This window comes from Lepeophtheirus salmonis, chromosome 4, assembly GCF_016086655.4.
Source record: "Lepeophtheirus salmonis chromosome 4, UVic_Lsal_1.4, whole genome shotgun sequence".
Classification (NCBI taxonomy): domain Eukaryota; kingdom Metazoa; phylum Arthropoda; class Copepoda; order Siphonostomatoida; family Caligidae; genus Lepeophtheirus; species Lepeophtheirus salmonis.
Genome location: NC_052134.2, coordinates 41190934 through 41263022, shown reverse-complemented (window position 1 = coordinate 41263022; position 72089 = coordinate 41190934). Strand labels below are relative to the sequence as shown.

Genomic DNA, 72089 nt, shown 5'->3' with positions numbered 1-72089 from the left:
ATATAATGTGGTAAGGAGTGCCATGTAACGTTCTTTTATAGTTTATAATCTATGAAAAGACAACATTTATTGACGTTGCTATATTAAATGATTTCATCTTTATTTCCTTTTTTTTCCTTCTCTCACATACTTCACTTAAATCTTTTCTATTTTAATTTACATTTAATCAATATTTAAACCCTAAAATATATCCCTCCAAAAAATGAATTACCATATCATGCAGAACCAAATAACTAATGTTACACAATCAAATATAACTATTAAATAATATAATAGCAAATACCATTGCCTGTTAACTGTTAGTCGTTGATAAAATTGAATGGAGACATCGACAATGACATCAAAATAATATGAAAATAAAATACTACTTTAATCTAGGCCTGTAAAGATCAATTGGAATTTGCAAGAATCAAACTTTCTTGAAGTACCGAAATCGGCTCAATAATGTATATTCCACTGAAAACTACGTATTAACATTTATGTGGATAATATAACTTATTTGAGCTCATTTTTCAAAAAAAATTACGGTTATAAATCAATAAACATCAAGGCTAGACAATGCCGTTAAAGAAAAATTCAGAAAAAAAAGAAGGGAGGAAATTACATTGATGGATTGTACAAATTTGCAGGTTTGTACAGAAAATTTACTTGAAAGTAACAATTGTGAGGTAGATGAAATTAGATCAGAGGTTGAGGTGGGAAGAGGTTGACTTTAAATATCTAACAAAAGAGGGGCGTCAAACACCCCAATATGAGACCAAAAGAAATTAATTTACTCCTGAGAACGCAGAGTAATTAACTTTTTAAAATTTACAATTAACAACTAATTATGATTGATAATTTTTTTTTTAATATCCGTAATTAATATTTGTTAAACAGTAAAAAAGTTAACAATTTTGTTATTTGTTTATGAAATTTCATGAATTGGTATCGGAATTATGTATAGAGATTGTATCAGAATCGGCTGAAAATTTGGTATCGGTACATCCCTACACATGACTAAGAAATAAAAAGCCAAAAATGAATAAATACTATTTTAATTAAATACTAAATACTTAATGATTGAAAAATCATTAATTTGAAATTGTGTGGTTATCTCGAAGTTGTCGAACTTGCAAAAAAATTGTTCAACTCTTTTATTGGAAGGTCGTGCTCTTGTACTTCAGGGAATTGATTCTACATCCTGTTAATTCGGCCGGTCCACAGATACACTGTTCTCCTTGCCATCTTTTCTTGTTATAAAATGTCGTTATACATACAGCATTGTAAGGCCCTCTGTATTGCGGTTCAATGGAACTTTGTGGATTATCAACTTTTACCCACACGAACTCTGCCGTATTTAATGCGTCTGAAGTTAAAAATGTTCAGTGATTCTGTTTAGGGAACATAAGTTTGAAACTATTTATAATCGATTGCATCTCAGATGGCAATCGATATTCTAACCGTAGTTTTTTTTTTAGAAATAAATATCACTGGCTCTCCCAATCCCTTTGTATGAGTCAATTGCCTCATATGTGGGAGTAATTTGCTAAGTTGTCAGCGCACTGTCGTAGTATTTGTAGCCTCTGATGCTCCTAGGCTATGATTCGCTTTAAAATATAATATATTATAAATCTGTTGCTACAATACAGGGCTTTACATTACTTTTTTTTCATAAAATTTCCTGTAAGACAATTTAGGATTTTTTAAAATTCTGTACTTTCATATTAATTTATATTTAAACAAAAAAAGATCATATAAATATAATAATAATAAAGCCCAGGGAAATTACGTACAGATACATAACAAAACATCACAGTTTAAATTTAGTGCCCTGGAGTTGAAACATATCTACTATAAATATACATGCGGAACAAATTTACTAAAACGAACTAAAATGTCAAAATTATGTACAATACATAAAATTAAAACGATAAAATATGATACTATGGCAAGCTTTTCCTAAATTTTTTGATTATTCTGTTATTCCTTTGTTGGATCTCATTGATGGAATTAACTTTATCACTTCTGATGGTGTCGACCATGTATCCATTCTTATGTTTAGAATTTTCAACAATTATACCCGCCCCTTCTTCCACAGCAATCGGTTCATTTGACCTCATCCTGCTTGCAATAAGAGCTTTTGAGTTTAGCAGAGCAAAGTAAATTGCTTTTGTTTCGGGTGAAGCTCCTTTTTTCCTAGGTGAAAGTCCAAACAGCACAATCGCTTTCTGAAACTTTTCATTTCCACCCATCGAACCTTTTACTTTTAATTTTACAAATTGCTTTAGAATGGTTAAAGACGGGCAATTTACAAAAGCATGACTGTGTCATTGAATATCTTACCACAGTCCATACAAGGCCTAGAGAGAAAAATACAATTAGCAAAAATCTGGACTGTGAATTTTTTCCGTCGTTTATTCCTCTCAACTATGACTTGATTCTCCTCTTCCAGTTTCAGGGAGACTCAATCGTCTTCAATGTAGATCATATAGCATATCCATCTCACATTCAAAATTAGGTATTGCCATTTTCAAATGCCAAGGGCATGGCATAATATAGAGACCTGAAGTCCTCTCAATAGAAAACTTGGCTCAACCGTCATTGAATAGATCTGAGGAGTGAATATCGTGTATATCTAAAATTCCGATGCTAATAGCATGTTCTTCCTTTTTTTTATCTATCCTACAAAAAAAAAAAAAAAAATTATGACAATTATCAATGTGTAATTAACAAATTTTATTTTTCGTTGAATTATAATCTTGAACTATAAGTAAGAAATAATAGCTGTCTTTAAACAAAGCCGAAATCAATTATTATACGATAAAACAACGATGTCAAATCTTAAAAGAAACTTAGTTGTTATAAATTGGCCCCACGTGTTGGTTCAAAAGCAAATAAACTCAATTGAAATCTTTAACGCAACAAATTTGCATGTCCTGAACGGTCGAACAAGTGATAATGTAAAGCCCTTCAATATTTTGTAAACATGTATACGTTAATAATTCAACTTTCTTCTTAAATCAATGAAAAAGAAAAGAAATTTTCTTTGAAATTTCTTACAATTTGTTTACCAATAAGTGCTACACACAATTATAAATAGTGGAAATGAAGTATCAAAATTAATTAAACTCTTTTTTTGGTTACCTATGTATGAATGTGTGTATCTTTAAAATAAATAATTTTCTAATTTTTGTATAATGTGTTTTACAATTTAGAAAGAAACTAAATACAAGAATATTTTTCTTGTTCAACGTAATTTTCATTGGAGTGATGATGAAATGCTTTGATCAAGATATGAAGTAGATAAATTCATTCATCAATATAAATAAATCGTTTGCGGGTACATACCTACATTATACCTATTCAAAAAAACAAACAAAAAAACACTTTTTTCCCATACTTCGACATGTGAGAAGGAACAAAATCATTTTTTGGGGGTTCTGAATACACCCTGACCATCACACTTTTTGCTTAAATTTTGAAAAAGTACTTAGTACGTTAGTACTTCTTCATCAATTATTTGAGCAGCACAGGCTTAAATATTAAAACTTTTTAAAGACGAGACAATTTATGTTTAAATTTATTGATGTGTTTTTGCTAAAATATTATGTAAATCCTATTTTATTTTGGCAAGATATTAGGTAACTTGTTGAAAGCTCAAAATATCATCCATTTTGATTGCAGGCTATTAAATCTACAAAAAAAAAGAAATTACGGGGTTAAGGTTTCAAACACTGTATTATTAAATTAAATATTAACTAACAAATTGATTTTTCCGGAGAACTCTTCCAGACTGCCCCGGATATTTATGTTAAGATATCCTTATGAAGTAAATGTTTTTCCCTTATGGAGTAAAATTTAAAAATGTAAAAATAAAAATTATTGTTTGAGCTAAGACAGTATTACATAATTTTATAAAAAAAAAATTGTCACTAGTTAAGCAGGATTTTATGGAACTACATTTACAATAAAAACGTATAAAATGCTAAAAATGTGTTATTTAAATACACTTATACGGGCTTCAGATCCTCGAAGTACCTTAAACACAAGCTTTTTAGCTTGTTTAGACAAATAACAATGATACTCTTATATTCTTTGTGTCCCAAGATAATATAAAATTTGTTAGAAGCTATCAAAATGATCCCTTTTGACTGTATATATTTTCTTTATTTTCAAACAGTTATCACAAAATCTAAACTAGAATTGCATCGGAATCTAAAAACAAGATTATTTTTGGAATCGTTCCATCTCTAGTAACTAGCAATCAGAAAAAGATTTTATATTTTCCTAACCTCTTATAATTATTTTTTAATGTTTGAGAAGCAAACATCTAAAATACGAATGAAAAATAGTATAACTGATAATTTGTTGGGTAATTATTTGGGCATTTCTGTTTAATTCTTGCCTATGTCTTTCCTAGATATAGAGTAGACTTTCTATTTATTTCATTCCTCACGTACCTAATGAAATGAAACAGCTTGAGAACTAACTCTTCTCACCTCTTAAACATTTGTTAAATTGTCAGTCGCACTATATTACTTTTAATGAACAAAAACCCCATCCCTAAGCATGGCACAAAACAACAGACAATACTGAATCGAATCGGTATATTTTCTCAAAAGTCCTATTTTTAATATTTTGAAAGAGTCCAATTCATTTCCACAGATAATTAAAATATAGTTTAAATGAGTACTTTATATCCAGTGAAACAATTGAAATAACTTGATAGTCAACTGGAGAGTCTTGGCTTTAGAGTCCGAGTCAAGTCTCAAGTATTTGATTGTATGATCTAGTCAAGTCATAAAAGAATCTTCAATTGTGGACTCAAGTAAAATATCCTACTATATTTTGTATTTTTTTTAGATTGATTTCAAACACCTCGCACACCTGACATCATTGTTAAACAAACAATGACATATTTGGTAAAATATATACTACCAAATTGTGCATGGATACACTTTTTATACATCCCAGAATTAGGAATGTATAATAAACAAAGCCATAGATCGAAATTTCTTTATTTTGTTTTACGTGTTGGCAAAATTTCACTTGTGATCCTAAAAAACTTATGGGTATACCTACTAAAAATGTATGTTAAATAAAAAGTTTACTCATACAAGTTATATATTATGAATGCCAGTTGAATACGTAAATGTATATGTATTTACGCAAAGAATGTTTGCTTACTAAGATAAAGCAATTGTATACAGAAAGAAAAACTTATAAATATAATTTTTTCCTTATTTTTGGATAGGCAACACAGACTAAAAAAATATGTCTTCAGTTTTGTTCTATTTTTATCTTTATTTGCACTTTTTCCACCATTGAATGAATGAAAATAACTGAAACGGCAAAATAAAATTAGTAATAATGTATATCAATGTCAACTTTATTCATTAATATTTTAAGATTAACAATTGATACTAATTGAAAAGGCTTTAACAGCCACCTAACTCACTGTTGCTTAGCATTGAAATTACCTAGTTTTGAAGAGCATCATAATATATACATTTAAAAAAAAGAGCTAATTTAAAACAATATTTTAAACTTTGTCTTCTTTCTCATTCGAAATTTTTTTTTTGGTGGGTCCATATAAATAAAATAGTGACTAACATTTTAGTTAAATGTCTTAGTAATGTTTTAGGGAATTGGAAAACAAATCAAGTAGTTGAGTTCTATAACAGGCGTGTAGATTTCTTAAAGGAGACATATCCACTTTAAGATATTAAGGGGAGGAAGAGGGCATGGTTTATAGATTTAATCATCTTACCTTTTTTTAAACTTTTTATATTTCGACCAAAGTATATTTAAAATAATTAATAAAAATAGTTGTCCCTGAATAGCAATGAAAACGAATAAAAATATGATCACAAAACTAAGTAAAATGCCATTAAAATCTAGACTAAAGATACCAATATGTTGCAAAGAAACTATTCCACAATTACAACGTATAATCACAACTTTTATTAAATTATTTTAAGAGACAAAAACTAAAAATTATATAAGAATTCAACATTGCCGTTTTCAGTCAAGTTCCCCAAAATATTGAGCTCCTTTTCTACAATTTTTCCATAAGTATTGGAATGGGAACATTTTGGAATCTGGCAAAGTAAATTATTTCTTCAATTTTAATGATAATCGCTTTTTCTTTGAAGGCATTCGGAGAATTAAGACAAGTTAAATTCTGTTATCTTAGTTTTCAAGTTTTTTCTATTTTTAAACTGTAGATACAGTAAGTGTCTTAAAGTTCCAATGCTATTTAGGGAGAAGGATCAAGTTTGGTTTCTTCTTTCAGTGCACGACTTATTATTAAATAAAGACGATTTTGTAATTCAATGATGCACTTCTGCTTTTTTGTAGTAAAATGATGTTAAAATAAATGTAGGCATTAACTGTTTTTTTGAGAGACCTAGTTAACCCATAATTTACGATTTGAGGTCGTGACCTTTTCCACCTATTGAGATACTGCACCATTTTTTTTTATTGTTATTGGTGTCTTCCAATGCAATGTTAAAAGGTGTTGGTTTGCTATTGTTAATCCCTTTGTTGATTTTATTAGAGTGTCAACAGTAAAATTCATTGATGAACTTGTTTAGAAGATTTCATGTCTCCACTGCCAGTATTATCACGTGGGTAAGCTTTATAGAATTAATCTGGGCCTGTAATTACAATTAAAGGGTTTGTGTTTACCCATCAATTTAAACATTTTATGGATAGATTTTTTTCAATAATATGTAATAAAATAAGAAAAATAAACAAAACTGACAACAACTGTTTGAATAGAAGAATTGCTAGTCACTAATCCGTTATTAATTATCATGAGATATTATGGATTATTCATATTCAGATCAGACAAAATTAGTGATTTCCACTTCGTTATGATATGAGGTAAATATTACTCGTTTTTGAACAAATCAATTAGTTTCCACAAATTGGGCTTCATTTTGATTATCAAATTTTTGAATAGAATGATGGAACGCTTCTAATCTGTTGTTCGTTCTAATATTATTATTTGATGTTATTTCATAAACATTCCACAATAGAATGGGGTAAGTTGGTTGCATCCTTTGACAAGTATCCCCACGACGTCGTTAAGCTCAAATGGAGTTATTATAACTGAAGTAGATAAATCTTGGGGTTAAATGTCGTCATTCTATCCATGATCCTGCGGATAACAACCGCTGTTGGAAGAAAGGCCAATCCTGTAAAACATTTAATCTTGGAGTTGAAGTCAGCATTAGTATTATACTGATTTTTAAAACCAAGATCGACAATATAGTGGTAGAAATTATTTGCCATATAAAATAGGCATCCCATTGTGCATGAGGACAGGAAAATTTCCTGTATGCATTGATGGTTGCCTTTTCGAGATAATTCATCAAGTTGGAATTAGGCTGTGGTGAAGGGTGGCCAAAGTATTAAAAAGACTACTGTAGACGTCTTGCGATTTTCCAGGAATAGGTGCAAACATTCTTGAAATGGAAACGTCTTTAATAACAATATGTGCTGTAAATAGCTGGACAAATATATCTGGGCAATACTTGAACGTTCCATTACAAGTCCAAATATTATTCACTGATAGATCATTTAATCAATTTCCAATAAGTTATCTGTTTATATTTCTTCTTAATTATATATATATATATATATTGAGTCTTCCTAAAATTTAAATCCTTCTCTAATATTTTCTAAAATATAAACCATAATGAATGCTGAACTGAACAAACCAAACTGTGTATTTAATATACTCTTCCACGATTTTGTACTTAAAGTACTTAATATTAAATATTTTTATAATATGTACTAGTTTTTTTATACTTGTATAACAAATTCCTGAAAAGATTACATTATTTTCAAATTTTACATTATCAAAAGAGTAGGAGGCTCTAAACTAACATTTGGGGGATAATTAAAGCAGTCCATTAATTTGAAAATATTTATTTTATTCGTAAAACAACTTTTTAAGAGTTTTTGAAAAATTATGAGGGTCTGTAAGCTTCCCCAAAATAGACTAATACCACCCATAATCAAGAAAAATAAAAAAGTTTTTATTTTTCAATAATTAATGGGTAAGTTCAGAATTATATATATCAATTATACCAAGTTGGATAATTACATTAAGTGAGAAATACATTTTTGGAGTCATTTCTGTAATCAATCTAAATGTATTCACATATATTAAATAAATTAATGAATTGACGAAATTAAATACTGGCAAAAGAATATACGTTAATATTAGTTTTACAAATTAATGAAGTTATAGCCGGATTATTATTCTAAATTGGATTGAATGATTTTATAGAGTTGTAATATTCTCTGAAAAATATTAGAAAACACAATTATTACAAATGAAATTTAATTATGATAATTACTAACGGAGCAGTTAATAGCACTTATTCCATTCGAATAGTTGTCGTCTTTGTTTATTTTTCTTATGTTATATTAATTCTCTGATATAATATAATCATCTTTATTAGATCCCAGATTAATTATATCACATATTTTGTTTCTGGTTCGAACTCATTACATAGTAAGATTTTGATAGTAAGTATTGTAATTTTGGGGCATAATCCCATCATTATTTAAACAGAAAAAAACCATTTAATGTTTTTTTATATTAATAAACATTACATATTTTGATTTAAAAAATTCAAAGAGAACGTCAATTTAAATAAAAAAACAAAACAAAAACGACGTATAAACCTCATTTATTTATATATCAAGGCGAAATATTCTTAAGGAAAAATGGCATTAAGACAATATGTCCCTGGCAAAATAGTTAAAGGTAAAAGTACCGGTCACGTAAATGCCCATATATTTTTGTTTTTCTTGATTCTCGATAATTGTCTTAGATTTAAAGTTATCCAAAATGACTGAAAGCCTAGTCTTTAAGAAAATATGGGAGTAGTCAACCTTGTGTCAGATATATATTTTATTTTCCTTACCACAAAAAATGGTATCTGTTTGCCGTCTGGAGAAAATATATGTTTTCATTGAATGGAATAAATCTCATCACATAAACAAGTTTTGGAATAATTTTGTGATTTTGCGTTTAGAACCTATCAACATTGTTAAGTCGAAAAGTGATCCTGATTCAATATCGCTCCTGAAACAAAGCTAAGTATATTTTATTCATTTCTTTCTATGATTTTTTTTTTTCGTCAATAGTCGAAATTTTTATTCCTAGAAGAGACACTGTACTCGTGTAGAAACAAAAACTGGGTAATAACAACATTTGTAATGTTCTATCTTGATATTTTTAAACCCCTTATAACAGTATTTGAGAAAGCCTTCTCATATAAAGATTTAATTGCTAGGAAAAACAATGATGAAGAAAGCAGATCACCATCTTTGTAACCACCTTTATTTTTTATTGGATCTCTTCCCCCGGGAACGTCGAATTTAGAAAGCCAGATAACAAATGATATTTATGAATAAAGATTGGGTGAAGATCCTTTTTTACAGTTATTTTTATTAATTATTTTTAAGTAAAATCTTTTTTTAAAGCTGTTAGTCTAAATTATAAAGGTATGCCCCAAAGAGTCTAAGTTTTTTTTCCAAATTCTATCAGGACAAAATACGAGGTCTCTGCATTCAATTTTTGCAACTTCTGTTGCATCTTGCAGAGTTTTCAATATGTATTTTGCACATTTTCTTCATAAAACCCTACTAAGACTGTAATATTATGTAAAGTGGAACCTTCACAAATGAGGTGTAAAGATTCTTGTTAAAATTTTGTATGATGTCTCCAAAAGTGTAATTAGAGGACAGTTTAATATGTTTTTTTTTAATCCTTGCTCTTTTTAGGCATTAAGGTAATAACACTTGTATCATAAAATTTGGAGTTACTCCCAATTTCACATATTTTAATAACTGTAGAGGGAATTTTTGTGAGTCTGATAAATTTATATTGAAACATATGACAAACCAGGTATTCTATATTTCTTTTTGATATAGTTCTTAGATTTATTTTTCAATTATATGGTCACCCAACAAATGTATAATTTGATCAGGTATTTATTTTCTTTTTTTACTAGCTTCTAGGTCTTTATGGGGTTATGATTGACTGATGCTAGCATGTTATTTTTTATTTCTCTCATTTCTTACCCATATTTATTAAATATAACTATATACCAACGATTTGATTGATGGTTCAGTTTTTAATTCAATCTTTACTTACGAATTCAAACTTTATTACGGGAAGTCAGTCATTTTCTTTTTCTATTATAATTCTATAAGGAAACTTGTTTTTGAGGGAGCTTACAGTTTAGTGGTCTCTTTCTTAAACTCTACAGGAGTTTAATTATGATGAAGTATTGATATAAAAAGAGTAACTGAATATCTAAGTAAAGTTGGATATTATTTGTTTATCTATTGGAAAATTTGTACTAAGATATTTTTTTGCTTTGGGTAGGGGAAATTTTTTTCATGCTCATTTTGTCCATCTATATCTTTTTTCCCTTAAATCATGATTTCCAATTGTTTTACTACGGCTTATATCATTGATGAATACAATGTTATCCTGCTATATCGTTGATTCTAAGCCTTTCCATCATTTAACCAATTTTATTCTTTGCATTCGAATTATTATCAGTCCTTTGTTGTGCCTGACAGTAAAAATTTTCTTTTGACTTTCAATATTTGATTGCCACTTGACTACAAATAAACATTTTAAACTAAAATATTATTTGATATTTTTCTCTGGATTTACAGAGTTAATAGCCATATCAATTGTATGTATTACTTATTAACTATGAATAATTCTCAAAAAATATTATTTTTGTACATTCGAGTTGATTACAAGTTAAGATTTTGTATAAATTTCGACTTGTATAAACAGACTGTACAAGTTGCCCCTTTTACGTTTCCTAACACTTTATTTGATTACATCATTAATGTATCGACCGTCTTGGGAATAATCAATTTTTGTAATATCCTTATCATAAAAACTTTATTTCCAATCATTCATCTCATTTTTGCTTGCAACTTGCAAGTTATTTGAATCTATATATTATCAGAAAAATAAAAAAAATATTTATTTGTTGGAAAAACGTAGATATATGAGATATATTTGATTGACATCAGAAAACATGAGGAATGATTAAAATGAAGATCCAGACAAGTGTGTGATGTTCAAGTATTGCACAACGAAGATGAAAATAGGGTTAAAAATAAGGGAAACACAATTGTAGAAGAATATTGTCAAGACTAATATTTCAAAAAATAAAACTTATTTTACTTAATTGTCAAGTGACAATTGAAAATTAAGAATATATAGGGATGAGTTTTTTATCTTTTATTTTATAAGAAAACTTTATAACTTTTTAAAAGATTGATAGAATCCTTTGTATAAATTAAGAAAAAGTTTCTTAATGTATTTTATAATATACATATGGAAAGCTCTAAAATGCATATTTCTATTTTAAATATATTTTTTATACAGATAAATATTAAAAACACCGTCATTTACTGTAGACATATTTTGATACATTAAGGATAATAAATGAAACGTTATAAATCAGTATTACTACCTCGTGGGTTGAATAATGACGATTTTTAAATTAATATTATTGGTACATTTTACCTTTATGTAAAAATGATAGTGTTATCATAGAAATACTCGAATAAATAATAGTACCATAATAAATTTGATTGAAAACTAGTACTTTGGCATCATTAAAAGTAAAAGTATTGACAAAAAAAAACCCTAAAAACCAGTTTTTAGTTTAAAATTAATCGAAAAGTATGGAAATACCAATATCAACTTTCATACCGAAACTAGTTTAAAAGTATTGTTATCGTAATCAAACTAATAGGAGATAAGTGAGCCTAGTTGAAATGCTATAACTTTTTAAAAAGTTTCTGCTAGTTGTACCTAAGTATTATCGAAGAATCACCAACATTTAATGTTTTTTTACCTACGTTTTTTTTAAATGTCGAGAGTACATGTAATCCTGATATGTGGAACTTTCCTGAATTTACAATCTTGAAGTCAGCTTTTTAATGCTAATTAATGTTCTTTTTAAATTCATATAAGAGCAAAAAGTCTTTATCCATTTTTTTGAATGAAAATATAATTATTTTGGTTAACCTCAAATATAATATTTTTCAATTTTTAAAGTATTAAGTATTCCATAGCCGATATAATAGTATTTGTTGGGACAACTTGAAACATTTAAAAAAGGATAAATTATTTAAAAAAGTAATCACTTGGATACACTGTCATACCACACGTCATACTTTCTCTTTTTATGTGGAAATTGAGACAGTGGAAAGTTGAAATTCAATCTTTGGAGTCTTTTAACAATGAGAAAATAATTAAAGGGATTGTAAGTTTGTCCCTTATTTTGGAAGCGAGTTGAGAGGAACTCAGAGTCGATCCGTGGACTTAAAAATCCTATTGAATACGTATATTTCAAGATGATTATTGCTAAGACAATATAAACATGAATTATTACAAAACAATTAGTTAAAAATATATATTAAACTCACAATTAAACGTAAGTATAATTAAAACTATTAATTAATTAGAGCCACAATAATATAATACAATATACTTTGATCACTGATCATGGATCTCATTTAATATATAACACGCGTTCTCCTTCTTCTCTGTAGGTGACAACAGGGATACCTCATTTAAGACTACCATGTTTTTTGATCTTTATTGATATTGATATATTAAAAGAGCAACTTTTGTTAAATTTTTTTCTGAGAAAAAGTTTAGTTAAAAAATTCAAAAGTTCGTAAGTATCCATTTTCTGAACATTTTGCATCAAGTACCAAATCCTAGAAGAGTCAGAATTAGAAATAAATTCTTGTTCTGTTTACGTATGGTATATCTAAGTGTATTATGGAGATGTAAAAACTGAATGACATAGTTGATAGCAGAAAGTTAAAGAGTTTAGTGAAGGAGGAGATAATTTAAGACTACAGTTAAATAATGAAGTACGGTTTCTCATCTTTTACCCGTAACACCCCTTAGAAGTGGAATACAAGAAGTATAATAAATAATATACGAGGTTATTCTAATACACAATAGATCAACTAAATTCTGATAAGAGTAGAAGACGCCAGAAATCTTCTTAGTCCACGGAGTTTACCATGAAGCCTTATCCGCATCTCTCATCCCTTTAACACCTCACTAGGCGATTTACCACATTCAATCAAGGAAGCTCGATCTAGAAAAATAAAAATATAATATTATTTAATTGATGAGTTAGAATTCTTGGTTATGTGGCAATATTCGCTAGGGCATTTGACTGAGGGTAATACAGAACAAAATACAGCACTCCCCCCTCACTATTTTCATGTTAAGTAGGATCTGATCTTCGAAATCCTCAGCTTGCGCACATCGCCCTGCCAAATAGTGATCGAATACTCTTCCTCGACAGTTTATAACCTGTAGAACAGGATCCCCCTTGATCCAATAACTTTTCATAATCTTATGTTGCACTCCATTTGTCCTCTTAAGCCGTTAGGGGAGATTAAATTTCAGTCTTAGCAAATTGGAAGAAAAATAACTTCTTCCCCTTTTCCAACACGTTGGTTAGGACCAGTAATCAGTAGTTCCTAACATCTTACTTCGAACCACTAAGAGATATTCCCGCATTGGTCGTTGCGTTGCTTGAGGAATCAGACTCCTCTGGCATAATATGAGTCTATTTCAAGGTTCAAGGAAGACATAGTGCTTACACGAAATAAACAGGACACTTCTCATATCCCATCAAGAATAGAAATTAAAAAGTGCTCAGTGCTTAGCATCAACATGTTTATATTTATTGTTGTTATTAGACTATTTAGTGATGATACGATCCTTTACTTTTGATGAAAGGAAATTCTAATATAATACATATACGATACGCTAAACTGATACTGTGCCAATAGAAGCAAACTCAAATGATCCGCACTGAAAAGAGGCTTGCTCAAAAGATGTAGTCCAAATAAAAGCGCGCCCTAATGAGTGGACATGCATAAATTCAATCATTCTATCCCCCAAACGCAGCGTCATAACATTTTCGTTTTTCTTTTGTTCTTATCGATCGTTTTATGATCTATAAGTCGTTTGCTCCTCTTCATTAATCATATGAGGAATGAAAAGTTGGTTACTCTTCATGGTAAAAAAAACCTGAAATTCTATTTTATTCATTATTTGTAACCCGTCAGAGTAAACAGCACAAATAAAAACTGAAATATATATATATATTGGTAAAATAATATCTACATTATCAATTTCACGGATACACGAGATTACTTTTTACCAACTAGCCTCTGCAATGTGTAAGAATTCAAAAAAAATTATTTAAGAGCTAAAATACAGCTAACTCTCTATCACTTCTCTAGAATGTTTATCCACTCCATAGACAAAAATATTCATATAATATTTTCTGTAAATCTTATATTTGCTTTATCTGCTGTGTAAATTATTTGTTGATCATATACTTTCTGTACCTGATTTTTTGTGGATGAATTTCTGCATTATTAAAATATTTATTAGTGAACAGAGATATTATACACACACAGATTTATAAAAATGAATCTATATTTTATCGCCAAGCCTCTTAAAAGTGTACTCCTGAGACTTTCAATCAGATAATATGTTATACTTTTTATCTTGATAATGCATGTTTTTAAAATTTATTCTTATATATAACTATTTTTAATTGATGTTTAGTGTCTTTCCTTTTGATTTTTTGATAGCTACAATATTATAGTATTTTAGCTATTAATTTATATAACGCACGTAATCTCATCAAAAACTTAATGGGAATTAATATATTTCCAGAAATTTGCATTAATTCATAATATTTCGTGAAATTTATATCAAAGATACAATTTAAGCTTTTTGTATTTATAAAAAAAAACATGCTTTATCTTGTATGAATATTGAAATGATAAAAAAAATTATTATTCAAAAATAATCTTAACAGTATGAGTTAGAGGTTTTAAAAATTATTTTAATTTATTTTTACTTTTGTTTTTTCATCAGTTCTGAAGAACTATGATACTATAATTTTGTGGTATCCCTGTTTTCAGCTGATGGGAAGAGAAAAAGTCGAAGGGATCTTCTTTAAAAATAAAAAAATGGCGTTATTTCTGATCATACGATAATATATCTGAAATTAATGGGGTTTTAGTTAATTAATTAGTTATGTATTTATTACACTTATGTTTCATTGTAGTATGATATATTTATTAAATTAATTACAGAATAATATGTGAAGTCTTTAATATTTATTTAAACTTAAAGAGGATTTTTTTAAATTCATAATATCATATGTATATATGTATTCACTCTGACAATAAATATGAAAAAGTGCGATATCTTATTCAGTATACAGTCTATTCAACTTTCTTCCACTTCTATTTTTCTATAATGTATATATTAAGTATAACATATAATCAAAAATAATTACTCATTTTTTTCAGTGATGCTTATGGTAGCTGCTATCATATGAAACAACAACTAATGTGAAAATAAATTTTTATTACAAAAATAACGAATTTTAATTATTTTTTTTATTCATTAATGGGGAAAATCATAACCAATTTTAATTTTTTTCAGATATTTCAAGCAGGGAGAAACTTGTGCCTATTTTTCGGAATTTATAATTAAATTTGAAGTCGTGAGCGTTACCACAAATAATTTTCTCAAGTTTCCCTATTTATAAAAAATAAAAGCTTAATAAAGTTGATATATATTATTCACTCAATCTAGCACACCTGAAAACGAGTTTTCTCAATTTTTGTGACCTTTGAGCCAGTTACTATATGAGATAGCGGTAATTCATTGTTATGATGTTCACACACTGCTTGAACAAGTCTATGGACCAAAAGTTTCTTTATTAGTTGCACTCTGGGCATGTTCTATTATCTTTATTATCAAGCTCTATGCAAACAATGTGGTAAATCAAAAATATGAAAAATAAGCGATGGAAGTGATTTGGGAGATATCACCTAACATCAACTGGGATGCAACTCTAATTATTAATTTCTAGGATTGGAGCAACGCCACTGAGATATTTATCACGTTGGTTATTCTTCAAAATCAATTGATTAGTTTTGTCTCTTCGCCGCTTCGACTTTTCAAAATACATCTTCATCAAAGCAAAATTAAAATTGGGTTTATCTCTATTAATCGAGCAAAAAATAATTTGAAGGAATTATTCAATCATAGTTTTCTTTTGAAAGGTTATCGAAAAAAAAAAATATTTATAATAAATGAAATGATTAAAATTAGAATACAAGCAAATAAAAATAGGTTTAAATAAAAAAATAACTCTAGTAATTAAGGCATAATAAGTAGAAAGTTGTATTTTTTAGAGTTTAATAGATAATTTTTGTGGTCTAAAATTATAAATTGGTAAAATAGAGTGTCATATTTGGCATCAATGAACAACAAGGTATATTTGACAATTATATATGTTATACACTTGGTATAACAAAACGAGATTTGAGTAATAAAAATAAAGAGAAACGCCAAAATAAATATACGTTATACGCAGTACCTAAAGAGAATATTTATTTTTTGGCAGAATGAAATTAGAAATATAATTCTCATTCCCAACTTTGTCATTACGGTACACCATATACCCATTAACTTTGGTATCTATTTGCAAATGTATTTATACAGATGTAATCCCTCACTAGTAATTATTCTTGACTCAAACGGTAAATATATAATTTTTACTGACGTCATAAATTGCATCGTAATTGAATGAAACACCATCTTGGAGGCTCAAAGTTGATGTTTGTACTTCATAAAATAGAAAAATTTCTAATAAACCTCAATTAAACTTCATCAAATAGCTTTATTAATAAAAAGACTTAACAATTGCATTTAATACTACTTATTTTTATAGAAACAGTAATATTTGAATTACATCAAAGTTATAAGTACTAAAAATCCTATAAAATGCTAGATTTTTATTAGTTTTTTTCTTCGACTAGGCCTATATCAATTCCCACATACTCTCTCAGAAAAAAAATATGTAGACAATAATAAAATGAATAAAAGATAAATTTGTGTTTAGTATAAAGCATAAATTAATATTATAGTTATAAATTAATTTTCCTTTTAGGACCTCTAAATTCTTACAGATAACAAATCAAAAAATACCTTCACTAAATTAAGATAACATAGTACATAAAATAAACAACTATATTACTATAGATTGTCTCATAGTAAGACAAAATATAAAATCTCAACCTTAATTATCCTTAAAGTGTATTTTTACATGTTAAAAATGGTTCCTAAAGCTTTAGAAAGTCTTATCAAAGAAAATAGGTTGTACTTAGTAAGTTCAGAAGCGAAATTCTAGTATGTAGCATGAAGATGGGAATTTTCAAAGAAAACGCTGCATATCTAGAAGTAGCGGATATAAAAATAACCCTCAGATCTATCACATCAATCACTCCACCCTCCGTATTAAGTTGAGTTATGAATACTTACATTTTAACAAAGCAGCTCTGTTGGTTTTTTCTTCTTTCGTAAGACGTCACTGATGAGTAGGAATATTCAACAGAAAAATAAACTTTGCAAGATTGGGTTCAAAATATCTTCCGACGTTATGGTTAAGAAATATAAAACTCTGAACAACAGACAACAATTAATTTTTTGTTTGGATCGATTAGAAACGATAAACGTAGAATAATTAGAAAAAAATACAATATCATTGTAAACTTGTATCTACGGCGATATCGATGTAATAATATACTTTTAGTATATTTTAGGAATAAAAAGACCATTAAGGGATGACATTTTTATAGAGAGATGGTGTAACTTGTAGATTGTTATAAAACTTGGTTGTTTAATCCTCCAAAATGAACGACATCTAAATTGTAACGTCACTTAGAAACACTTCAAAATGTTTTCATAAATCTAATAAAAAATGGAGTATAAAAAACAAGGAAATTATCACTGTAGCTCTCCGGAGATCAAAAATTGTATTCACTTTACATTCATTATTGTAATCATTTCCTAAATTTTTTAACATATTTAAGGAACAAAGTATATGTAAGGGTCAATATTGGTATAAATTTTTATGTATGTACAACGTACATACATAGATTAGTACGTTAAAAATAAAGATAGTCCCAAAAGACTTTCCAAACTTGTTATAATGCCAGATATAACCAATTTTAAAATAACCTTTTTTTTTTTAAATAATAAGCGAGGTACAATTTTTCGATCACATTTTTTTAATATATAATATGGTTGTGAACATAATTGCCCTCTTGTATATTTTCAAGAATATTTGCTCTTTCATGAGCAAAGATAATTAAACTTCTTTAATTAAAGTTGATACAACTAATCGTAAACACAATGACAAAAATAAATTAGGGTCATTCTTTTGGAAATGTAACATTGTAATATATGTATTGAAAAGATTTTTGATCATCATGAATTTTGCAAGGAGCTTTAAATGTAAATATGTTGAATTTTGTAACTTTTTCGACTGATATACCATTTTTACAAAAAAATATTTATTTTTATTTTTAAAGCAGCTTTTTTTTAAATTAGAAGAAATTTTTTTTTTTTAATTTTTTTTTAGAGGACCGTCCTATTTTTTCAAAATCAAATATAAAATTTTCTTTTTTTAAACATTAAACATTTCATTTTTGTTATTACATTCACAACATAATCATCAAATTATCCGACTGACATCCAAACTTTCGGGACTCAAAGAATCCGTGGAGAGGGAATCCTTACACCCTAAAACCTCCCTCTCGCCAAAGTCTTGTCATTAAAAATGTGAAAAAAATGAACCTACTTGTACTAGGATAGTCAGTGTGGCTCATTTTTATGATCTATTTGAATGTGTAGACATTTCGGGGAGTGGAAAAGTTTTGAGAGTAAAATGTTCGAATTAACTGTTTTATTATAAATTTGTATACTTTTAATATGAAAAACAATTTTAATTAAATATTTTTTAATAATAACAGTAAGGATTATTAATCTTGAATATGACCACCGTAGGTATTAATAAATGTAAGCATGCACTGGTGAAATTTGTAGCAGCTGCTTTTGATGTAAGCCTCTCGTATAGCAGCCTTGATAGAGTCCTTAAAATTATAAAACATTAGATGTAAAATTCTGTAGGCCTGGGAATATACTTCCCAACAGAAACTATAATCTAAGGGATTCAAATGTGATGATTGAGGAGGCCAAAAGTTCACTAAAAAAACTTGAACTAAACTAATGAACAAATTACACTTTTTAACCATCCCTGCTGTCAGGAGTGATACTTTTTAGGACTGTAGAGATACACCTCCCTCTTTGATGCGCCTTAACACGGGGGCATTGACATATCGATGCCCAACACCATCCCCGTCACATAAACGTCCGGCTGCTCTTCAAAGGCTTATAACAGCTTCAGAAGTAGTGTGCAATTCATTTTATACTAAGGAATTTAAGACCTTAAAAATGCTTCTCTATCACCAAGACCATCGCTGGGGGCTTCTCTGAGATCCTTACTCTTTTCCAGGCCCTCTTTGACACGGTAGACTATTACTTTGATCCATAACTGACCGCACTAACTTTTTTTTGGTTTATTAGGTAGGCAAACAAGGTAGAAAATATTTCACTTTGTTGTTCTTGCGACATGAATATCATCTCAAATGTTATGAATTTAAAGAAAACAAAAAGATAAGACTCCGGCCTCTTTGTAAGGTGGATAAATCAAAATGTAGCTTGTTTCATTTGCAGTACCCCCCTTATATATTTTACTATTAGGAGAATTAGGATTAATAATAGATTTTTAAAAGAATTGGAGATAGAATTTCGTATAGTAAATTAATAACATTATAAAACATCGAGAATTGAAAATAATGGAGCTTGGGCTATATCTCATATGATAAAATACAAAACAGGATAATTCAAAATTTATATTAAGCCAACTGGTATCAAAGAATGGATGTAAACTTTTTCAGAATTCCTTAACGAACTATTTTTCCAGATAGTCCAAATAGTGAATTCAGCTATCACAATGAGTATCAATGCCAATTCTATCGCATGGCTTACATATTAAATCTTTTTTTTTTTAATTTAGTAGTTGCAATTCAACATAATTTTAGACTGGTTCAAGGACAACCTATACCATCCTCTAATAATACAAGATAAGTGTATTGAAAGATATATTTAAATATTAACTAGAATTTAAAAAAATATTTATATTTAATTGTTCAACATTATGTGTTGTATAAAATAAACGTGCGATACTTATATATCACACGAGATGCACAATATCTTCCTATTAATGTGGATAGCAACAAAAATTGAATTTTAAGGGGAAAAAATATGTAGAAAGTATATTTGTTAAAAAAAGTAACAGAATCTACCAATTTAAACTAATTGTATATCATTTTAATTTTAGAATGAAAATGTTTATTAATAAAAAAAAAATTATTTGAAGTATTATAAATTGATATTGTAAATATAATTTAAAATATATTAAATTGTCATACAATTATCCTCAAGTAGATTATTTTTACATTTTTTCTGTAAGTTTTTTATTAATTACACTGATAACTTTAAATAAAAATAAAGAAATATAAATAAATATTGAATTATAACTTAACAAAATAATTCAGTGTTACTTTTAAGCAAAGCAATTATCCATCGCATTCTCAACATATAATACTACATAGAAAAAAAACTGGAATATAAAGTTATAATCAAATAATGTTTAAAAGCTTTCAAATTTGTACACACTTCCAAAAAAAACTGTTTTCTTTACCAATTATAAATTGTGAGGTGATACAGCATGTGACTCTTAATTAAATATTTCTTTAAGTGTTAAATAAAGAATAGATATTTTGCATAAGTATAGTGATTTTTATTAGTTAGTGGCATGTTCTACATAAATGTAGTCTAAACAAAGAATATAACTGTTAAAAGACCTGATTTCTTTTTTTTTTAAATTGTTTTGACGTCGATATGTAAATCAATGAAAGATTTCAGATTTGTAGTTTAGATGAATTTTTTACAAATTCATGTCCAAGAGCAGCCATAGAAGATGACATTTTGGGGATATAAAGACGTGTTTCAATACAAAGCAAATCCGTTCTTCAACTTATTTGTATCTAGTTTAAAATTAAAATCTGCTTTAGCTCGTTTTCTTGTCGGTATGCTCAATAGGAAAACTAAGTTTCTTTAATCACTATTTTCTTTATCCTTGTACATTTCAGTGGCATCATAATGCTAAAATTTATTGAATTGAATGAAAATATAATTAACTAACTTAATCTAACTTTTTCCAAGTAAAATGAAAGACGAACAATTTAACTGTATTTAATTTGAGATAATAAGATACTCTTGCATAAGCTATTCTCACATAAATCGGGTTAATGAATAATTTTCTCTTAATAAATAAAAAGAGAACTAATTTATTTAAAAAACCGCAAAATCCATGTACATACATATTAAAATTGGAACAAAAAAAATATTGAGATTTTTCCTTACAATAAATAATTAGAAAATACTAATTTAATCATTATTATTGAGGGTCATTTGGGTACTCTAAGGACAATTTGTCAATATTTGGCTACAAATTAAAATAAAAGTCAATTTCATTGAATGGGTTGATCATCCTTGCTGGTAAGTATATAGTCCGAAACATCACCAAACTTGGTTTGAAAATCCACATGAAGATATTTAATTGTCGACATATACTAAAAATTCATCATCCTGGACGTTTAACGACGATAAGTTGGAAAATAGGGAAAATTCATTTATTTCCCATTTTCTACTTCATCAAGCCAATTTTACTAATAAAGCCTGTCACGTAGCACAGGGCAAATAAATAATCATTAACCTTTCGTCAGTGGAAATCCTTGTTTAACACATTTAGTGAAAGGTAAAATATTATCTCAAAAAAAAAAAAATAATAATAACCGTACATAGTCGGCAAAGACTCAAAGTTACACCATTTCAGTTTGTAACTTATTTTAAATTATTTCATTATTTTTTGACTCGTAAAATAAAATTAAAAAAAAATCCTTACGGTATTAGGTCATGGTATTACAAAAAAATATATATATTTAAAAAGTTAATCTTAACAGTACTAGTTAGGGATATCAACGATATATATAAGTATTTAATATTTCCCCACACTTTTTTTAAACTAATTGTATCGTGTTCATTTTTGATCACATCCGATCATACGCTAAGAATTGTAAACGTGTAAGTGGACAGTATTGTGCTCGTCTGGTTCAGTCTTTAGTTATCTTGCGTCGAGTATGGAGGTCTCAAAGGAAGAATTTTGCCATACTTTATTACATTTTTACTACCTAAAATGGAAAAACGCGTCAAAAGATCAAAAAAAGAAAAAATTGGTAAGTATATGGGGGCGATACTGATTTTGGTTCGTGCTGCAGAACAGTGGTTCAAACAATTTTTTCCCCAACTTAATTCTGCCCTCTTCTATGAATAATTCGAACATTTGAAGCTGGTGATCAAACAGAAGTCGTCGATATCGCTGAATAGGAGACAACAAGACATCATCAAGATAACGCTAGACCGCACACATGTTTGATGATGCGCCAGAAGCTCAGGGAGCTCGGATGACTCTGATGTATCCAGCCTAAAGTCTGGACCCGACACCGACTGACTACCACCCTGTTCCTGTATATGGTCAACGCACTTGGAGCTACAAATTTGGCCTTTAATAGAGGCCCGTGAAAATTTGTTTTCCGAGTTTTTTTATCCAATATAGACAACGGCTTTTACAAGAAGGACATCGTGATGTTGGATTCTCGTTGGCAACAAGTTATCGAACAGAACAATGCATAATTTGGTGACCTTGGAGGATATTATGTAAGACACTTCATGAATTATTACCAAACTGTGAACAACTTATTTTAACACTGGATTGGACTTACCACCCGATTCTAAGTATTGTGAAAGTAGTTTATGACGACTCAATCTATGAGTATTGAATAGAGCAATCGCCTCTGCCTCAGAGTCGCTCTCGATAACTTCATGTTTTTGCTTTCAAAGGCTCGTAATCAAAAGCGCCGGTGGTTTCACTCCCGGTTCCTGACGTTGTTGGAACTACCAAAAAAAAGTTAACAATGTAACACTTCTTATGAGGCATTTAAATAAGCAAAAGATACAAAATTACATTTTTTTTCAACCTAATAATTTGTTATTATCATAGTTGAGAGATAATAATTTAATTTTACATCAAACAGTCCATGAAATTTTAATTATCTTTAACTAATTATGAGTTCCAAATAAGTGACTGTCAATTTTGATAAGGGTTAGACAAATACATTAAAAACTATTAATGTTAAATTCGAAATAGTTATAGAATGACATTATCACAACAAAAACAAAGTTGAACAATTCTTGTTGCTAACTGGACTTTTCAGGAATATAATATAAAGTGTTGCACGTTGATAAAATGTAATTTATAAGAAAATATAGTTTTATAAAATTTGGTTCACTAAATTAAACTTGCCAAAATAAATAGATCCCAAATATTTATTTTGATAGCATATTTATACATATCTAAATCGACCTATAGGTGCAACATACATTTACCACTATGGAAACTGGTGCTTTATAAGTTCATACTTTATGAAGTTCATAAAAAATATTGATAAGTATAATATTTATATTTTTGAATGTAGAAAAAAGCTATCACTTATTAAATTATTTATCAAATTTCTTACGGAATTGTAGTTAAGGTATGAATAATTTTAGTTTTTTAGAAAGCTCGTAGCTAAATTATTTCTATTTTTTGAGAAAGCTCTTTTATATTAGTCAACTATAGGCATGTCCAATTAAGTCATAATTGGGCTACATTGCCATTTTTGGAACTGTTAAAGAAACATAATTGAAACTTCTTTATATTTCGAACAACAACATATTTTGTTCCAAAAATGGAATAGTTTTTAATTAAGAAAAGTATGAACAGATGGAAATTTTGGTTAAACTATTCTATATTTTTTTTTATTAATTCTATAAATAACTAGATTTTTTTACTTGGAATGTATACCTACTAATTCCTTCTCTTCATTTATAAATAAACTATTTTTTGTTTTTACTTGTAAAGAATTCATTTTTATTTCTAATAACTTATTATGGCTTAAAAATTTACTTTCTCCAATCCTCGAAGAAGAGTTTCAGGAAATATTAAAGAAGGGGTATGCTCCTGACTTTATGAGCACTGGGTACTTAACTTTAGTTCTAAAGTAACACTTCTTATGAGGCATTTAAATAAGCAAAAGATACAAAATTACATTTTTTTCAACCTAATAATTTGTTATTATCATAGTTGAGAGATAATAATTTAATTTTACATCAAACAGTCCATGAAATTTTAATATATGAAATATCTTGTTTTGCATAAAGTATCTCTTGTTTGATGACCATTTTGAAACTATAAAATAATCTACGCATTCACAAAAAATTTAATTTTTCTTTCTCTAACTACTATTTTATAGTATTAATTCGCAGTAAAAATATTATTAAAGTATTCAATTTGTTTAATGATGCTCAAAGCATCTTATGTAACAACTGCTAAAAGAAAAAAAAGTTTTATATTGCTTTAAGTATCAAATTTAGTGTTTGAGTAGCTAAACACTTCGAGAAAGTATTTGAGTTAGGATTAGAAATTAAGAAATGGAGGTTTAACAAACAGGTTCTGTGTATTCCTTGTCCAGTGTAGTTATGTATAATAGTATCAACATCATCAATTTTGATTATTTTTATTAGGGTGTTTACTCTAATGAAAATATCATATGAAAATTTCAGAATTGAAAGTTTAAGAGGATTTTTTGGTAGCCCCTCCTCCTCCCCTGCGATTTCAAATATTTTTATTTTTATTCTTTAAACGAGTAGGATCATTAATTTAAATTTAGTTCTGTGATAACATTTTCCCTAAAAAAGTAATTAAAAATATCATGGCACTTAAGTCTAATAGCTTTTCTTTTTGGGACTTTAACCAATACAAAAAACGTCATTAAGTCAAATTCACTTTTGAGTATTTTTCACTGTATTCCACTTATTTTATTTACTTTAATTATAAACAATGATACATTGTGAGTCACTTGCATACATTTAATTGCTGTAGATGCTTCAGACGCAGATCCAAAAATAAAAGAAATACAAATTCTTATGCCTCTGAGGAATCTCTTTATCATGGATTGTGAATTGTTTGCATCCGAAATGTTGGAATTAACATTGACTATAATCAGATGGTTGCAATTTTTCGTTGATTAAAATCTGATTATTTTGTATTGATATAGGACATGTTATAAGACATACCAAATATTTTTAATAAGACAAAATACATGAGAGTTGGAATAGCAAAGACTTATCTTTAATCTAAAACCTACCCCTGTTATATAATTCGAAACGCCACTTGGAGGCTATGAATCAGTGAAACCCTTTGTATTGAGGCCTCTATGATATTTTATTCGAGGAATGTTTGCCAATTTCACAAACTAATCTATAAAGATGTATTTATGTATGTTTACTTTATAACTAGAATTATTTTGTTACAATATTTCTAGAGAACAGATTTACAAAATAAAAATATATTGACATTAAACAATGCCGGAAAACACTCATTTTACGTGAAATAACTTCTTGCATGATCCTTCTCCTCTTAGTGATATGCTAAAAGGGTTTAAATAATGACTGCTTGGGATAAAGCAGTTAAATAATGTACACTTCTTCGTTCCCTCTCTTATTTATGAACCGACAGTATTTCAGCTGGGCTTATATCTTTCAGAGTTGCTATATGATGTCATATCATGCTTGGAATTGATACCCCTCCGAAATGGCTCTTTTTACATCTCTAATCATTAGGAAAGCTGTCAAAAAAGAGACATTCTCGACATATAAAGAAATTACCTTATTAATGATTTCAAAAATATATGGTAACCATGGGGATCATCATGTCCATTGATGAGCCTACAAACGAGAAGTAATAATGTATTATGTATTGTACATCAAAAAACCTAACATATTATATGTTATCAAATAATTTCTGAGTAATGAATACTGCTTGAGTATTCTTCTTTTTCAACCACTCTAATATTGATTGGAGATACAAATATTGTTGAAGTTATGGCCAGCGTAAATAAATTTCTCAAAAATTTAACAAAATATATATTCCCAAAATGTAGTTATTCATTGGTTATTTTATGACATGTACTATTTATATCATAATTATTGCTATTTTTGGATGTCCACATTTCGTTTATATTATGTCTTTTTTTTTTATTCTTGTGAAATGCTTTCACCTGTTGATTCTTCAGTAAAGCTCTCTCTCTCTCTCTTACCAGCTCTCTTTACTTTTTCTTCTCTTTTTCTTTTTTTAATCTGCTACATATATATACAAACGAACATCAAGACCAAACCTTTGCTCCCCTAATAAAAGGAGAGCAAGGTTATCAAATAAATTTTAAAACATCCCTTAAAAAAAGTAAGCTAAATTTTAATTTATTGAAATGGTATCTTCATTTGTAAGGTTATTTCAAAATGAATAAATGTTTACTTTTTTTTCAACTTGCCTTCTATGAAAGACGACCAAAAATTCTCTTGCGTTTCTCCAAATTCAATGACGCCCACGCATATTTACTTTCTCCATTTTATTTTTTTATTATAAACATGATTTTTTATATTTTTCAATTCAGTGTTTCTTTTTTCTTTCAAAAGATAAAAAGAGGCTTGGTACAAAAAAAAGTGTGTCTATATCACTTTTTTTTATTTTTTATTAATATATCCATTAGTGAGAGAAATTTAATTAAATAGAACCCATCCACAAAAAAATATTGTTGAGGTAAGTTTTTAAAAAAAGAAGATTCAAATCACTCAAAGACTATGATATTATTTATGAATTTGTATTTTTGCGTTTCTATATTTCTTTTTTTTCTACAAAACCTATCAACTAATTAAAAAACAGACACAATTAATACCCTTCAAGTATATTCAGTCATTATCTGTATTAAAATAGTACAATTTAAATAGATAAATTGCACTTAAATTAATTACAATAACAACATATCTAACTCAACAACAAAATTTGACTTTCTGATTGAAATGATATTATTTTATTTTTTTATTCCAAAACACATAAAAATGACCTTTCAAAACAAAAAAAATTATGATTTATTGCCCTAAACAGGGTTTTTTTTTGGTTTTTTTTGATAAAAACATCTACGGATTCTAAAATTCTTTTTTGCCTAGTAAGATTTCAATAAAAGAAAATTTAGTATCAGTTTTTTTATTTATTACTATGAAGTTTAATTTTTTAGTATATTACAAAAAAATATTTACTTCTAAATGTCTTTTAATATTAATAAGATTTTAATTTCAAATTTAAAGAAGTAAAAATCAATCAAGATAAATATATTATTATTTAAAATTGCAGTGTTTATAAATACACAATCAATTCGAAGAATAGAAAAACTTTGTATGCAAAAAAGAAATAAAAATGATTGATTTTATATAATAAATGTACTTAAGCTTATTATGAACAAAGTGCTTGAATTATTTAAGTATAAGTGTAATTTTTTAATGTCAAATTTGAAAGCACCTTTCTATACAAGCAAATTCTTGTTAAGAGGACGATTTTTAGCTTTTATACATCTAAATTTGAATGTTATTTTTTTTATTCTAGAATTTTAAAAATTGAAACAGAAACAAAATAAAATAAAATTAATATTGGATTTGAACTAGACGCTTTCACAATCTTTAAATTATATTTTATATGGATTTGATTATTCCACAAGAGATTAAAACCCCAATTTAGAACAAAAATAAAATTTTATAGATATTGGCTGCTGAATTTATAATTTGTTTTTCTTACTTCAAAGTTGGCTCAAGCTTTAAAAATACTCAAATCATCCAAACTAAAACCTTTGAAAAAAATTGTTTGATACGAAAAAAATTATTATATCTTCGGAATCAACGTGTGAGGCTGCTATATATATATTTGATTGCGCCATTAAATCTTAAATCATTATTTTTTAGACAGTCAAACTTGCCATCAAATATTAATCAAAGTATTTATATTATAAATGCAGATTAAAGACTAAAAAACCTAAATGTTCCAGAACTCCTTTTTACATGTGGGGCACTTTTCTGTCTAGGTGTTCCCAAAATATGTCTATTGGGTTCTAATCAGGAGATTGGGATGGCCATTGCATGGTAGATAAGATGTGAGAGGCACTTTCTTTTCCAAGAACTTTTTGCTGAGCTTTGCTGTATGTTTTGGGTGGTTGTCATCTTGAAAAACAAGTTATAGAACATTTTGAAGAATGCTGGGAATGATATCACACCTGTTTATCTTGAAAAACTAACAGCAAGAATACCAAAAGTCTGTAAAGCATTTATTGTGGCAAACAGAGAATTTTTGAAGAAGATAGAATTTAAACAAAAATACTTTGATTTTTTATACCCATATTGAACATTAATTTTTCTTCATTTAATACCCTAATTACTGTTTTACCTGATGATAAACTCATAGGTGGTTAGAGAAATAAGTGAAACTCCATTTTTGTACAAAAAAATAATTCCTAGTGTATATGTACTCACAACAGCTTGACATAGCACCAGGGAGAAGGAGTTAATAACACATTTTAACCATTTGGTTACTTTTTAATAGATATTTTACAAAATAAATATCAAATTCTAGAAGTATTTGACACACAAACATCAAATCAGTAAGTATGTAAATATCGTATCAATTATAGTTTTCGATAATTTTGATTGGAATTTTGTTTGACTTTTTAACCAACTTTAAGAAAGTAAATGAGCAATAGTCCACATAAAAATTAAAACTTTGAATATTAATTCCAAATATCTACAATTTATAAATTTTCTTTGGTTTTTAACAAAGCCTCAGCTCTTCATTTCTTTTTGAAATCAAATAAATGTGTTTGAAGTTTCTGAGATGATATACACTTTATAAAGTTTGAAAATCACGGATATAAACAATATTAGTTATTTTTAAATGACCTATTTCTGCAGTTATCTTGATTTGACTGTTTTCTTGAGGCTGGAATGGATTGTGTAATTAAAGTAAATAATGCTTGCTTTCAAATTACTGGATTAAAAGCTTCTATTTTTTCAGACATTTCAAAATATAATAATACAGATAATTTCTAGCTGGAAAAACACCAAAGATATTATAGAATATCTACGCTAAAGAAGTTGATATTCACATTCACAATGATTCACAGAATAGAAACACACTTCCATATTTTTGAGTTTTTTAATTAAGTATCATAATATTTCATCCTTTAAAAACTAGACATAACTTCTTTGTAAGCTAAGTGTTGAGATAATCGATGTAATTTCAGAGCATTGTATTGTATTGTATTAAGATTAAAATTCTGTTATGTTCAGTTCATTCTATTCCAAAAGGTTGTATAAAGTAAAAATATGACTAATTGCTTAGCTTGAACGGTATTTTTTTCCATTAAGAAGCTGTGTAAAATTAAAGCACTTTCTTTTTTTTAATCCAGCAAAATACCTCACAAACTAAAGAACTTATAGTCATAAAATTTTGATAGCTGTCTTTTGGAGATTGTTACAAACTGAAAATGATGTGAATTAAAAAAAAAATAGCGCCATCTATTTGTCAAACCCGATTTTTATCAGCCCATGTATTATTTGTATAAGGATATATTTAAAAAAAATATTTTCTCGGTTGAAGGATAAGATTTCATGCTAACAAAAAAGTTAACCTTCTACATAAATATAGATGGTAAGGTAGTTAGTCAAAATAAGATTAAGTTTGAGCAGGAAGTCTTCCAGCATTCTTGTCTATTCAATAAATTACAATTAAGACTTTTGCATTCACTGATAGTTACTTACGAATTATTAAAATCATTCTGAGATACATTTTATGAAAAAAAAACAACGGAAATGACTCAATTTTGATATGTAATATTATGAAAATTAAATGTTGGATCTCCAACTAAACCTAAAATTGAGTTTTAAGATCTTTAAGATTAATATGATATTTTATTTGATGGAATACAACGATTTTTTTTTTCGTTATTTTAAACAAATTCTGATTTTAAATTACTACACATCTCTTTTTATCAGGTTGTGTAATAACAGAACAGGAATACAGTTGGGAGTAAAGACGAAAATACTTTCAGATAGTCTTCTCTTAAAAATAACAACATTTACTAGGTAGAACAACAAAACGTGGACTGTTGATTAATGTTTATTTTCTCATTACTATGAAAAGTTTTCGTGATTATTTCTTGATTTTTTTTTCGCCGTCCTTTTTACATAAACAAACTATAAAAAAATTAGTCATGTCATCATCATGAGCGAGCAACAAGCAAAAAGGCAGCGCATCTCAGATCTCCAAGATGCTGAAGTTGATTTAAGGAATATTATAGACGTATAGGTAATGGGTATACGTATCTATGATATTTGCTTTTTAAATAAATAGGATATAAATGTAAAAATGGCAAAGATATTTTCTATCTTCAGAAACATAATTATACAAAGCCTTAAAATATGTTAATTTTATTTATTTTTATGTCCCTTGCCAATTTATATCTAAGACGCATCTTTTCTTTTCTGATTTTCCTTTTGACTAAGTAGAACTGTTTTCTTAAAAAGGTTAGATACTATTTTTTTCAAACAAGATGGCATCCACTATCACATTTTTTATGAAGCCAATAAACAATGATTCTTAACTACCCTGTTTAGGAAAGTTGTTAGACAGCTGTTAGCGACAAAAAAATGATATTCTTAAATTAAAAAAGAGTGTCAATGTATTTTTTTAATGAGTTGTTGAATTGTCTATAGGTTCTTAATAATTATCTGTAATTAGGGCCTCCCCACGAAATAATTTTCATTAAAATAATACAAAATTCAAGTTTTTTTTCTGAAAAACTTTTTTCTTAAAAACATGTTTTATATTAAGCTATAAGGTTATCACCCAGTTTTCTTCGACATATATCCAGCTCAACATAAGCCATATGAAAAAACGTTCGTTAAATTGGATTATACTTCAATATAACAATTTAAAAAAATTAAATTGGTGGGAAATCAAATCGAACCTGCATAAATTGATTTTTTTTAAGACTAAGTCCATTACTTTATGAATTTCCAGTCTATTTACTAGAATAGAACAATCTGCACTAATTTATTTTTGTCTGTCAGTACGGGTTTAAAAAAACAACAACAAAAAAACAAGCACTAAATTTAACATCAAGCAATTTTTATTATTTACTATTAATCATTTTATGCGTTGTCCATGATTGTCTGATTTTTTATCTGAGTTTTGTTACACAGGTATACTATTATTGCACTTGACATCTATTAAAATAGAAATTTGAAAAAAAATTGAATCCGGAGCCTCTACAGTTAGGAAACTCTAGGCTTAAACTTAGGTTAGTCCATACTATGCTCCTCACCTCGTTTATTAGTTGACCTTTTGAAATAATACAATTTAAAAAATATTATAGTTGATATTGTATATCAATAAGTATGCATTGGTATAAGTGGAATGGACAGTAATAAAAAGGAAACAATATGAACGAGTATTTTTCTTATTCTCTTTAGGGTTATTGTTAACTTTGTATTGTACACATCTTACTTTATACTAAAACCTCTCATACTTAGGTTTCTGGCTTGAAGATTAAAATTTCTTTAGCTTATTGACCCCTACCCACATTCGGGTAGCAATACTTTGTGTGAAAAAACAAAGAAATTAAAATAAAATTAGATTATTTTTATTGACGTCACAGCAAAATTGTTTATATAGTATTAGAAAATATTAAAGAAAATTGATTAGCTCTAAAATATAATAAAAACAAACGTTTTATTAATAAAAAGGCTTTAAATTTTCATTATTTATTTACGAATTTACGAATTTGTTAACGCAGTTATTATTTGTGAACAATTACAATTACTCGCACTTGTATTTTGATTTATTGACTCAACTGTCTGACTAAATTTGATATTTTTCTATTTACTTAATATAGATAAAAAAAAATCATATTTCTTCTCAAATTCTTACATAAATCAGTGCTACAAATATTTTAATCGATTGGTATCAACCATACAAGAATTTTTACATACAGGTACTTCTTGGGAAAAGATTCTTGATACGTTCATAATATGAGTACACACAAAAAAAAAAAATATAAATTTATATAATCAAAAAACTTGGTTTACGTTTCTCTCAACATGTTGAATTAGCATTCAAAATTGAACTTTTACTTTACTCAATAGCTCATGTGATTTAATTGTGTTTGCTGGTAAAATTACTTTTAGTCAATCATTCAATATCTAATTGATCACCTACTCAAGCTCGCAATTTTTGACATCTTATAACTGTAAAATAAATTATTTAACCGCAATAGTTATAGATTGGATACAGACAACAACCAAAGGGAGAAAAAATATTATAATTACTTCTAATTATCGAAAATTTAGATTTACATTAAATTATTTCTTTATTTGTTTTTGTGATTTTTGGTTTATGATTACCACTAATTTTAAAATTTAGAAGCTTATAATTTTTTTTTCTTTATAGTAGTGTATCCGAGTATTAAACGTTACTAGAGTAAACATACTTTGGTTGAGAATGAAAAAAAAAACAACATTATTTGACCATCAACCCCTTCCCCTACCGGCAGCAAATCCATTGCTTTTTATATCTAAGAAGAAGTTTCTTGAGTTAGGGAGTCATTTGCATGAATACCGTAAATATACTTTAAATTACAGTTATGGATAAAAAGTTAAAAAGAGGAAGTAAATAAGTTAAAAGTGATCAAATTTTAAAAATGATACACTATTAAAAATATATTTATCAAGAAAAGAATACTATACTAACAAAACTTGCATTCAAGGAACTCTTTGACCGTAAAAAAATTTCTAAATGCACAATGATTCCTGTGTACTAAAGAAACTGACAGTCATATATTATAGATATTTTATGAAATACATTGAAAAGAAAATTTATGATATAGGAGAAAGCAAGGATTGAATTCATATTATACCCATTTATAAAACAGGGTAAGAAACCTCGTGGAATGTAAGTGGCAAATTATTTTTAAAGTGTACCCAAAAGTATTTAATATAATATAAACTAATTTTTATTAACTAAAAATTATTTTTCACAAAAAAAGCCCGAAATAATATGAAAGCTAATTGGAAAATATTTTGTGAAGAAGAATAACTTTTTAGTCAAAGCCCTAAAAATATAAAACTACACGCTAAGTTATACGATAGTAGGAAGTTCATGTATTCATATTAATGACATTTATAGAAACTTATGCGTGTATTTTGATTTGGTTTTACTATAAAAAAAAAAGTTATTTTTGTCATTTTTAGGTAACCATGTTATAAATAATTAATTTAAAAAAAAATACAAAAGTCATTGACATATATATGTATGTATATTATTTAGATAATCATTAATTGCATTTATTAACAAAGCAATGAATAAAAAAAAGTAACTTTCCTAATTTAAAATTCCTGAAAATATGTGTATAACAAATTCATAATTAATTATCTATTTTTAGATAAATTATATACATACAGATCTCTCGAGATCCGGTTTCAGTGTTCGATTTTGAAAACTCAACAAAAATCACAAAATTGGAACAAATAATATTTAGTACCTGTGGAAACAGGGTGCCCAAATTAACCCTCTAAGCTGCTTTTTCACTTGTTTGGACTATATATGTAATAAATAGTAGAAGTAACTTGTTTAAGCTCTAAAATCTTGCACAAAATACCAAACTCAGACAGGAAAGAATAACTACGAAACATATCTAAACCGTATAAAAAATTGAATAAAACGTTGTGTAAAGTTTTAAAACAACAATTCCCAGTGCTTTTTTTTCACGATATTCATTCATTCAAAATCAAAATAACTATAGTAATAAGACCATAATGTACCCAATTTGTAAAAATATATTGTGCAAAAAAACATTATTGATGTATCTGTTTTTTTTTACCCTACATAAAATATACGTACTTGTAAGTGCGTATACCTTAGAAGAGAAGGTTCTCTTAATATGTTACTCCTTTTGACAAAAACAACAACAAAATCTATTATCTCCACCAAATAAGTACATTTATTCACTTTTGGAAAGAATTGCCTTTAAATATTTCCTTCTCAGTTTTCTTTATAGCGTACTTAAGACAAATTGCTACAGACTCAGCACCGGTATCAACTCTATGACAACTCCAGAAAGAAAAATAGAGTAAAAGTTGCAAACTTCCTTAAAAAGTTACGCGAAGTGAGTATTTTGTTTTCTGTGACGAAGATGTGTTTATTGTTAAGGCTATTAAAAATAATCAAGGACATAGAGTTCTAGCCAAAGATATCTTTTAGCTCTGAGAAAATAATAATTAGACGTCAACCTCCATCTGTCATGGTTTTGCAGTAATTTCATCCAAAGTGAAAATACTTCCAGTGATTTTTTTCGACCAAAGAGTAAAAATCATTTCCTAAATCTACATAGACATAATCTTGGATTATTTAGTGAAGCCTTGGTTTAAAAAAAAATACAATAATGAATAGAAAATATATTTTTGGACAAAATTCTGTAACCAGTCATGCCTCTAAAAAAAAGACAACATTGGTTGGGATCAAATAAAAAAGTTTGACCTCAGTAAATTTGGCCATCTTGTTCAACAGGTTATAATCCTATGGATTATTTTACATAAGGATATTTTGCGAGGAAGGTTAATGAATCGGGCTATCATGATTTCAGCTCTTTCTGACGTCCTTTTTTACGGAAATTTAAAAAAAAAAATTCAAAAAATCTATTTTCTTTGAACGCTCTTAAGAACCGTTTGGAGGCTGTAATTCAAAAGTAAGATTATATATTGAATAAGTTATCAATATTTCTTATTCAGGTAGATACAATGAATAAAAAACCAAAAAAAATATTTAACAATATGTGTTCAAGCTTATTATTCCAATACTGCATATTATATGTAGTTAAGTACAAAATTGGGCACATATAGTATATGTTAGCAGGGCTCTCAAGTATCTCGCAATTGGCGTGATACTCACACATTTTCAACAAATAACACACTCTCAAGCCAAAAACGTGATTTTTAATGCATTTGACCAAAAATGTTAAAAAAGGTTGAAATGGAACTAAAATGTTTCTTAAAGGAAGCCCCCCACCCCCTTTTTTTTTTGGTAAAAGAAACTTTCAAGTAAGCTATAAAAACCTAGGAATTTTTTTATGTTAAGGCATTAAATATTTTTGTGTTTTATGGATTATACTTAATTTATAGAAACTAATTGAAAAACTTAAAAACACTGTTAAATGGCGTTACAAGACGGATGAGTAAGATTAAATATATCTACGCAAACTGATTTTACAGCTGTAACTCCTTGTGTAAAAATGTATATTAGATGTTTCACCAAATATATCACTTCTTTATATTAATGAGAGAACATGATTCATGATGCTTAAAATAGGAACTTTTACTATTATAACTTTTCATTTAGTTGTACCTATTTCCGCAAAGCAATTCACTAAAACATTTAGCATAGTAAAGGTGCAAGGTTGTTTGGAATGAAGTACAAAAGTATTCATAATTCATTACTTTGTTCAGCCGACGATTACAATTCGATATGAAGTTCAAACTTAAATCCAAATTTAATCAAACAAGAATATATAATATTGTTATTTAGTTTTTCTCTAATATAGGGATGCTTCATTTTGAGTTTATGATTTAACTTGACAGTAATAACTAATCAAGGGACAAGGAAAACAATAAAAAACTAATTGCATAACTATTTGAAATAACTAAAAAAAACTTTTCATAGAATTACTAATTTTTTTTATACAGTATTATAAGTCTATAATAATCATGATTTAATATATTTATTCCATTTTTCTTTATTGATATGACGGTGTGAGCTTTAACTACATACCCTCGTTGTTAAAAATGAGTCATTTACAAACCAACAAACAAGAATGTTCTATAAATACAAATGTCTTTGTTCAATTTTATTCGTAAAAGAATTAGTTTAGAATTTATACTTCATATTTTAACTCATATTCTTAATAATGTTTAATCTAATTAAGCAATACTTATCATAGATTTTACATACTAAATACATATTTAAATCCAAATCTAGAGATATCCTATATATCCCACCTTGTTATGCATAAGAATTCTCATTTCCCTTCCGAAAAGTGCATTTTTTGCACATTAAGTTGAATTTGATTTATTATTCAAATGAGTTACTTGCTAAGTTAACAAATTAAATACACCTAAAAAGTAATTTATAATGAATTCATTTTAAATATAGAAGTGAATTTATTTTTATGTTGAAGGAGACGATGATTTGATGTATTAGCAAATGAGGTTTGTGGGAGAGATTTGGAGTTATAATTTTATATTTACAACGAGATATGGATTCGTTATTTTTGAACTGTTCATATGTTCGAGTTAAGGTAGAGTACTAGAAACTTTCGTGTTCGATAGAACCCTTCAAAAAGTGCCCCCTCAGCCCCATTCACCTATGTCATTCCTAAAAAATAGGTCTACCATGCGTTGGCCGTTGCTTTATCACCTGTTTAAATCATATTTAAAAAAGTGAAAAAAATATAAACTTTGATATCTTTAATATTTTATAAGTACTATTGAAAAGGAATACTAAATCTCATATTTAGCGTTCAGCGTTAAAAAAATTATCTTCTGTTCATTGAACGCATGTTCCTTTCACAAGCCTGCATATCCAATATATCTTAATAAACCATCAACGCTTTTATGAAAAACTCTTATGACCAACTGTTAAGGATCGGTTCCAATTACCAATTTCCGAAAAGACCGGTACAAAGACAGGATTGAATCTAATAAATAAGAAAAAAACACAACAATAATTGTTAATCTCGAGTAAAATTCCCCACCTCTGGTTTTCCAAGTCTACTTATCACTTTTTGTACTATTTATCTAGTATTTTTTTTGACCAAATGGTGTTTACCCTGGAACCACAATGAATTTAAATAATTAAAGCAAAACCAATTAAGCATGAAAACAATATTCTTTTATATTTCTTAAACTTTTTAAAGGAAACAAATGATAAAAAATATTAAAGTCTCTGCAGGTTCATTCAATTATTATAACAAATAAATCCCGCTTTTTCTTCCATTTTTTTATCTTTTGTTGTACAAAGTTACTAGGATACATAATTATGATATTCTTTTCTATTTTTTTATTGAATGAAATTCATTGATATTTTATTCAAAAAAAAATATATTAAAATTCGTTTTGCTTGTTATAGGATAAGTGTGCAAGAATGAGGTTATCAAAAGAAAAAGAACAATGGCTAAAATATTTTTATTTTCAGACTCCTTTTATTAATAATATTACTTAAACATTAAACAGTTCATAGAATGTTCTTTCAATTATAGAACTGTTTCATTGTAAACATTGATGAACAATTCAGCTCGTTGATAATAATTTAACAAATATTATTTACAAAAAAAGGTACACACGACATTACCTCTCAAACATAAGAATTTACTCTTTATTTTCTTGTAAGCTGTGGATATTTTTGTTTATTTTCCTGTTATCAGTTTTCTGAATCTTAAACTGTTGCAATAGAATTAGCTCAAGTTAAACAATGAACGATTACCAATCGTGGATGAGTAATCATTCCATAGTTTGGGAAGAATTGGCTAAGTACCCATTGTTTTTGGGCATTTTATTCGGGGGAGGGAGTCGGAGGTAAGGTTGCAATATTCCATAAAGGCAACAGTGCGATTATGTACCCTTGATGCATATGACGCAGAAATCACTCATATTAATCACATAGATATCAACTCCATTTATAAGGTAAAGTTTGTGATGTAAAGTCTAAATTGATATTTATATTACCTAAATATTTCAGGCTCTCCTCTGATTTTTTAATAACTTTTGTGTATCTCTTGTCATTGGGAAACAAGTCAAAAATGATTCAAGACTCTTAGAGACAATGTACCTATCATTTCTTGATATTTTGTAAGCAAAGCATACTCTATTCTGATATTACAAATGAATAGTTATTGTAACTGTTAAGTGATTATGTGTTTTTAAAAAATATGATTTACTTCTTAACTTCTGTAGACTTCCTTCAGAATATCTTAATGAGATGGCAATTTTCAAACTTATAAAGTCGGGAACCATTTTCTGAACATTTTAATTTTTTGTCTACAAATATTTATTATTCTTATCTAGGATCTCCACACAAATTAATTAATTACGAAATGTTTTTCATACCAACTAATTTTAAGTTATTTTGTTGAGGACAATAGTTAATATTTAACAAAATAATAATACGTGTTTCTGTATTGATTGGACAAACGATACAAAAAATTAGCTCATCAATGATATTTTTCAAAATTTAAGTTTCCTATTTATGAGCTCTCTGTTATTTAGTTTCTTTATCCTATTGATTAATTCAGCTATTATTATAATTATTGATAGAAGAATAGAGATTTATAATTCCTTTATATAATAAGTAGTAGAATTATTATAATTGTTTTACATAACAAACAGTTCAAGCAGAGATGCTTTAGAAAACTAATTTGATTTTTGATATATATATATATATATCTAGAAAGAATAGTCCAAATCACAAGACAAAATAGACTATTATTAAGGCAACGTACTTGGTTTTGCTAGGAAAATAATTACATTGAACTCGATATTTATTATTTTCAAGATATCTGAACACTTACTAATTGAATAATAAATGAAGGTTGAGGGATTGAAATAATAATTCGATATATTAAAACATAAACAATTATTCCCAAACCATGACAAATCTGAGTTCTCTAGCTTACGAACAAGTCGAGAAAATGAAACTTGAATGTGATTGACGAATTTTCATTTGTGCACTCAATGCAGTTTGGAGTTACAAGAGTATTTTGAGTTGTTTTGAAATCTTTTTGACACTTTTGGCCACCCTACTGCACTGATACTAACCCCCTTGACTACACCTTTTGGGTGCATGTCAAGGAGAAGGCATGCAGTTTCCATCATCCAAACACTGAGGCCCTCAAAGCCACTATCAGGGAGCACTGGAACTCAAGGTTGGAGCACTACATCCACATTTTGTTGAAATTTTATTTGTAATTAATTAATTATATTTTGTTGAAGTTTAAAATCCAAAGTGTTCAAATTTTAATGGACCACATGGTAAACAGTAAATTTAGATCGTATCGTTAATTTATGTTTTTTCACATAATCATAGTAAATTCAATACATAATATCCACTTATCCTTAATATATTATTGACTTCTCTGCTATACGTATGGTTTTTATTACAAAAATATACGCAATATTAAGACAATTATATATGTATATTCAATATTTGAAGAAAATATAGTGAAAAATAAATGAGCTAAATGCAGTTGTTAAAATTACAATTTAACTAATAGTAGTCTACTGTATTAATAAACGTAGCATTTCATTTGTAGATGGTTTTTTTTTCCTTTTTATACCTAGAAGAGTACTGTCGAGAAGTTCCTCTTGTCATACATTGGGACGGAAAAACGATTCCAAGTCTTAATAGACCCAAAAAAAATGATTGATTACTTGTGTTAGTTTCTGGAAAAGGAATTTTTAAACAATTATCGATGGAAAAACTTTAATCTGAGAGAGGAGAAGAACAAGCGAATTCTGTATTTAAAGCAATTAAAAGATGTGATATTGGAAACAAAATCAAAGTAATGTATTGAGACACTAAAAGTTTAAATACCGGTAAGAATAATGGAACTTGTGTTATACTTGAAACATGACAAAGCAAAAAACATCTACCACTTGCCTGTATACACCATATAATGGAATTAGTTATTGGAATTGTTTTCCATGAGTGTTTGGGTGCAATATCGTCACCAAATGTTCCTTTCCCCAAAAATTTAATGAAAGTTGGTCATCAATCAACAAAACTAACTATAAACTTAGAACTGCAGATGAAGAGGTGGCCAGTCTTTTGGAAGGCATACTAGATAGTACTATTGAATTTGCCAAAAATAATCTTTAAAAAAATATATTCAAGAGACGAGAATTGAGAATTATTAGAACTATTAATTATATTTTTTGGCGATGCCACTGAGAGTGGAGTTAAGTTCATGTCACCTGGTGTTATGCACCAGGCCTGAAGCCTTCCAAAAATATAATGTAATATATATATATATATAGATTTGGATATTTAGATTAGAATTCAAATTGACTCGAAGGGAAGAAAGAAGAATACGTGAGGCTTAAGTTTTCATTGTAAGAGTATTTATCAAATCTTGGGGCAATGCATCTCAGGTCTACAATACTCCTTAGAACCACCTCAGTTTAATGAAAATGTTAATTATCTTCACTTTCGTTATTTATAATTTCATTAATTTGCTCATCAAAAGTATAAGCTTCATAGGTTAATGAATAAAGCTGCAAAATTAGGAACAAAAATGCATCAGGCTGATATATTTTTTGTAAGTGCTAGTTGACTAGGATAACTTAGATTTTTAGTGCTGTATTTATATGTTAAAATTGAATTAAAAAGATTACTTTCTGTGAAAAGGTCATAAAAAGTTCACAAAGGTCATGGTAATATAAATTAAATTTTTTGCGTTGAATTTAATGTAAATTAAACGTAATTGCAAATTTTTATATGTATTAGTCTAATGATTAATTTGCAATCTGCTAAATAAATTTAAAAAAAGGATCATGAGCTAAATTTCAATCAACTTCAATTGACGTTATTTTGAACATGTATACATTATTTTTTTGGAAATAATTAAAAATATATTTTATTTCAAAGTTGGTTAACTCAAATTATTGTTTCACAAAAAAATCTTTAATTAGAGGTAAATGGACAGTATTCAAGCAAATAAACAGTCTTTTCTTTAAAAATGTAAATTGAGCTACCTCTAAATATTTTTCAAAACTGTTCAAACTTTTCTTCAATGTTTGTGTACTTTTAGGAACCATTCTTTTTGCAAAGTCATTTATTTTTCCAAATAATATATTTTATTATCACCCAACAGTACAAGTTGCAATTTTGTACAAATTGTAACTAGTAACAGTATATTTTACAAGTTGCAATAAAGGAAGGAAAAAACTTTTGTAAGTATTATAGAATAATTAAATCTCCATAAGAAGTGGTGACTTTCATAATGAAGTATAAATATTCAGCAATTAAAAAGGCTGATATTATAATCAAATGTAATATTTGAAGACATAGAAATTACAACTTCTTCCCTGCATGAGATATATACCCTTTAAATAACATTTCTATTCGAGTTGAAAGTCTTGTAAATTCATTTTCAGTATTGCAAAAGAAAAATAAACGTAAAATTGATAAGAATGTGTATTTGGAATTCAATTTTATGTTTTGAAAATCCTATTTTACAATCTTCATATATATTTTTCGCCTTATTATAGTTAATGTAAGCACTCAGGGATTAATTCTTCTAACGTACAAGAGTAAAAAGAGCTTCTATTTTTTAGTTATCTTACACTTGATATAATATATATATTATCCATTAAAAATTTATTTTTTTAGAATACATTCATAACTTAGTTGCAGAAAAGATCCAAATTTACAAATAATATTTATTAATTTATATACTAAAAAAATTGGTATTAAATTGGTATTTCTAATAAACTCTCTCTAGAATTGAAGACATTTCCAATTATAAGATAAAAGACCCATAAAATATATTATGATTAAGCCACAAGTCGTAATTGGTAATTTTAAAAAGGTTCAAAATAATTTTTTGAATTATGTTGTTGTGTTATAGTCCTAAGGCCACAAAAAGGGGCTCATATTACGCCAACTGATAAATCTCTGAAAAATTTCCTTAATTGCCTACCCTGGTACTATTTCAAAAAAAAAAAAAATTATAATATGATCATATTTTGGATGAATATACAGAAATGAAAGACAGCTAGAATTGTATTTTGATGACATTTACGTGGGGGAACAAGAAGAAATAATAAAATCGTAAATCTAAAGCATATACACTAATAAGAATTTTTAATCTAAAAAGTATTTTATATTATCAAAATTGTCTTCATTATACTATAATTCTTTAAAAGAGAGCATCTAGGTATAAAGTATGCTCATGAAAGATGAAAATTAAATTTATTGATGTATTTTTTTCAATTCTACAGCAGTTTATAAAAAATTAAATTTATTAAAGTATTTTTTTTAAATCCACAGCAGTTTATAAAAATTAATTTTTTAGGAAAAATAATTAAATTTTAATTTCAAGTATTCAATTTTTTGTTAAAAAATTCTAAAATCCGTGGCTGTTTACAAAAAATTCCTAAAATTAAACTTCAAATATTATTTTTTTGAAAGAAAAAATCATAAGTTAAGTTTCAAAAATTATTTTTTTGGGAAAAAAAAAAATTGGGAAAAATTTCAAAAGTAAATTTCAAATATTACATTTTGTAGTAAAGAGCAAAAATTCCATAATTTTTGGGGGACTACAGCCCCTCCAGCCACCCCCTGCTATTATGCATAGGCGGCAGAATTTGAGAAGCAATTGTGTAGTGATAATTGTGTAAATAACATGAACATAATTTGAGAAAACTAGATCTATAAACCATTTTTTTAAAAGACTAAGTTCCATATCTCTTGGTAAGAAACTCCTATGTTGGGACATAGTTTTTTCACAAACATCTTATAAAATTCAAATGGTGAGCCCGATAATCCAAGTGATTTAAATTTTTTCTTATAACTCTTTATATATATTTGTATTTCTTCTGATGAAATGGGGGAATCAAGCCCGCTACAATCAATTATTTTCTGCTGATCCTTAGCAACGCCATCTAAATCCTCCAGTGAGAACTCTTCTTAGCACTCTCTTCATCTGAAAAAAAGGAGCAGGTACCTTGTTTTTTACAGCCGCTAAATCTATAAAGAATCGAGTAAAACTAGAAGATCTCTTGTGTAATTTTTCTGGAGTCTTGAGTTACCTATCCATTCTTCAGCCTTAAAGCAACAATTTCCCTCAAACTTTGAATATTTTTATCATGACGTATATGTATACAAAAATAGAAGACAATAGAATATAATTGAAAAAAAAACCATTTTTTTCTAGAGCAAAGCTAAAGCTTTTTCTAGTGAGCATTCGATGATCACAAAAGGGTTATCATCAAAGCCTAAAAATTTAGAAAAAAACAGTAGATCTCAAATTTCCACAATCAGTACTTAGCAATGAAGATATTTACAGTACTGCAAGTCGTTTATCACTTGCTGATAACCAAACTACAGCCATAGTATCTGCAGTATTAAAAGAAGGAGGTGCAAATCTTAACCACTCGCTGTAGCTTATGTTAAATATACATGAATAGCTTTAAGGAAAATCCACCGAAATATTGTAAATTACATTGGTAAGGCAAATTTTTAAGGGATGTTCTCGGTAGAGAATTACCCTATTAATAGTCTCGCTTTACTCGTATCAGGTGCTCCATAGTACGAGGCAGGGAAATTGCTCGGTATTCCTTTCATAACAATTTCCACCGGACTTCAACAATGCAAGGCTACATTGGACCTATTGAAACCTTAAAAAAAACGTTGTTGGTATAGGATTTGACACAATAGCTAGCAATAGCAATAGTGGCATCAACAACGGTGCAGCAAAACTAATTGGAGACAAACTTGGGGAAAAAATTTCTGCTTCACTTAGCAGACATCATATATCAGAGGCGATAATTGGAGGAGCATCGGGAACTATTTTTGGAAAGAGTCAGGTTCAGGACAATTCAATATTTGTTAAATTACAAGAAGTTTGGTCCATGTTAGATAAGGACAATCCAAGAATTTTAGCCAATATTGAAAAAGATTTGTACCCCATGAAGAAAAAAATCAATTAATGGCATAAACAATTTTTTTTTTTTTGACGTTCTCAGATTGAAAATTGACTGGCTTATTACACCGGTTGATTACTAAGAAAATAATGAAAACTAAAGAGCAGCATTGGAGTTTGTGAAGTGAGTAAAAGTGACCAATGATGTTGCTGAAAGAGGCGTAAAACTCATGCATGACTTTGCAACTAGGATTACCCCCAACTAAGAGCAGAGAAACTGTTTACTGAAAGATGTCGAATACAACAGAAATTAATATATTACTTTCCAGAACTTAATATATAACTTTCCAGATATTAATATATTATTTTCCAGAAATCTAATTAAAGACATTAAGGATCAATGTATTTCTAGTAATTTATATAGTACTGTTTTTTTAGTATAGAGTTATTAGCTTTTTTTAAGGAAAAAATTTATTTTTTGTATTTAACTATATTGTATTCTTTTTTTGTGTATATATAGGTAAAGATAATGATAACTTAGGAGAATACCTATAAAAATGAAAAAAAATATAGAAAACAAGGATTTTTTTATACATGGGGTAAAATTTACCCATGGACACAAAGAAAGGGATAATAACAGTATCATACACATTGAAGCAGAGTTGTTTTGTTTTTTTATTCCCATATCAACGCTATAGTCAAAAAATTCAAACAGTCACTTTTTTTTCCTTTTTTAGAGCCACCAAAAATCAATTTTCAAGGGCCATGTGACAAACATAGCTCCAAATGACTGGTATATTAAGTTTCTATAGACCTCAGAGAACGGGAAAAAGTCAAATATTAAATGTTTGAAAAAAAGTGAATATTTGAACAGGTCTAGTATACATTAATAATAAAGATATGAATGTTAAAAGATTAAAAAATATGTGTTTGAGATCAATGTAAAAATCTTCTTCTATTAATCTATTAAGGATAGTTCGTAGATGTATCTACGTTCCTTTTTTTTTATGCAATATTAATTTCGGCAAATATATTTTCATAATATAGCATAATACCTTAACAAAAAAGAGATTTATTTATTTTTGTTTTTGCTTTTTTTTTTAAATGTTTTTTTCAATTTTTAGGTCAGTTTGTAAAAATGTTCAGAATGAAATTTGTCTCTATCAAATGGATCGATATAATATTTACACTTTTTTCCAATTTATAAGGAATAAATCTGTCATTTTAAATTTTAATTATAATTTAAAGATACTAAGATATAACAATGAAAGATTTTTTTGTTTTGTTTGCTTCTTGCATTTATTTCCAAAGTAATTTAAGGTAATGGGACATTACCTAGTTATTGATGGCTTTTGACAATACTTAATTAATCCCACCAAATTTTAGCAGGTGTTTTATTAGCCTTAACAAAAAGTTGAGTTAAAAAAAAGTTTTTTTAAAAAACGGTATATTACCAGAATTTAACAAAATATTCATACAACTATTGATTCTCTTAAAATGAGAGAAAAATTGGAGCAATCATAGCGATTGACTTAAGCAAAGTTTTTGACTTTATAAGACATAATTTTATTCTTACGTGCTATAAAGAAATACCTTCCAAGACGGTTTTTTAATTTTTTGAATCCCATTCAATGGAACATCAACTATATGGTGATTGATGGATTACAGAGTAACTATATAGTCTTATGAAAAAAAAAAAAACAGTTACGGTTTGTGACTACAATGGAATAATTAAGTTGCTATACAGAAATATGTAGGTTTTGATGCTTCCTTAGGAAGTAAAAGTGATTAATATTTACGCAGATAACCTTAAACTGATGGTAGAAGAAAAAAATTTGGAAAGACAAGTAATGAAAAGAATCAAAATTTTTATCTCATATTTTGGTAAATTTTCTCTATTTTCGGGGATGAAAATCAATGCCGAAAAGACTTCCATTCTTCCTATTTGTATAATAATATAATGATTGGTGGATGTAAAGTAGTTAAAAGCGTAAATTTTTTGGGAATATAATATGAGTGAAATGGAACTTCTTTATCTAACTTTATGAAGCTAAACTCTCAAGCCAACAATTGGTCTCAAGCTCTAGAGGATTTAACTTGTTAAAGAGAGTAGACCTTTAAAACTCCAAATTAATTGCTTAAATGATTTATTTGGCCACAGCTCTACCATCGGTAGGCAAGGGGATCTTAAAGGATGGTAAAATAGATTATTTGATAAAAGATACGTACCTCCAATGAAGAGACCTCAATCTCAACTAGAAGGAGTACTAGCACTACTCTCAAATATTTTACCAAAAATTTACATAAAGATTTTTACAGACATCACGTCCAACCTCAATTGGAATGGAGGAGATTTATCAAAGAGTCATCCGTTCATAAGATGTTGATTTTTGGTACGAAATATTCTATCGATGCAGTGGCATTGCCTCTATGGACTGGGCAGCTGCAAAAAAAGTTATATGGAGTTAATCATGTGTTTGATTCCAATAGTACAATTGATGTCATCTTCCAAAATGCAAACAAGAAGCCATTCTTTAAGAACCTACAAGAACAAACGAGAGAGCTGGAAACAATTGCCATCAACGAGGACGTTCCTACCTTTGATGATATGGCTCACAAACCGATTCTGAAGAACATTTTTCGTTCATCAGACCACAATTTGTTCCTTCGTTGGAAAAATAACAAGGAGTTCCATATTGTAATATATTTCGCAGATTTGCTTATAAAGAAATGTCGAAGATGGGATAGAAGTTAAATAAAATATAAAGATATCCCTAAACCTGAATGTATCAAAAACTATAACCAGGATATGGGCTATGTTGATAGGATGTATCGAGTTGTGGGAAAATATCAATTAAAAATCCGTAAAAAATGGTGGTGACCAATTTTTTCCAATATGGTGTTCTCGACAGCCGATAACGCTTATAAATTAATGAAAATGACAGTATAAATAAAATATTAATTTATAAAAATTTATGGAAACATTAGTCATCTATTATTGTAAAAGTTAAGGAACACTAAATTTGCAAGATAAGCATCAACCATCAAAACAGACTGGCCTTTCAAGATTTGACAGAAAAGATTACTAGATAAGTCATACAGAAAAGGAAAAAGTTTGCAAAGAATGCAATGGGAAAACTCCCTTTATTTGTGATAAATATAAAGTTTGTCTGCAACCAAAATGCTTTAAAAATATTATATTCAATAGAAAAATAAAATAAAAAAACTTATACTAATTGGTTTTATTATTTGGTATATTTACGATTTCGATTACGGATAGGGGGAAAGTTGCCTTGGGGTATGAAAAAAAGGCTTACAACATTTCATTGCTCTACAACTTCATCTTCAGTTGAAAGTTTTTGAAAAAAGAATACTTTTCCTTTCTTTTGGCTATATTTTTTTATAAACGCATATATCAGATTTTTTTTAAATACAATTGTTAGATGTTAGTACAGTCTATATATAGTATTAACTAAGCTTTTTCGTAAATGATGGTTTATTCTGCAAAATGGAAAATTTATACCAATTTTTTTATGACTCTCGTATAACACGCACCCGTTTTAATGCATTTTTAAATTAAAAAATTCAAATAGATAGCAAGATATATAATTTTGGAAAATATCTATTAAATGACTTGCACCTAATATGTGATAATTTTCATATAAATATGAGTTTTTATCATCATATCTTCAATAACCTACAAAGATTGAGTAATTTACAATAACGGATGACAACCTTTATTACTCCTAATTATATTCTGATATAATTTAAACCAAAACAATAGAAACACATACATATAAAGTTAGCATTACATAATCTTCTAAATTTTTATTGAGCCTTAGTTTCAAACACTGTCATTTTTTATTTATTTTTCATTTAAAGCTAAGGTTAGCTTTTCTAATCAATTCCTATTATATTTTCCATATACGCTCTCCGATTATTTTATAACTAACTTTATCATACACTCTACTGTGTGGGTGGGTCATGGTATATCCAAAAAGTTTTTATATCATTATTTCTTGTATATATTTGTTAATCTAGTGCATTGTCATTGACGGTTCTGTAACATATTCTTCCCTATTTATCATTTTATAATAATATTCCGCATGAAATCGAATAGTTGGAATTATAAATTTTCTAGCCGTCTCTAAAATATTACTTTTTCTTACTTTGAATATCCAGTGCCACCCAACTTCACGGATTTGGCTTCTGTCTTCGGTTATCATAAACATCAAAATGTTATTCAGGATGATAAAAATAGCCAATACGTTGTATAATTGACTGAACATTTTTTTTGCATTTGAACGCACAAATTTCTTAGTTATTTTATTAACTCAAATAGGTGTTTGGATCCGTTTATAACAGATGGTTTACTTTTTATTTTGAAGCACAAAGAACCATATACATTCATTATAAAAATAACAACTTATTTCAGGTTTTTAGATAGATTTTTGTAGAAAAATAAAGCCTCAAATTGTTATTGGCAGTAGTAACCAATCTAGAATGTGCAATTTTACCGGGATTTCTTTGGGACAGTGAGTTTTTACAAATACTATAAATAATGCTTTGCAAATATCTAATAGATATGGTTGGTCATTACTTAAGTCATTATATTAAGGAAGTTATAAAAAAGTTGGAATTGATGGGTTTGTATTGTACAATTTTGACCTTGTGCAAGCTATTTCCCTATTTTCTCCAATTAGACCTGTGGGTCCTGAAGTTTCTAACGAGGCGCCTTAGCAGGAGCTCAAATTGATGTAAAAAACAAATCACCCATTGAAAACGCTTCTCATGACTTCTTTCCCGGCAAGAAATAATCCCATTATTGAACCCAGTATTGGTTACAGTTAAATCACACCCGACTGTCTATAAGTCTTTAATATTGTCATCTTCATTTTCTAGAAAATAAAGATGGAGGAACTAATATTTCATGCGGATCCAGATACAGGAGTCATATGTCCTAGATAGTCTGATCCAGGTTCTTTTACAATCGCTATGTTTCCTCTCTAGTTACTTTCAATATTACTACCATCAATCAAAGTTAATGTTTTATTTTTCTGCCCGTCAAAATAGATTGCTCCTAGAGCTTTATGCAAGTTTAAGTTAATGTGAGCTTGACGATTTTTTCATCTTTGACTGTAAACCTTTTGACGATCAATCACGTCTGTTTGGTTTTGATAATCAATTATTCCAAAATCTTGAAGTAATGTATTAGCAACCCTATCCGCAGCACGATTAGAAATCGCAGGTCGGACACAATTTTTGATTAAGGCTGGTAGATTTTTAGTTAAATTATTATTTATATTCATAGTTCCTTACATATCTGTTTGGCAAACTTTCTTCATAATTAGACGTGCCACTACTTGTACAACTTGAGGTTTCAGAAGACTTATACAAAAGATGAGTTGGCTCAATGTTCTTTTCAACTTAATTATGTTTTTTATCTAATATTTTTTGACATTTCTTTTTATTTTGAATCGATCTTGAATTTTTGTTATCTACTCCACCAATAAACATCAATCTAAGTCCACGTTGATCTACTATAAAACTCCCTTCTCCTTTTGGTACTTTTATTCTTTTTTTCAAATTTATATTTTTCGAAATCATTACATTTGCATAAAGCAATATAGAATAATTGGTTTAATAAATTTTATAATAGTAATAACCTAGTTAGCCGAATTTCTTCTGTCCTTGCTCACTATATGAAATATTCTTGTTTCAGAGACGATAGGTATCGACAATGATTCCCATATACCGTTAAGTTTAAAAATAAGTGTTTCAGAAATGACCTTATGGGACGGATTCTTCGGCGTTGTCTTTAGTTGCATTCGATACCACAACTAACTTCTTAATATATCCTAAATGGTTGGAAGCACATTTGATGGTAAATCTTCAGAAGTGGACAATCAGTTTTGCCCCTTGTAAGGGGATGCTTTTTTTCTGACATTGTAACAAACGACCTATTTAAATTTACCTGAAGCTCAGTTTAGAATTGAGAATAAAACTATATATCACAGTTTCTTTGTGAGATCAACGAACCCCCAAACAAAGGAAAACTGTATTGATATCCTATATACGTAATGCGTATGTAATTCAATTTTTCTTTTCAAAATCAGGTAATTGTGCTTTTAGATTCAATTTTTTAATTTATTGAAGATATGATGATAAAACTCATATTTATATGAAATTTATGACATATTAGGTGCAAGTCATTAAATAGATATATAGAAGAATTATATATTTTTGTATCTTTCTATTCGAATTTTACAAGTGAATAAAAGGAAATTAACTTTTTAATAAATTACTATTGAAATTATTCATTGATTGCATTAAAACGGACGCGCGTTCTAGAGGGGCATCAAAAAATTGGTATGAATTTTCCCTTTTTGTGGAATACACTATCATTTTAGGAAAAGTTTATTAAATACTATACGTTGACTGTCCTAACACCTATGCATTGTATTTTTTTAATCTGATATATGCGTTTATCAAAAATTAAAGCCAAAATAAGGGAAAAGTAACCTTTTTTCAAAAACTTTGACCCGAAGATGAAATCGTAGAGCGATGAAATTCTGAATGCCTTATTTTCATACCCCAAGCCAACTTTTCCCCCCTATCCGTAATCAAAGTTCGAAAAAAGTTGAAAATCAAACCATTCTAGTGTATATAATAGGTTAACGTACTCTCTCTAAAAATTATTAAATAATTCGCAATTTTCAATGTAAATTATTCAAGTTTTGAATAATTTACTATTTTTAATAAAAAAATCTGAAAAAGATAACAGAAAAACAAGCGAGACCTCTGGGAATATTTTTCAAAACACTTTAGAATTACTTCAATTCTTCTATTTAACTGAAGTTCAGTGTTGGCTTCGAAAAATAATGTGATATCATCTGCATAGGTGTTGAGTAAATGTTTAGAATTGCCTAAGGAAATTTTAAAGCCACTATATCTGTTTAGCAGATATATACAAAATTCTTCAACTGCGGCAATAAATAACAAAGGTGCTGCTGGACATCCTTGCCTCCAGCTCCTTTTGAGAAGAATAGGCTCACTAACACAACTATTGATCACGATTGTAGATGATGCATTATACAGCAAGGCTCTCATGGGATTGAAAAAACGCTTAGGCAATAGCTTTTTAACAGCCCAAAGTATATGACTGTGTTTAATAGAATCAAATGCATTGGGGAAAGCCACCGCAATGATTACCCCCAATTTGTTCCTTCAAAGAATCAACACATGCTTTAATATTTCTAGATATGACAGTTATTTTCATATTTCTTAGAAATCCTTTTTGATGGTTACCTATCTTTGGTTAAGGATAGGCTCAATTTGTTTCGAAATTACGCCTGATAGGATTCTATATGCTTCGTTCAAAACTGTTATTGGCCTCCAATGACCAAACTGAGTACCGTCTTCTTTCTTAGAGATGAGTGCAATTCTATCACGGGCTATAGAAAGAGGTGATTTTCCATACTTCTCCATCGAAGTTCCAAACTTTAAGAGAAACGGAACAAAAACATCTAGGAGGATGGTAAAATTTTTACCCCCTAAACCATCAGGTCCCGGTATCTTATTACTTTTAAAACTATTTTTCACAGAACACAAAATATTCTTTGATGTGAAAACAGGAATCATGTCTTATCATTTCTTTTTCTAGGAAAATTGCTGCGTCGGCCTCCAAGAATATTCTGAAATTTAGAGTAGAAATAGTCCAAAATATCCTTAGTTTTGTCTAAGACCTTATCTTCCAAAACGATCTTCTTAACTTTAGCTTTCAAATTTACGTTTTTGAAATGCAGGATTCTTCTTCGAATATTGAACTTGCATTTTTTGTCACGCTTTCTCTCCATCTCTTCCTCTGCAATATCAGATATTCTATACACAATAAGAGTATCAGCAGGAAAAAAAATATGAAATACAAAGCCCTTCTGTATTATTTCCTCAACACTTTTGTCGAACAGTATCGATTCCCTCCTTTTTGCCCTACTAAACATATCAGCAGTAATTTTGATATTTTTTATAAGACGACAAGCCAATCGGTTGGTTGGTTGAAAGGGGACAAAAAGTACACCCAGTCTAAAACGATTTTTGAATGTTTTTGAAAATACTTAGAAAACTAGAGCAAGGTCTATTCTTGATGTTCGATTTCCATTTCTCCATGAAAAATGTCAAGAGGACATGGAACATTGACAGTATCAATGAGATTGAGTTCCCCATGAACCTTAAGTAAGAAGTGTAAGCTAGCGTGTCTGAATCTTTTATCTATATCTACATTGATGTCACCTATAAGGGTACATGGAAGGGAATCGCACTTAAGATTGTACAACATTGATTGGTAGAAAGCATGAGATCTTATATTTCGTCCATAAGCATTAATTAAGGAAAACTTTAAGCCATTGTTATTAATTTCAATTATGTGGCATTGACTCTTGGATGAGTACTCTTTGGACAAAGAAGAGCACTCCAGTTTCCAGTGATAGAATGCCTCTAGAAGAGTCAGGCCCAGTAAAAAAAGAATCGAAATCATGAGGAAGACAGAACCCATAATAACTTTTACAGGTTGAAGAAATCTTGGTTCTTACGTCTTGTAAACAAATTATAATAGGATTAACCTTTGTATGTCTTTTAATTAAAGCATGTCTGGTGTTTCTGTCTCTTCCGCCTCTTGTATTTAGTGAAAGTATTTTGAATGTTTCCACGATTGCAAATATTAATTTCTCTGTATTTTTGGGGATTTTCACTTTTCTGAGGGGAAAGACTACAATCTATAGCAGACATTTTTGTAACTGATCCTGACCATGTACATGAGGTCATTGTGTGTTATAAATTAATTAGAGGTTCCTTTTTCTTGCTTGGTTGTATATTTTCATTTGAGTCTAATGAAATATATTCCAATGGTTCCGTATTGTTGTCTTCATTCCCTGTTATAGGTGTAGTGATACGTCTACCTGTTTTATCATCGACTGAGAGTGAAGCCTTGACTTATTTCTGAATTAAATACCTTATTCAATGCATTAAAATTTTCCAAAATCACTATTTTCCTGAGATCCATCCTTATTTGTCTGTTTATCTTCTGATTCTTCTTCTACGACTTTGTCATCATTCCCTGATGAGTGACTTCCGTCTTGATTATCCTAAACAGATATTTCCATTTTTGTAGGACTATTTTGAACTTTCTGTTCACTGCTTTTTGATTCATTAGTATTATGGCATTCAGCATTTTCTTGAGGAACTTCTACTTCTAGAACTTTTAGGTAATCCGACCACTTTTGATACTTATTGGGACAGCTATTAGCAAAATTACCAGTTTCAAGACATGTATGTTTTAGGTTGACCTAAATAGCTAATTCTGGTTTTGAAACCTTTGAGTGGAAGAAATCCTGGTAAGTCACACCTAGGAATTATGCTTAAAACGAAGAAACCATTATTTAAACCTTTAATCTCCCTTCTTCAAAAACACATTGTTTTGAACAATTGACAATAATTCCATATTTCTCTAGTAATTTTATTAATTTCTTCATTTACAATATCTTCATGTGGGGAGTGAACTATAACTTTCTTCTAAAAAATAATAGGATTTCCCGACGAGTCTTTACGCTGAGTTTTTAACCTCCTTACTATTTTTTTTATTCCTCCGTCTTTTTCTGCTACTTTCCTGATGACAAAATCATTTCAACATGAGTAAAGGCAACGCCAATGTTCAAATCTTTGTTAAGAACAATAACAATAATATTTTTAAAGCCCAGGAAAACACGAATTCCCTGAAGTATAGAATAGTCCAGCTTAAGAGTCCCAAAGATTATAGTTTCTACTTCTACATAAGTAGGACGCTTAAGTGAAAGATACCCATCAATTGGCTTAAGGTCTATTATGATCTTGCCTTGAATAACATCTGCAGCTAGATCTTTTTTAGTTCATTTAGATAATTATATTTAGGGTGAGACCCACTTGAAAATTTATTAATTTCACAAGAAATCAGCTGGCAAACTTTTAAGGAATCCCTATAACAAATCTGTTTTTCCCGTAATTCAAGAAAAAACAAATAAAACCAACTCTTCGGTTCACTTGTCCTAGTAGACACTCTCTTTTTATTTATTAATATCACAACGTACACTCACACACCAAGGTATCGTTGTTCAAATAATAATTATTGATTATCCTGTTTTAGTATGTGTACACCATGAGTGAACAAACAACAACAAACAACACGTATTATCTCAGGTGTAGAGGCAAAAGAAGTAAAAACAATATATAAATATCCTTATTATGGGATATCCGTATTTCTACTCTTAAAAACATAAAATAAACAATCTTACTAGAACCCTTGAAGAACGTTGAATCTTATGATATCACAAAACTCTCACTATGTCACTTATTTCCAGATTAAACTATTATTCCTTCATGGAGAAATAACTAATACGTCCAGTCTTAATCAAAATTTATATATTAACAATATTTTTTGTTTCATATAACTTTAATCGTTTAAAGTAAGAAAAAAAGTGTAAAACTTTGATTTGAAAGTCACAACATTAGTTTTATGTAGCTCAAAAATTGAGAAATAAATAGTTTTGTTCCTTGCAATTTTATAAAAGCAATGTTGAGAAAGTTATTATGCAGAATAGTTTTTGTTAATAATCGCTGTTTAAATATTTTTAGTTTATTATTTATAGGGTTTGAAGAGTCTATTAAACTTTGCCATTTTTTCTGAATTTTATTTATGTGGATTAGGGTGTGATTTTAAATTTCTTATGCTTGAAGGTGTTGTAAGATTACTTAAAACCGTTCTAATTACTCAAATTGCAGAAAACTTCTGAAAGTATTTCTTTTGTACTATATTTTTGAGAATACTTCCGGCAGTTTTTTCTAGAACCATATGATCAAAAGGTTATAAAATGATTGGCTTGCTTGTTAAGATCAAACATCTTTGAAATGTTTCATTTCTCTTCAAAGAGTTCATCATGATATACATGTCTTTAAATAAAATATTTTACTTCATAAAACCCGCAAAAAAAAAAAGATTGTGTCAAACTCATTAAATACATTTAAAAAATTTAATAAAAAATTTGACTCATTTTGTAATATATTTCATTAAAAAATGAATTTCCATTATGGTATATTTATTAACATAAGCCTGCTTTGTTTTAATTAGCAGGTACGGTTTAATAAGCATTAAGTGTACAAAAGCAATCATAAGGACGTTAAAAAATATACTTAATATTTGTTACATAAAAAAGATAGTAAAATTAAAAGTTATGACACTTATTTTATACAGAACATTGATTAAACATTATTAAAAACTATTTGTAACAAGTAACTGAAGTGACCAAATTGTGATATTGTGAACTTCTATTGTGGGTTTAAGACATTTTTTTTTACAACATTAGAAAGTTTTGATCATTTACAAATCTAGTCAATTTAAAAATAATGTTTACCTTAAAACAATAATTCCCATCGGGACTCCTCAAGATTGTTGTGGTCAAAAAAGAAATGAATTTTCTGAAAAAAAAATATTTAATAAATTTATTTTTTATTAGAAACTTCATCAAAAAATTCACAATATATTGTATATATAAATAAAAATCATAAACACAAATAGTCGGCCAAAATTTGATGTTCCTTCAAAAGTCCAGAGACTTTGCACTGAGAAAAAGTTTAGAATGACTGCCTTAGAAGAAAAACCTTGTATTTTACATACAATTCACATATTATTCTATTATTAAATATTAACCTATTTACATTGTGTTAATATTTGTATTTGATACTAACTACCAGGTCCTTTGTCAGAGAAGGGGGGGAGGACCTTGTATATCACACCTTTATCCCAGCACATTTTTGACAAATACGAATTAAATTATGTTACATACAGTTCCAAAGTGAAATTTTTGATAACGAAAAAATAGGGTAAACTTTTGCCAGAATGAAAGAAGTACAACATTGATACTTTATCACAGACGTCTTTATGTATACATCTTTCTATTTTGCAATGTGATTTTCTTTGCCTAATACCATGGCCTTATACCTGGGCTTAAAGGCACTGCAGCACGTCTTGATAAAGGCCTCAGACATAGTAACCCACTGCTGCTCAACAGAGGCATTGAGGTGATCTAAATTGTAATGAGGGGTAGCAAAGGCTCTTTTCTCAACTAAGTCCAACAAAGCCATAGTCGAGGGTTAACAATCTGGGGAGGAGGATGGCCAAACCGACGTATATTCCTCAACCAAGTCAACAATTTCTTGTCTCTCTTGACCCAATCAGCCATAGTTGCAGTTGAATGCAGTTGTATACGTCGTCATATATAAAATACCTTCATCCAATCCTTCACATAACCTCTCATAATCCAATCACTGACATAGAGAGTCTGGCATGCTGCATAACTATAGACATATATTTAAAATAACTGCATTAATTAAATAAAGTTTGTCAAAGAAATAAATACCAAGTATTTCTTTAAAATGGGTTAAAAACAAATTATAAAAAAGAAAAGGTCTTAACATTTTTTGGATGAAATTATGTCAAAATGGTAAAGTCTCAGAAATAATTGTATTTAGAAATTATAATAATTACACGCAATGTAAAATGTTTGACAATTACTATATTAGACTATTATTTTTTTATTAGTTTGGATATATCGTATTTAAAAATATATGAATTGATTTTACTTTATAGTGTATTTTCTTTTCGTCACAAAGATTGAAAGATGTGACGAGAATACCTTGATTCCTTCCCTTTTTCATGTACAGGAACCTTTCTCTCCACGATTTATTATTCATACCTATTCTAAATGACAAAAAATAATTTAATTAAAAGTTATTTACTATAAAGACATCCCTGTATAAATATCAATTATGCTTCATGTTGCATTAAAAAGAGCTTAAATTATATCTAATATTAATCTTGCGATAGAATAAATAATGTTTGAGTAATAAAAGTACTTTCTGGCAAAGTAAAAGAAAGGTCATGCTACATTTCATTTTGAATTTTAACATGTATCATACATGATACTTTGTTTTCCTTTCAACATCTTTGTTATGTCATTTTTATAAATGCTTGAGCATCAAGCAAGGTAAATAATTTAGTAGTTTAAATTTAGACTTTTTATATTAATAAAAGTAATTATAATAATCTTGTGGTGAGTAAAGTTTAAATAGCTTTTAAAAGAGGTTTTCTATCCCTATTTTAAAAGGAAATGTTTAATTATATATTAGACTCTGAAATTTTTGGATTTATATTTTTCCAATAAAAAGACCTATTCTGCCCGATACAATAAAACTTACTTTTGCAAAGTAGGATTAATACAGACCTTTTTTGGAACAGTACATTCCATTTTAATTTTTAAATTAGAATTTTGGGTCGAAATTTGTCGTTTTTAGGACTATTTTATAGTCAACTCTAATTTGGTAAAAAGCGTCAGTGTTAGTTTGACATTTTATTTACATCTTAGACGATATTAGGTCCTTAAACTCTTTTAAATCGATTTATTTTGTACCTAGGACGTGCAATTTTGAAGCGTGAGAAGTTGACTTCACTTTTACAAAATTGGTTTTTGTCAAAATTATAGAATAATCTACTTTTTAAGGCTCCTAATACTTGAAACATTAGCTCATTTTATTCCTTTTCCCATCTAGTGAATAGTAATATGTCATCTTTATAAGCGAAACAACCATTAATGCTGCATATCACTAAAATCTATCATTTTTTGGAACGTGCTTGTTGAATTTCGAAGACCAAATGAAATTCTGAATTAGTAATAAACACAAAAGAGTTGCAATGGCAGTTTTTTTTTTTTTTTTTTTGGTCACGAGTATTGTTGTATTCTTTCTAATCAAACCATAAGGGGCAAAGCATTTCGTGTCACACAATAAGCCACGAGTATGCTTTAGATTACGATTACATTCTTTTACTTGCTCTCGCTTGTTCTTAGAATGAATGAGCGCGCTCCCTGTTTCCTCATTCAGCCGCTATTTTTTATACTTATTATTATTTGCAGACCTTTTTCTTAGAAAATACATTTTACTTCAAATTTTAATCCGCGATTTTAATGTCATGAGCACCCGTTCGCTTATTAACATTGAGCACTAATAACAAATATATGGATTAAGGGTAAATTTTAACCTTCTTAATTTTAGTTTGTTTAACTTTAGGATATATTTATCTTGATCCACCAATTTTGGACAACGTTTATTAATCCCTAATTTCTTGAACTTGTTCATGATAAACTGTACTGTGGATTTTTGAAGTAAAAGTTGCTTGTCAATTTCACAAAAATACTCGTTCAAATTCCTCAAGAATAATAAAGATGGTTGAATAACAATCAAAAACAGATATAAAAAAGAATTCTTAGGAATTTAATTATTTTTATAGTAGAAGATTATAATATGGGGAAGTTGAGCACACGCTGCGTGTAAAATTTAACTCATTGTCGTAATTTGTACAATTGTATCCTTACACGCTTAAAAATGCCCTTATTTTCACTTTTCTACAAATATCCCACTCAATTATAATCATTTATCTTTGTGTTTCCCAATAATTTGAATCTTTTTACGAATAAAAAACTCCCTCGTAAAGATCTATCTAAGCTTTTGAGTAGTTTTCAGTAAATCCTAAATTTACCAAACATCAAAATGAGCAATTAATACAAAAGATATATATTTCTAAGACTATCCATAATATACTGATGATTTTTGGTATAGTGAAGTTTTAACTAAAAAGCTAATTTTAAAAATAACTCTCATAACATTAGAATGAACATTAAATTCTATATCATTTTTTATTTATTTATATTTTTTGTAAATACTACGAATATTTTGAAGACTTTTACCAAAATGTAGTGAATAAACTTTTAAAAATCTGTTTTAATTTAAAAATTCAAAAGGATATGAATTTAACGCAATATTGAATTTGATATTTAAATTTTCTAAGGTTCATTTGGGAAAAAGATTGAATATGAATTTATGGAAATGTTGAAAATTTCAACAATAAAGTAAATTAAGACTATATTTATTTGGATTATATTTTGATACTAATCACAGGTTCATAATATACAAGTTAGGTGGATTTTGTATTTCATAATCATGCGTCATATTTAATAGAAGTGCTATACTATTTTTAGATTTCATGTAACATTAAGAGCATGTTAGTTTGGAGGTATAGAATATGATCAAAATTTTCACAAATTCTATTTTTTTTTTTTTTTTCAAAGCAATAGTTTATAAATCTTCAAACAGAAAGAGTTTATCAAATAATCTAATACATCATAATAACATTAATGGTGACAATATAGATCTATGTGGTTTATTATATTTCATATACTTAAGTTAATTTTTTTTAATCATTTTATTCTGTTAAAATTATTAAGAATTACGAACAACTTTAAAAGAAAACATTATATGTATAAAAACTTTTAATCGTTACCTTGAAATAATATACTTCAAGGTACAATAACGTCATATTTTCTCTATTGCCTTTCATTAATTTATTTATAAATGACAATAATAGTTACACACGTGCCATAAAAGAGATTGGAACAAAAAATAATATTTGTGACGTTTTTTTTTTGTTTTTGTAGAAATATTTAAATTGATTGCTTTTAAAAAGTAATTAACTTATAAGGTTTACGTTTCTTTAATATTGAGAAACTGTCTAATTAATTGTACAACAAAACTTTTAACGTTTTCCTTAGTTTTTTGGTCAATTTGAAGTAAGTGAGTTCCGTAATTTTTTTCCTACAAAAATTTTTCATTACCAAAAGCATTTGAAATTAAATACAAAATGTTAGATTATTAATAGAAGCAGTAGGATACTCCAGCAAGTCCAGGAGTTATTAGAGTCGACGAACAAACATTTTTTGCTTAAATAATATAAAAGATAGCTTTCCAACAAATTATTTGTGTTGCCCTGCGTATTAATATAATATAATTTAATGAGGCAGGGAGTACTTTAGCTCATTAATAAACCTCATCTAAAGGCACATTCATTTTTTTTATTTATATACCCTACTTTTTTTTAAATATGAATTGAACTAATCGCTTACGAGATTTAATTCATTTTATACAGTACTCTTTGTTATTTTACTCCCTTTTTTCTTTATATTCTGTTGATATAAATCTTGGAGCATTACAAACGGTGTACTTGATGTATACTCTTAAATGCATTTCCCTTTTTAGACTCTATGAACACTATTTTCATTAATTTTAAATCTATTTGATGTCCAAATGTCTTTTCAATTCAATTTGTTTGTGTAAATAAAATTAAAGAAATGTAAATTATGAAAATGTCACGAGTTAGCACCTTTTTAAAGATGGAGTTTGATTCTTCCAAATCTATAACAGAATGTGATGAGCAGTTGACTTGCTAAGATAATATTCGCGACAAGATCACTGTTACACAACAAGATATCGCTTTTGAAAACCATATTTATGTCATGGCGATATTTCACTCACACAAAACCATACCACAGTGTATTTTGTTGTCGATGTTTATGTTATTTTTCTCCCAATTAGTGTTCTGAACATTGATTGGTTGAATTGGAATTACCTCATAATAGGCTGTTAGAAATCATCAACCATTTTAAATAATAATTCCATTGTTGGGAAGAATGGGTCCGCTACCAACTGCTTTCAGAAAGGAGATTGTGGGATACAATAAAAGTAAACACGTGATATTTATATATGCATTATTAATTTAGTTGAAGTCACTTTTATTCTTTGTTATGTATATAGTTTTTCCTTAGAACTAGTTGGAAATAGATAAACTTGTGAGCCTCCAGTGGACAAAAAAGTCATTTTCAGTAGACATAGTTATAGTTCATTACTCAAAATGACTCAACTTGAAATATTGCAAAACATTCTTTAAAACTTTTTATTAATAATGCTTTGGAAAAGAGGATTTTGTTCTGACAAAATTATCTTTAGAACTACAAAATTTGTTATCTTATTTATTTAGTTTACTTAATAAGAAAAAAGTTTTTTTTTTTTTTCAAAGGGACACCTATACGGCAAAAAATGCTGAATATAAACATTGAAGATGTTCAAATCAATTTTTTTGTTTCCATAGCACTTTCTGATTTATTTATTTTTAGTTGCTTCTATACTTACCTACTTGTATGTACTATACTTATCAAGATTGGCAATGGTATCTTCTTTTCTCAGAGTCGAGACCAATAGCCTTTTCTAAAAATGAAAAAAAAAAATGATATCATTGTTTTTATCTGAGTCTGTCTTGATATGGACCTCTCAAAGTCTTTGTCTACAGTAAAATGGCGTTCAACATAACAATGATAGCTGTAAATGTGCATGATAAGAATTTTATATACAATATATTTAACTTGATGTGTACATCTAAATATAAATATGATAAATATGTATACATAAATAGATATATTTAATTATTATTTTTTTTTTTTTGATAGGCTTATCAGTTCCTTCATGGCCTCTTCCTGTACTGGTTACGACTCTGTACAATTAATTTCATCCTCCACATTCCATTCCTCTGATGATATCATCAATAATCCAAATATCGACCTAAGACCAAAAAGTACTCGAAGTTTGTATCAACGAGTAAGACAATGGCTCGACAGACGCTTAACTGTTCACTCACTTGCACATTCATGTACATCAGTATTGATAAGTCCTCATGTTCCAAGAAAATCATTTGACCATACTGCCATAAGTACAGAAGAACATTCAAAACGAAGGTTTAGTACGAAGAGAGAAGACATTCCTGACATTAAACTTCTTCTTCAGGAAGGAAATATTAGTAGCTCTACTCCACGTTGTGTGAATGAGTCTTGGGCGGATCTTAGCTGTTCTTCAATGAGCAGTCCAAGGACATCCTTGACTGGAACTTCACCACCTTACAAATCCTCTGATGAAAACGCATCTCCTTCCTCCACTCCTTCCACTCCATCTAAATTTTATCAGATTCGAAGATCCCATTTTAAAAAGTCCGTTTCCGAAAATGTAGATAACAATAATAAAAAATCCCTCCGACGTTTGTTAATGGTTCGAACCAAATGGAAAAGTGATGAGCCTCATACTCAAGAATGTATCATGCCCATTTCACAGTCATCAACACTTCAAGAAAGGCGTAGAAACTTCGCAGCGTCGAGAAAGAAGCAGGTTCTTGTTCCAGATGAAGAATTCGTTAGAAATTCCCTGGGGGAATGGTACATACCTTTTGAAGAACTAGAGTTTAAAAAACAAATTGCATTCTCTGAGGATACCCAGATATTTTCAGGCCGTTGGCATGGGGATGTTGTTGTCCATGAATTTAGATTTCACAAGTCCTTCAACGACCATATCCAAAGCTTACTTCAAATACGACATGAAAATATCATTTTGTACATGGGGGGAAGCATTGCTTCCAGAAAGAACGCTCCATCCTATTTAATAGTCACAAATGATCATGGAGGAACATCCTTATTCAACTCACTGAAAACGAGATCTTCAGATCAAGATAAACTAAATAGACTCGATATAGCAAAGAAAGTAGCCAGTGCAATGGGTTATCTTCACGCAAAAGACATTATTCATGGTCAATTAACAACAAAAAATGTATTTATATCCAATTACAAAATGGTGTATCTCTCCCTACTCGACTACTCCGTCAGTGAGACTGGACAAATACTTAAAACCCCAGAGTATATTTTATACAACGATGTTATTCCGTCCAAAGAAAGTGATATTTTTGCTTTTGGGACTCTTTTATTCGAACTCTTTGCTCATCCTTTAGAATTTTCACCTCATCTAATACTTCATGATAAACTTCATCAGGAACTTAACTCTGTGATCTGTACAGATAAACTTAAAAAAATAATTCACCAATGCTGGAGCTATAAACCCTCTGAACGTCCATCTTTTATCAAAATGGTACATCTATTTGAGCCAGAAGGATGTTTAATCAGACGGTTCAGTACCTCTGATCCTGGATTAGATCAAATATCTTAAAGAAGAGAACTTTTTTTCAACACAGACACTTTCATAAATTTTATTTTTATATATATTAACAAATATCCATTCATGTTTTTTATCATCTTTAAAGAATATATGTTCACACATATGTAGTATGTATTATTTATATGTGTATATTGTGATGAATTTTTACAAATAATTATGTTGTATCCACAGGAACGAAATAGAAAAATTCATAATCATAATTTTTCCTCTATATATACGATATATAATGTATGATGACCTGAACTCCGTCGTATAAAAAATTCATTTGATTTTATGCAACATCCGAAGAATACAAAACCTTATTGTTCACTTATACTAAATAACAATGTAAATACTACATATTATCGGAAGAGAAGGTAATATTCATATTTGAGCTTTTAACATTTTTCTTGCCATTTACTCTACGTAAATTGGTGTACGTAATTTGTTTCAATTTATACTTAATGCATTAAGTCTTTCTATTAAGGAAACTCTGTTAAAATATTTCTCACAAAAGTAGCAGACACAGTTTTTTAATCAATTGTATTTTTCCAATGAACATAACTAAAACAATTACGTTTCCACGTCGTGTAGTCAAACAAACTAATTAATTCATGGTTTAACTCACTCATTTTATAAATTAACAGATCAAATTAGTTTATACCATAACAATTAACTCGATAATAAATAAATCATGTTTTATATCGGTTCAAAAATGCCCAAATATTTAAAATGATAAAATATCAAAAACAATTGGAATTGTGATCCAAAAATAACATAAACCAATCATCAAGTACCATTTTCTTCCAAAATAAAAAATAATAATTTTTTGATTGGTTTCAACTAGGATACCTATGTGGAGATGTGAAAAGGGTTAAAATTGCAATGATTTTAGAAACTACGCCTCAGAAAATCTGATATCAAATCTGGAGAGACAACATATCTGCTAATATAGACCACGTGAACATCCTTGTTTACTAATAAGTAAATTAATAAGATTAATTTTATTTTCCGAAGCTGTTCTCATTATTATTTTTTTCTTCAAGAGGGAACAACGAAGTAACAAGTGTATGTGTTCATGATTGACGAAAAGAATCACTGAAAATTTGTTGGGGAGTTATAAGTGGAATTCCTTGTTTTACTCAGAGTAGAATTGATGATTAAGATCAGAGAAATATTGTAAATATCTTTATTGCAGCTAATTTAATTAAATGTCGTACCTGCTAAGACATATAGATGTGACGTTTTGGAAGTACGCGTTCTAGCCTTATAATAAATGGTTGTGGTAGCCATCGATGCAGAAACATATCTAATATCATTTCAATAAGACATATATTGACAAACATTCTTTATATCTGACGTCATTGAAAAATAAATGATAACGTGTTTGCCAGGATACAAAAAGTTTAATATATGTGTGGAAAACAAGCTCAATAGAAAAAGCATATAGTAACTTAAATTTTATTTATTTCCAAGTTTTGACAAAGTTTAATTAGGGATCGAAGTAATTTAAATGATTAATTACCAATTAATGGATACCCTCACACGTATAAAATGTATGTAAAAATTTGTAGAACAAGTCAAAAAAAAAAAAAGAATCTATCCAAGTTAACTTATTCGTCGTTTAATATAATTTTTAATAATGCAATACTCCCCACAAAATCTCATTTTTGGCCTTTTGGAAGATCAACTAGTACAAAATATATTAATAGGAGGAAAAACAATAACCAAAATATTTTTTTAATCCATTCTATTCCCTCAAATATTATATATATATACTCGTATATGCATAGTTTTCTATGTGCAACATACAAGTTCATTGTTGAATACATTTGCCCTAACCTCAAAGCAAGATTCAAGTATTGAAATAAATTTTAAATATTTGAAATATAACTCAGTAGTTTTTATGGTTAGTTTTTGCTTAGATTCTAAGATTTAATTTCTAATTTTGTATCATTCGTTTTAAAAATAACAGATTGAAAAGGAAAAAAAAAATGTCTTGTATTTGATAGATTTTAGTTACAAATTGGATTGCATTTGTATGATAAGATACAATCCTATAAGTATGTACGGAGGTTCCTCTTTACCTTATTCAGTATTCTTGCTTATTACTTAAAAACTGCTGAAGGGTTATTAGACACTCAATACATCACAAATTCTTGCAACCCTAAAAAAAGTAGTTCCGAAATCTTAAGGTAATTGTTTTAGGTTTAGATTCCAGTTCACCTCTCGAGTCTTTGATTTTACAAGGTGTCCTAGAGCCAATAACAGGGAAGAGTAGAACCAACAGCTGACAAAAAAAGATTGAGAGATATAATGAAAATCAATTTGCGCAGACAAATGTGTCGAAAAACAAATCTTTAAATGGAAATTGTGTCCAAAATGAAGAACTCAAATATTAATTTAAAGAAAAGCTTAGAATTAGATCTGTGTAGATATATTTTAATGAGTAGGGAAAAAAGTAATAGTTAGATTAAATGACTTTTAAATTTAATTTCTTATAATAAAAAGGATTCATTTATAATTATGACTGATGACAAAAGAGTTAGGCTTTTCCGGAAAAACTGTTATTAGAACTCATCAGAAAGGTCGTTTACTTTTTCTAGCTATTAAAAGAGAAACGTTTGATTTTCCCGAAAGGGCCTGGGACAAGACTGTATGAACCGCAGTTTTATAAAAACATGGAACAACTACGATTTGGTGCTTGTGAAGAGGTTGGACATTGCAAGTATGAGGCAATCCTGGGAGCTATCGTCTTTTCATGGGCCTATAAACAGTCTGGTACGGCTTTCATATATAGGAATTATTTACCTCCTGCAGACTAAATTTGTCTGATCTCGACTTTGCTGTTGTTTGGGCGGCTCAAAGGGATGCACTATGAGGGTAATTTAACCTCCAATGTCTTGTTCAAGTCAGCCATCTCCGAAACATGATCAAATCTAGAACGAAACCTCATCAAAACCAGCTACTAGAAATTTCGTCCTAGTTTAAAGAGCAGGATGAGTGCCAATATCATATTCCATAATCTACTTATTGATTTTGATAATGTTGATTTCTCATACTCATCATTATGCAAAACTTTCTAGAAATTCTATTGTCAAAATTATATTCAACAATGAGGATTTGTAATCAAAAGGAAAAACAAAGGAACTACATATCTTTAAGCCAAACAGTTAACTAAAGTTGTAAAACCTCGATTATAAATGACTAAATCTACAAAGGAATCCTAATAATGGTATTCTCGAGATTAATAAAGAATTTTATATCATCAGAAGGAGCATACTAAAAAGTATTAACTATAAAATGTATGTAGATTATAAGGAATAAAAAACTTTTATAAAAATCTTGGTGTCTACAATATTCCACTTCACTAAACGAGAGTTCAACGAAATTATTTAGATTTATATTATAGAATTCCAAAAACTATTAATGTAGTATAGTTCAAAGTGTATTATCAACTTGTCAAATATTATGTTTGTTTTTATTGTCTTTTTAATTAATGCGGTAGAGTGTTATTTTGCCTCAAAGGGTGAATAAAGAAAGTAATAATTAGTCATTTAAGTCCATCTTGTCTATATTTTCTAACTACATATTAAAAAAAATTGTACAGTAGCCTTAAAATTTGCAATGATAAGAGTAATAAACTAATTTGTGATTTTGTTATAAATGTACTAAAAAAATTATCGGTAGGGTTTTTAGAAAATATGACCTTCCAGTATGCTAAAAACAGGAGTATCCCCAGGATAATATTTATTTATTTAATTGCAATTATTGCATTTTTGAAAAAAAAAATCACAAATATTAAATTATTTAGTAAAAAGCAAAAAATCCTTAATTTAAGGGGACTACACCCCCTCCCGCCCATATTTTCATATTTATAACGTTTAATCTTTTAACATATGTTCTTAAACACATATTAATATATCAAATTTAGACGAACCCTTATTACATATTTTATTCCGAATTTATTTTATTTATGCTTGAAGTAACTACTGAATTTAGTAAAACTTGTAGATAGACAACATTTAAAGTTTTTCCATCCCTTTGTGTATTATAATAAGAACAATTAGAAATATGTTAATCCTTCAACCATAATGGAGATACAATCTAAGACTAACTCGCTAATCATCTTCCTAATTCACTTTTTAATTCATATTCAATATACGTTCTCTCTGTTTCTGATTGTACAATAATTGGTTTCTAAATTTTTTGGTGCGGTTTCGAATCGACAACCCATACTTTAAAAAGAAAACTTTGGAAATCAATTTGTTTTATGAAAAAAAAATCAACTTATATGCGAAAAAACAAACTTGCCCAACCAGAGCACCGGAATCTGGCCTGCTCATAATGAAACATGGCATTGGGGGAGTAACTCAAATTCAGAACAACTTTTATTTTATACTAAAGTATGTATCCAACTCCATTTCTTTAAATAAATAGCCTATGCATTTTATCAGCAGACATACAACTTTAATTTTTTATTATAGTAGATATTCATAACTAAGAGTGAAGTTTTGAGAATATTAATTCTTGAAGGATTTACCTGTTTTATAACTTTGAAATTTGAAAAATGGATAAAATTCGTCCGAGATGCGGAGTAACCTAAAAAAAATAATGTATATTGATGTTTGATGTAGTTATTGCGGAAGGGTTGGGTTTTATTTTTTTCTTATTTTCGTGAATGTTCATGTTCAGCCTACCTACAAAGTGACACATTCTTCCTTCTAAGACTCAATCGTTCAATTATTCAATCGTTCATTCATTCATTTTTTCAAATGAATAGACAACTGAATAATCAATTATTGTCCAAATTTTGCGGCCTATCATAAAATTTTATTCCTCGTGAGATGTATATTTTGAGTTAACAAAGATGACAACATTATATTTTTTCTCTTACTTACATAAGCAATGATGTAAATCCGGTGTATTTTTTTAGCTGGCCCGTTAATTTGTAATTGGTAATATTAAGAAGGAATTTTCTTTTCTTTAGCAGTTTTCATTATTATTTAGTCCCTGAGTAGTGAAAATCCTTTCCTAAATTGATTCAATTATATTAAAAAAATTGAAATTTTTTATGTGCTCATAAAAACAGTGCGTAACCCTGAGGATTTGTTGTGGAGTTATAATTCTAAGTCCTTGTTGAACTCAGAGTTGAATTGGCGATTGAAATTGGATTAATTCTAGCAAATTACCTTTTTTGTATCCTTTTACCCTTCCTCTCTTGTCACAGCTGATTGTAGCTGATCTAATAAAACGTTATGGGCATTATGTTTTCTCTCGTTCTAAACATTCTTCAAATTGTCAGGGTTACCTTCTTGATTTTCGGTTTATTTTTTAGCATGCCCATTCTACAATAGATTTTCATCATTGGACATTGGTATGACACTTTTTTTCCACTTGAAAACTGTGTGAATTTAATTAAAAATATCAATTCGTGGCGTCATGAAGAGAAATTCATGATACTCTCAATGCCTCTAGCGGTTAAAAATATTCTAATAACCAACTATAGTTGGACAAAAATGGATCATATGGCCATTGTTTTTGGAACAATAAAATAGAATCATCGAAATAAACGTCTTTTTAAGATCTTTTCCGTAAATCATTCAATGTATTTCTATCCAAGCACTCAAAAATAAACGAAAATCATGAACGTTGTTCATTTTGCAATCAATCTAAATGCTTGATGCTTGGCAACAAAAATACTTGATTCTATAGGTACAGTATCAAAACAAGAGAATTTTGTTGTCATAAATTTACGGGAGAAGGGAAGAATATCAAATGGATTAATTGTTTTCCTGATAAAAAATCAATAAAGTCTCAAAAGCCATTTCATCTCTACACAGTCAATAATGTGAATATATTGTTCTTATTTACGTTATAGGAAACCAACTTCTTGACAGCCTAACTAATATTAAGAATTGAGTGAAATGTGTCAAATTTCATTTGCAGTATTTACTTGTATAATTTTAGAGATAGGATGTTCGAGAGAAAAATAGTTTTTACCTTTCTCCTAAGTGATGTCCAATCATAATTACCATTTGTGCACTTATATATCTTCCAATATTTTCGTTTTCGAAAGTATTTTTCACAACGATGATGAGACGAAATGGGGTTTCTTCTTTTATTTCGACTTGTTGTCTTAGAAACATTTTTTCTTATATAGAGCATTAACACGCCTGTGCCAAAAGCAACGTTCATCGCTACACCTTCGCTTTATATTTTGTTCTCCAATTCCTGGGGGAAAGAGGAAGGGATGTTGTTAAGGTGACTATATATAGAGGCGAGGCAACAAGGATCCTCTAAAGCAGTCTGGTTCGTGTTAGCTGACTAAACTGACCTAGTGACATCACTATTGCGGTAATTCATATATTTTCATTTAAGTGAAGTGTACTAATTTGGATCTGATTAGCAAAAATGGCATCATCTCGAGGTTCGAAGCTTGTTTGTGTTATGGCCTGCTGTTCCAATCCAGGTGATGCCCAGTATTTTTCATTTCCTTAGAGAGTGTCTTTATCTCAGTCTGCAGGAGAAAAGACCTAATAAATATTCAGAATTCCAAGATTTGTGATAAGCATTTTACACTCAATGATTTGGAGCGGAATCTCCTTCTTTATTTAAAGGCCATTTTGAAAATAAAAAGTGATGCAGTCCCCTCACTCTATATTCACTTTGCTTCTCACAGGTTAGATAAACCAGAATCGTCCAAATATATTCGCAAGGAAACTCTCGAAAGGAAAGAGCATATAAAACAACAATTGGAAGCAAGTAAGGTCCAGGAAACTAGTATGAACTCGGAAACAGAGACTGATAATGAAGGGCGCATGTAAACTTGTAACAGGATCACTGAGTCCCAATAACAGCCTTTAACCAAGGCAAAAGGCGCTCAGATTCACGTTGAACAATTCGAAAAAGGAGTCCAGCATGAGGAAGAAAACAGATCTTTGTTTTGGTAGCGCAAATGCAAAAAATCGCAAAAGGAACTCTCTTTGACGTAAAGGGAATTGTGTCGGTACAAAACCAAGTACAAGTTAGTAAACTCGAGAAGTTTACACAAAATATAATAAGGACCACTCTAGAAAATAGCCACTCCCAAATCCAATTAAAAAGAATTATAGATCCCTTAGAGAATTTCAATGGAGGATACTCAAAAGAAGATGTAACCACTAAACTCATCTTACAAAGCATTAGTTCTCGAGCCTTTTAATATTTTCGTTCCAGGAAACTTCTTCCATTGCCCAGTTGCCAGACTCAAGAAATCCTTCTATAAGATTTTTAATGTAAGCCTGGCTTCCTCGAAGATAGCATCAAAATCATCTCCGAAAAAATAAGTATTTCAGAAGAATATCAAGAGCGTATGTCAGTTCTTATTTCGATGAGATAGAATTTAGAAGGACGTTTAAAATTTCCTCTAAACTTAAGCAAATATTTGGACCTTGGAATAATATGCAGGTTGCAATGCTTAGTGGGGTTTTCATGCGTGGAAGCAACCAATATATGTGAAATTCGACACACATTAGAACAAGAAATTGTTGTTTTACATCATTGGCAGGCTTGCATAAGCTGGAATTTTAATCAAAGCCATTGATTCTGATTTAGGTAACAAATCCTTTATTTACCCGTTACAACTCTCTCCGTCTACTCTATCTTACCTTCTCTACCTCTCCTGTCTTTATGCTAACTCCATGTTATCTTACATTACAGCTACTCCTGAAGAGCTTCATTTGTTGCCAAATTCATTGACAAGATGCAGGACAGTTTAAACTCTGAAACTATCGCCGTTGTGGGAATAAAGTTCGGAACACTCCGGGTCAGCTTTTCTTCAAAGAATTTCATTCGCTTTGTTTAATGTCATGGGTAAAAATTTAAGTGCTAAACTGAATGATGACATCTGCTTTTTTTTTTAACAAAAAAGAGAATGACAGCTAAGAATTCAGAAGCTAATAGAAAAAAGCTAAATTTCAGTCAAAATCTTCTGACTTGTAGACTTGGAACAACATTGTACGTTTTGATAGTTCATTTTTTTTAATATTTTTTGTATGTTTAGTTTGATTAAAGTACTAATAAAATACCACTTCTATTAGAAATATATAACCTCATTTTTATTATTTTGATGATTTTCCCTAGCAAAATACTTTTAAAAACTCTTTATTTTGTAGCAAAACACTTTAAGACAGACATTCCATATAGAATAAAAAATAACCATATTGGAAACGGGTGAGCGCAGGGTCTTGTCCTACTTACAGGAGTCCTTGAGTATACTTACATACACTAGCGCGCTCGTTAAATGAAGCTCTTTAGTTTTTTTTTCTATCTAAAAAAAGTCGAATACTCCAAATGAGATTGCTAAATTAAATTGAATGCAGAAAAATGAGAACGCTTTCATGTATGTCTGGTGCACTAAAGGTTTTTTGTTACTAATATATCTATGGGAATCATTAAAAAAATTAATCAAGCTCAAGTTCAAAATACTAATAACCGACTAACAATTACAATATTTTATTTTCGCAGAAATAGAATTGCTATTTCCGTTGTGATTCAATCATATCGATCGATCTTCTCTTAATCCCATAAGTAAATATAGATGAATTAAGCCATAATTAATTTTCATACTTAATATAACTTATGACCAACATATTTTGCATATTTGTAGCACGTTAACCCAAAGGGAAGCCAGAATAATTTTTTTCAAAATTAAACATAAAATACATTTTCCAACAAATTATAGTTAATTTCAATGAACAAATGATTCTGATTAATCCTTTGGAGGCACCGATAATTTTACTGAAAGTAACCAAAATGAACAGCCACATTGATAGAATTAGGAAATTAATAAATTATACTTCTAAGACAATATTGGGCCAAATTAAGTGAGATAGGTAAAACAGAGCTTTTAACTACAGTTAACACTCTTGGGAATTTCGTTTATCCCTGAAATTGAAATGCCTTTAATTGACCGTAATATCTCTTTGAAATATTGCCTGTCATTATGTAAATATAAATGATTGAACCTTTTTATATATGATTCGTGTATTTTTCATTAAGATCAATAGTTTTTTAACTAAATCCCGACATGTAAGAAGTACTTTAAATCCATACAAAAAATTACAGCCAAAAATAAAAAACAAAGAGCGTGAGAATGTGTTTCATTGAGTACAAGACAATTTAAATTTTTACTGCGTAAAAGGGATATAAATAATAGTATGTACTTTTTAGAGTGGTTAATTCACATTTACATGAATATTAATATCAGGGGCGTCTGCAGGGCTGGAGGCTTTAGGTCCCTCCCCAATTTCAAGAATTACCCCGGAATTTGCATAGTCGGGTTACTAGGATACTTATACCGTGAACAAGTACACCCCTTCCGAAATTACGATCACCTATTGGAACGGAACACTAAAATCTCA

At 28.6% G+C, this 72089-nt stretch overlaps 1 protein-coding gene and 1 long non-coding RNA gene across 2 annotated transcripts; one reads left to right on the top strand and one right to left on the bottom strand.

Moving 5' to 3' along the window:
- Positions 1-12377: 12377 nt before the first annotated feature.
- LOC121115947 (uncharacterized) lies at positions 12378-14006 on the bottom strand. The gene is made up of 2 exons (XR_005863724.2): positions 13286-14006; positions 12378-13163 (listed from the first exon to the last, which is right to left on the bottom strand). It is a non-coding gene; the product is annotated as an uncharacterized lncRNA (long non-coding RNA).
- Positions 14007-26629: 12623 nt separating this feature from the next.
- On the top strand, positions 26630-62893 carry LOC121116607 (serine/threonine-protein kinase A-Raf-like). Its single transcript, XM_040710871.2, has 2 exons — positions 26630-26777; positions 61161-62893. Exon 2 carries the CDS (start codon positions 61177-61179, stop codon positions 62695-62697), a length of 1521 nt encoding a protein of 506 aa, XP_040566805.1. The 5' UTR covers positions 26630-26777; positions 61161-61176; the 3' UTR covers positions 62698-62893.
- Positions 62894-72089: the final 9196 nt, after the last annotated feature.

Excerpts from the sequence above, each read along its gene's own strand:
- LOC121116607 (XM_040710871.2), top strand. The coding sequence starts at position 61,177 with ATGGCCTCTTCCTGTACTGGTTACGACTCTGTACAATTAATTTCATCC.